Source organism: Eucalyptus grandis, chromosome 5, assembly GCF_016545825.1.
Source record: "Eucalyptus grandis isolate ANBG69807.140 chromosome 5, ASM1654582v1, whole genome shotgun sequence".
In the NCBI taxonomy this organism is placed as follows: domain Eukaryota; kingdom Viridiplantae; phylum Streptophyta; class Magnoliopsida; order Myrtales; family Myrtaceae; genus Eucalyptus; species Eucalyptus grandis.
In genome coordinates, this window is record NC_052616.1 from 6,478,638 (window position 1) to 6,548,122 (window position 69,485).

Consider the following 69,485-nt stretch of genomic DNA (forward strand, 5'->3'; position numbering starts at 1 on the left):
AGGGTTTTGATGACAGTGATCCAATCTCCAAATGGATTTTATTTAATCGAACGGTGCTTAATTTAGGCTTCCAATTTCCGTGGCTGAAACTTGAAAATGAGCTGAAAAATATTTTCTGTTGTTTGGCATGGAAAATCTAATCACAGAGAAAATTATCAAAAAATTTTACTTTTTAATTATTTTTGTTTTCTTTCATTTTCTTTTATGCTTCTTCCTTAGCCGGTCACTGATTAAGGTGACAGCCAGTGATTGGCCACAGGCTTGCTTGAACTTGACTAAGGCCAGCAAGGTTGAGCCTTACTTGATCGATGAGTTTTGGGCTTGCCATAGGCCAGCGAGGCTAGTTGGTGAGGCTCGAGCTTGCCTATGGCCTATCGTCGGTAATTGGCCAAAAAAAAAACAAAAAATTTGATTTTTTAAAAAAAAAAAAAGCAAAATGATTAGAATGAGTGTATGCAAGGAGAACATGCTTAGTTTGGGCACATTTATCTACTTTTGAAGTTGTTTTTTTTTTTTTAAATTTTTTTATTTTTTTTTTTTTCTATTGTCTGAAAATATTTTCCTTGACTAGTTTAATTTTTGTGAACTAAAACCCGAAAATCCAGAAAACTTTTTCTTGAAACTTTTTCAGGAAATCATTTTCCAAAATGATAATATTTTCTAGTATTTAGCTGAAATTTGAAAATAAATTAGAAAATACTTTCTTCCAACTTTTTATCTCAAAAATTTTTTTCGTAAAATAAATTGAGTTAGGTCAGTGTAGAAATCCAAGACATGCAAGCTCCAAAACTTGCTGTTTCTGTCAAGAAACAGGAACACCGAAGTGAACCCACGATTCGAGATCTCCAAACCCACGATGGTCGGCGTGAACAGCTGCACCAGCACATGGGAGCGACCGAAATGCTCAAATCTGAAGGGGCCCTCACCGGGAGGCGGAGGGGAGACCTTCCCACATGCCAAGAGCACGTACCCCGTTTCACATTTGAGTTCGACCGTTCAGGCTTCCCGATCGTCACGGTCTACCTTTCGGAAATTCCCTATTTCAATCAACGCAATCAAATCCGACCCACCAACTCGGTCGCCCGAGTGAGAATTTTTTTAGGTGCTCTCGAATCACAAGACTCGTTCTTACGTTGACTGCCGTCTGATTAGTTATCATAATGAGTTGTCTTCCGAGCCGGTAGCATTTTCTCCAACGTAATTATTTCGATCGGGTCATAAAAAAGTTGGGTTTCACCGGAGATCTCCTAATTAGGTGCGTTGCAGGGAAATCGTTGATCACCTAATTTGGCTTCGAGGGTGCCCACTAATGCCGCTTGTGTTGACTTTTGTTCATTCGATTTGTGCACGACAACTAAGGAGGTAAAAAAGATTCCGTCCCTATCAGGGGGAAAATCTCGTGCAAAGATTGACACCATCATTGCATGTAGAAATGATTTTTCCTTGGAGAAGAGGGACAATCTTTTCAAGGCTGCCTCACCTTTTCTCGTGGTTCTTTTACCTTCCCATTGGTCGAGCATTGTTCATATGCAGCCTGCCTAATCACATGGCGGCAGCTCCTCACATGATCCGGAAGTTAGAATCGCGAGATTCCCCGTCTCGTTAGCTCATCATGTTCGTCGTAACTACACATGTCTTGGCTTAGAAACACGTCGTGTCATCTCGTCCCGTGCCCTAGATCTTTCGAGAGGCAGCAGAGACACCCTCTTGAAAAATACAGTGGATTTTATCCGACGAGTTAGTTCATCCGTTGCTTAGTGTATGCCAGCGCGAAATGCGCGGTACCGAAAAGAGGGCGTACGTGGAAACATAAAAAGATTACATGAGAAATTCCTATGCGCCAACTAAGATCCGCGTAGGGGTATAGTCAACGGAGAGTCAGGCCTGGGAGCGACGGACAGCTTTGCGCAAATCCGGGATTTCAGACAGTAATCGTGGGGGTTAGTGGGAACGGACAGGCGCACACGTTTCTAGGTGATGAGGAGGGAGGGAGTTAATGCTGCAGGACCGGAATCGGTTGCGGTAGTTCGCCCCCCCGCACACCGCATTTTCCCAGGCTGTCTCTCCAGTAACTCATCGCGACGTGCGGTCTCTGATTTCTGGCATCGGGATGCGAAGACAGACGGCTAAGGTCAACGAAACGCGCGCACCGTCCACACTGCGCTTCGTTTGAAACACAGCACGTTCGATGTCGCCTGACCGAGGAGGTGGTATTCATCGAGAGATTTGTTTGATGTCGTGTGTGGTCCTTTGTACTTCGTGAGATCCGCAGGAGATTGGCTCGGTGACTTTGTTGCACTTTGAGGTTGTTCTTGATCTGCTCTGTGCAGTGATTGTCATTAAACCGGAATTATCATCTTTTAGGGTCAGATAAGGAAATGAATAAATAAAAAGAAGACAAAACTTGTGTTGTGAAAAAACATGCGGGGGTATATTGTTTGTTAGAATGTAAGTGTGAATTGTATTGGAAAATTCTATATTGGATAAGTAGCGTCAAATATTGGCCTAAAACTTGACTTAAGTTTTTGAGTGAAAATGACTCAAACTAGATATGTTGGCACATTTGGATTAGGACTCCCTCTCGGCAATCTTCCTAGGTAAATGTGAAAATGTCGAGTTATTATTGTAAGCTCTCAACAAATAGTATCAAAGTCAATGATTTGTGTTTTTGGGCAAGTGGGCGTTGTGGTGTAGCGACGTGGGTCGATAGGAATGAAGTTGGCGTTTGAGATGAATTGATGTGCAGTAGAAGGATACCTAGAGTAAACGGGAGCGGACCCAATGATCTCCCTAGGTGAAAATGTTAACGATCTTGTGATTCATGCAAGAATTTCCCAATTGGAAAAATGGTCATCTTTGAGCTTCCCTAGAGAGATGCTGAAGTAAGAATAAGACCGTTCAAGCGGCTCGACATTGCGGCGGGACAAAACTCGTGGATGCTAGTTTGCTCGACTTCATAATATAAGGCAACGAAATTGCTTCACTCAATTTCAAGTTCAATTCTCGAAGGTGCTCAGACTCAAATTTAATCTTTGATCAGCAAGGGCGAGTCTAGACGGGGTTTCATTACAGGCCGGCGACTTCAAACCTAAAGAGCATTACCCTAATTCACCCCATCCCAAAGAACAAATCGGAAACTACGCCGGCACCACCGCGAGCCCCGCCCCCGCCGGCTCGTATTTTCTCAAATTCGGCCTAACATAGATTCGGGCCCGACACGTAGAAAATCTCCGTCGAAGCCTGTCCGAACGATGGAGGCCTTGATATGGATAGACATCGAAAGGAGATGTCACTCCTCCACCAAACACAAACACAAAGAAAAATGGGCCCAAGGCTCAATATGTCAAATGGCCCAAAGAACCGAACCATTTGGGCCGGCCACAGTCACGATAACCGAGCCCACGTAACCGTCACGACGTCGTCCCGTCTCTTCCTTCTCCATCTGCTTTTCCTCTTTTCTCTCGCTCTATCCACGGCGCGGCACCGAACTTCACCAGCAAGCTCTCGAGCTTTTGCCTTCGACCTGCGCTCGGAAATGGCGTCTCACGCTCTCTCCAAGCTCCCGCCGTCGACCGCCCACGCTCGGTCCGCTCACCGGCCGGGGCTGGCGAGCTCGTTCGGATTGCCCAACGCGTGGCTCGGCATGCGCGACTTCTCGCTCCGTTCGGCGGGTCTCGCCTGTCGACCGCCGAGGCCGCGCCCGATCATCGCCACCGTCGCCTTCAGCCTCCCGACCGCGTGAGTCTAATCCCCCCCCAATCGCCCCGAAGGCATTGCTTCACTCGCTCCCCTTTAGGATTTCTGGTTCAAAGTTTGGTTTTTTTCGATGTTTAATTTTGGTTCCTGGTTTAAAAATTGCATTTTTAGGTGACTGAGTTGTTGTTTCAGGACTGTTGTGCTTGATTTTGCAGAAAGCCGGAGAGGGTCTCTTCCGGTGAGAATGTTCCCAGGTGAGTTCAGCTGAAACATTAGATGAAGTCGTGTTTTTTTATTGTTGTTACTTGGTTAGTGTTATCGAAAATTGTTCTCTGAATGAGCTGCATTGATTGAATGGCAACTGGGAATGGAAAAATTATCTTGATTGAGCCTTGGAACATGCCATTTGCGTGTTTGGTCGATTCCGCCTATGATAAGTGAAGATGAATCTGTAGTGTTCATTGGGTTGTTGCTTGTATTAGATGGTCGAGGAGGGCAATAAAGTCGTTTGCTATGGGTGAACTCGAGGCGAGGAAGCTGAAGTATCCGACTACTGGAACTGAGGCACTTCTTATGGGATTACTTATTGAGGGTAATTGACTTTGTGCATTTCGGAATCTCTTTCATATTGCTTCTGGTTGTTGCTTCATTATCCATTGAAGAAGTCTGTTGGCCTATCTGCTTAGAGATATTCATAGCCATGTTGGATCACTACCGTATATGTAATGATTTCAACTGGTTGTTGAAGTGATATTTCAGGAAAAGTTTTCCAGTTAACTTGAAGTGTGGAGTTTCAACTTCACCAGTGATGTTTATTCCGCAAATCATTGGGGGCATTGTATGCCTATCTTATACCATGCAAGCTCCCTTGATAGGACCCTCATTTTGTTTATGCGAATACCATATGTTTTCACATGCTTAGCATATAGTCTTGATAAGATTTGAGGAGTATCATTAGACTGATATGGATTGTGCTAACTATAATTTCTTGGTTGTGATGTGCAGGGACTAACTCTGCTGCTAAGCTTTTGCGGGCAAATGGAATTACACTTTTCAAGGTGCGGGAAGAGTCCATGAAGTTGATTCCAAAGGGTGACATGTATTTTTTCAGCCCTGAGCATCCACCACTGACTGAAGATTGCCAAAGGGTACTTGATTGGGCTGTTGATCATAAATTGAAGTCTGGTATGCTTTCCGTCAATTTGCTTGTATTCACTTTTCGAGGACTTGCTGTGTGATAGCGTTCTGCTGTAGTTGGAGGTCCATGCATTCTTGTGGATTATCGGAGGAATATGACAATAGGTTGCATTGGTTTGAGATGAATTACATTTTCTGATTCTTATGAGTTTATTTTTAAAATAGTGAAACAACTCTCTTAAATTAAATATCTCAGATAGAGAGAATCACTAATGCGAAAGGGTTGAATGTTAGCTTCTACAATGTCTGAAATGCAAAGTGCCTGTACTTCATTGTGTAAGGGCTTTAAGATGGCATAGATTTTGCACTTGTAACTAGTACCGGCACAGTGAGCGAGTTATAATTCTATTACGTGATAATCTAAACGTATATTATTTGTTTCAAACACCCAGAGAAGTCAAATTCTGGTTTTCATGTGGTTCTTGGTTGGAAGTTGGGAAAGTGCTTTCATTGCTTTACATATAGTTGGAGGTCCACACATTCACCTATATTGTTTGTTCATCTGGCCCGTCCAAATATAGGCCTAGAGCTAATCTTTCTTGCATTCCTTTCTTGATGCAGCTGATGGCGGAGAGATCACGACGAGCCATTTGCTTCTCGGTATCTGGTATGAAGTGGATTCACTGGGCCACAAGATACTAGCTGCCCTTGGTTTCGATGACAGCAAAGCCAAAGAGCTGGAGTCTCAAATTAGCAAACCAGAATACGAGGGCTAATGGGTTTCCTCCCCCTCGATTCTCTTTTTAATTCTTATGCGGGTGTCCGGGTTTTCTTGGTAGGTTGGGACGCTCAAACTTGTCTCCCCAATATGTTCAGTCCCTAATGCCTCGCACAGGCTGGCACGGCCGGATGATTTCTTGACCATTTTTGTTTCTTGATTGTTGTGACGTTGAGATTCTTTGAAAAATTAGATGGATCCATCATGTCTGTACCAAGGTCTTGCATTCTGAACAACTCTCATTTTGGGACTTGAGTTTCTGCTCTTTATGGAGAAAAAATTGAGTGGTTTGCGAGTGACATATTAATAGCCGGCGTGGCTTACATCTTTTCACTGTAAAGCAATTGCAGATCAACGCATATGCACTGATGTGAATATAGATGAACAAAACAAAGAATATCCATCCATCTCACTTTTCCTCCTCCATCTGGTTCATGTCAATTGCGTCCTCCACTGTCGCCACCAGCAGTGTTGCCGGCATTGCATGGTCAAATCTGAAGGGAAGTTTACCGTGCTCGGAGAAAATGAAGACAAAGAAAAACTTCATGATTGTAACTCATGGCTGAACCTTTGTGAACCGTCATGGACAAACGTTTTCCTTTTCTCTGTTTTTGGCTCGACCGAACTTTTACATCTAGAACCACTAAGATGCCCATCGCACGTCATGGAGAAGAGATTTTGTTTCAGAAGTGGGTTTCGATACTCACACCTTGCAAGGAGGTAGAGTAAAAATCTAAGCGTGAAAGTTAAAGTAGGAATATAGTAAGTCTGAGATTGAAAGTTTTTGGCTCGACCGAATATGATTGACCAAAAAAAAAAACTTTTACATCTAGAGCTGTCATGCTCGTGGCCATGGCTCTAGATTTAGTACTCATGGCCGCAAGCTCTTCCTTAAGATTTCTTTGTGTCGCAAAGAGTGTGATAAAGAATGGTTCTTTTAGCAAACTTATAAAGTAATGCTCGAAAGAAGAACTATTATTTTGCAACTCACCTTTCATGGCACATGCTGTAAAATTTATGTGCAGAAAGATGCAACAAGGTTATTACATTTGCCTAGAGAGCAGGATGAAAAAAGCGTATACACGCGCAAATTCAAGAGTAATGAAGCTATGTGAAGATATTGACAAGAAAATGTACGGGGAAAGTGTAAGAATCTTATACTGTAGAGGGATACACAGAAGAAAATCCTAGGCCTTTGGAATCGTTGGATTGGGAGGCGGTGAGGCAAAGCCGATACCGCATTTTCAGATAAACTTGCAGAAAGAATACGGGTATAGAATCTTCAAGGAGAAAGAATCTTTAGCCAAAAGATCATAAAGTGTAAACCTACATGATGATGTTTAAGATAGCTGATGACGATTCCTTAATGTTGGTAGGGGGTTTCTTGATACACTCCGTAGAGATCATGGGAGTGTCCACCTGAAATGGCTAAAGAAGGTCGCTCCAAATCTAGTAAAAGTTACGATTGAGTGGAATATTTTTTCCAATTTTATGCATGTTGGCATCAAGGAGCAAGAGGTTGTGAACTTTGATATGAACTCTTTAATGAATTTATAAGTCACTGATTCTGAAATTGGTTATTAGGCAATTTCTGCTGACAATAGAAGGGCTGGAATGCATACGTCTTTTGAGCCTCAAGCAACCTGCCTTCCCAGTAGGAATTTGGTGGGTTATTTCTGTGTCGATGCATCTAATCCTTGTCCGAGATTTCTCTATTTTGTCACCTTAAAAAGGTGGACACAAATGTGCGCGGATAGTGGTGCGTCTCGGATGAGTCCCTCTTCTACCAATGCTGGAGATGTTCCGACTGCATCTCTTGCAAAACTATAACAACGGTACTTAAACGTTTCTCTAATGCTGTTCTTTCATTGAGTTTCTGATCTTTTTCCTCTATAAGTTACCCTGCAGTAAACAACATAAAAGGTTACCTCCACCACGGCTCCGCCATCGGACATTGGAAGTGCCTAACGATGCTTTATAATTTGGACAGATTAGGCAATGCTCTGTGGTTTAAACTAAGTTTCAAGAACAACGAGCCTAAAACAAGTAGATATGTTGCTAACGCTTTGATTCTGCCTTGCAGATTTGAGCTGCATTATTAGATGATCACCTTGGGAAAGGTGAGTGGTTATTCATGTTATGGAGAACGAGGACGTTAAGATTTCTGTCTCATTCCCCGTCATATATATGAGCACCTGTTAAACGGTGGACACTCATGCTGAATTTTTTTTTTTTGCAGGTTTTCTGCGCTCAAAAACCAACCGAACTGCAATGCTTGTCTACGCTGATGAATTTAAACACTATACAAGCACAAATGAAGGGCTATGCTAACTTTTGCTTTGACACTTTCTACTAAGTTTTGATGGAATGTTGGTTCGGCATTTTAAAAAGGCTTGAAAAAATATTGAACGTTTGGTTTGGTTCTTAAAATTCCGAACTAGTACACTTGGACAAATTTACCCCAAACATTTTTTTTTCTTAAAAAGACAAATTTGAACCCTTGTGACAAAATCCTCTATTAGTTTTTGTTAAATTTTATTATTAAATTATAAAAGTTTTTATAAAAAAATCCATTTGTTAAAGTTTAACGATTTTTTTTGGTTTACATTTTTGAGACTTTATTTGCTAAATATGAGCATTTTTGAGATTTCATTTGTTAAATGTTAACATTTGGAACGTTGAAAGTTGAAAATAAATTTGGACTGCTTTGAATTTTTAACATTTTTTCGGAATGTTCCGTTGAGGTTTAATGAATTTTTTTCTTGCCAATATTGCCATTACTGAAAATCATTTTTTCCCTTGTGCCCTCGGAAAACACTGTTCATCGCCTTCTTCTTTGGATTTGGCCACCGCGAAGCTCGGCCGGCGGGCGGCGCTCAGCCGCGAGCCAGATCTGGCCGCCGGGAACCCTCGCCTGAGGTCGCGAGAGGGTCGCTGGCTCATTACCTCGAACAGTTCTCCGACGAAACAGAGAGAGACGGAGAAGACGCCGCCATGGATCTCGCTGCTCTCCTTCTTCCCGCTCTGATCCCTTCGTGGAGCTCCGTGAGCAAACCTTCTTCTTCCTCTCCTCCGCACTCGCATTTTTCCTCCGCCTCCGCCTCCGCCTCCGATCCCGTCTTCTCATCCTCCATTTTGCAGGTCGTCCTGCTGGGGACGTTCTTCGCTTACTTGGCCGCCGCCGGCTCGATCCTCCCCGGGAAGGTCGTCCCCGGCGCGGCGCTGCCGGACGGCTCTCGGCTCCGCTATCGCTGCAATGGTCTGTCCGCTTCTTCTTCTTCTTCTTCTTTGCTGAGGCGCGGTTCTCGTGCTCTCTTAGATTCGTGATGCTCCATTGGCCTCGTTTGTCTCTGCAGGTTCGGTGTCTCTTCTTCTCCTGGTCGCTTTGCTCGGCCTCGGTGCTTGGATGGACTTCCTCCGACCCACCGTATGTCCTGATTGCTCGCGCATTCTTTGGTGTTGCTTTAGAACTAGGATTTTTAGATTTTCGGAGTGAGCTTTTGAAACAGACGAGATGTTGAAGCGCCTGAGATATGGATCTATCTGTGCCATTTTGCGAGAAATCTCGGACGCCTTGCGCTGCCGATTTATATGGAGGAAGGGCATTATATATAAGTGGCATGAATGATGGTAGAAACAGGGGTGCTTGTGCATTTACGTGTCTCTAATCGAATTTTTGCAGATAATAGCAGAAAGGGGACTTGAGCTGCTGTCGATGACTTTTACATTCAGCACTCTTGTAAGTTGCGGAAATTGCAGTTGCTTTTGTCTGTTGATAGCATGAGTATATTGATGTGGTTGGAAATGCACTTAGTTATCTTGTCGGTGCATCTCCACTGCCCTCCCTGACTCTTTCCTCTAGGCCTAGAGTTTCTTCTTGACATGGGGCCCTGGACCAGTATTCATTCTGATGCTCCTCTCTGATACACTTCTTCTCCGGTAAAGAGCATGTGCATGAAGTAGTATGAATGGAGACAAGGATAAATATGCGTGAACAACTTTGTGAATGTCAAACTTAGAAAGAGAATGCTTATGCTCTTTCTCATTAATCAATTTTTCGATTCGTTTTAATGAAAATAAAGGGCTTATAGAGACAGTCGATACTTCTTTTGTTGAACTTTTCTGCGACAAGACCTCTGGCCGTTTCTTCCATGGAAGTAATAATGATACTGAATGTCAAAAGGTCCCTTTGCGCCTCAATCTTTTTCATGGTTCACCTCTCGTCCATCACAGCAATGCAAGCACTTTTGCATAGTTTCAATTTGTTAGTAATTCACGTGAAATTTAAAATGAAATCAAGGAGAGGTTGTCTGGGCTTGCTAGATAGAATAATTGAAAGACCGACTGAACCATAGTACAAAATGAAATCAAGCACATTTGATTAGTTTCAATTTGTTAGCAATTCAAAGACCGATTAAGCCAAGTCATCAAGTTTCTTTTGGAGAACGGGAGAGAAACTTTATGTGGGGGAAGCTGGTTCTCCATATCTCATCAACACATGTTAAGTTAAATAAAGTAGGCTTCTTGGCTGTTCATTTTCACTATTGCCAATCAGGTAGCTTCAGTTGAGAATGTATGGGAAGAGAGCTGTACAGAAAAAAGACCATAGAAAGTATTTTAGTGTCAAAACATTGAATTTGCTAGCATATGTTTGTGATTGGTACTTGCATTCTTCCTTGAAATGGCATCCTAGACAATGATGAGCACCTTTTTTAAGTGATGCACATGCCATTGTGCAGCAAAAGTTCATAGATTGGTGGGTGCATCAACACAGCACCTTATCAAGCAAAATATATGGGGAAGGAAGACTCTTGGTAATACAACAATACTGTTGGTTTGAGCCAGAAATGAATCAGTATGTGCTGAGCCTCCATTTAAGCAAAGTAATTTAGTATCACATGATGCTCATCATGTAAAATAAGCTGCATAATCAACCATGAGTTTGTGTATTGATAATTTTCACTAGCAATGTTTACATCATCAGCGTAAATGGAAACTAGGAAATAATCTGATGTTCTCTGATATATGCTAGGAAAAGAAAGAACCAAAGAATGCTAGGAAATTACCTTTTTTGATGTTCTCTGACATATGCGCAGGGTACTATTTAGCTAGAGTTAAAATAAGTTTCCATTGATTGTAACTTTTAATGGAGTTCTGTCAACACATGTACACGTGTTTTAGGTTAAAAGCAAATGAAAGGATTTGGATGAAATTTGTATTTGAAACGATAAATAGAATACAAAAATTGTCCTAATGATGTCTCCTCCATTAATTACCAAAGCACAAAAGCTAGCTGTTTTAATTGTTTTGTGGAAGTGCTCCAATGCCAGAAAATATATGAGCTTCCATTATTGTTGAGTTTGTCAATAAATTGATTGTTCAAGCTACACTCCAGAATTTCCTTGTCTTGTTCTTTTAGATGTTAAACCATGGCAATACAGAAATTGTCTGCTTTTCTTCTTGCTTATGCTGCTTCTGAAAGGCAATTTTAGCAGTTTAAATCTCTCTTCCCGTTGACACTAAGAATGTTGCTCTATTTATCAGGACAAGAAAGAGGGAATAGCTGTTTTTGTCTCCTAATCATTTTGCTCTGCACAATGTTTTGTGATTCCTGTTGCCAGGTTACGTTAGTACTCTACGCTGCTGGGTGCAATTCGACTAGTGACAGTTCCTCCCTAAAGCCTCACCTGTCAGGAAACCTCATTCATGACTTGTACGTGTTTTTCAGTTCAGAAATTGTGGCCTGATAATTAATCTGATTCGCCTTCTATGCTACTAATCTCAAGTCTATCCATATGATATTCTTATCTTCTAAAAAACATGATTGCCACTTGTAAGTTGTAAGTATACAAGGGATAGGCAAATTCTAGGAAGTATTCCTCCTTTCTTTGCACCTAATATGTAACAATTGTCGTCATTTTCTAGTGATTATACTCTACAAGTACGAGGATTAAAAACCAGTGATCTAGCTCAGTTCTCTAAATTTTTCATCACAATTTCTTTCAGGACTGTTGATTTCTTTATTGTATATGTACATCAATTGCCAGAGATGAAAATATGATGTTGAGGTGCCATTTTCTGTTGGTATCTTGCATGAACAAAGACAAAATTCATCTTTTGTTCATGTCCATGGTCATTTATTTGCATGACTTGGTAAATTGCACTGGTGTCCATCATCGCTTCACCTGAAAGTTATTCTTAATGAGGAAAATATCTTGTTTTGTATTGGTCTTCTGTGAAATGTGTCCTTGAACAGCATACTGGTCACCATCTGATGTTGCTAATGATATAATTTACAGGTGGTTTGGAATACAGCTGAATCCTCAATTTATTGGGATAGACCTCAAGTATGCAAATTTTTCCGGTCATATTCATTGTTATACTGATATTTAAAGTACTTGTATATGTCCATGTGCATAATTTCTTGTGTGGACTGACTTATAATCACATCATTAGTGCTTTCCAGACCACGTGTCGCCTTTCATAAGTCTGTGAGGTTCAGCATTCCTCTGTGTTCTCTCACTTGACTGTCCAGAGGCTGCTAATTGCACCAGTATATCCTTTTTCATAACATGAAACTGTATGGGTGCTTATGGGGATCTTACTCTGAATTTAATCTCACTTTAACATTATATATATGGTTGTTGATCTTTGCGTCGCTGGTACCAGATGTTTTAACTTTTATTTGTAAAATATGTCTTCTGTAGGTTTTTCTTTGTACGAGCAGGTATGATGGGATGGCTTCTTATCAATTTGTCAGTTCTAGCTAGAAGTGTCCAAGATGGCAACTTGAGCCTATCAATGATCCTTTATCAACTATTCTGTGTGGTAATTTTACAATGATCTCTTTAGCATCTTTTAACCAAGTCAGTTTTACGACTTCCTTTATCTAAGAGTTCTTCTTCTTTTTTTTTACAGTTATATATCCTGGACTACTTTGTGTATGAGGAGTATATGACTTCCACGTAAGTGCATAACTCGTCTGTCTCTGCAATCCTTTAAGTGCACGCTGAAGTTGTCTCTGCGTCATTAAACCTGGTTTTTTCTTTTAAGAAACCACATTGCTGCTTAAAAGTAGGAGCTTTTATCTTCACTTATGACTCTGCTCAACTGTACTCTAGGCTAATACTGCATCTCTTTAGAGCATTTAGGAAAAGCTGCAATGCTCATTTATGAACTGGCCTGCTATATGGGCTGCTTTAGTTTAGCAAACAGTTATGCTTCTAAAATCTCTTCATTTTCGCCATGTGTTCTTTCAACCTTTAGTATGCTGGGCTTGGGCCATGGAACCTGTTAACTTGGAATTTTGACTAAATTTTTAAAGGTGACACCTAATAGACTGACCGGAAATCATAACCATAGTTTTCATTTGTCCTACATTGCTATTGTATGTTGTGCTGAGATCAATGAATGAATCTTATTATAGTACTTTTAAAATAAAAATATTAACTGAGCAATGTGGGTGTTGGAAAGATTTAGGTTCCTTCTTATAGTGACAAATAATACTGCATTGATGTTGGTAATCGTGCCCTGCCCTCCAGTCCCCCTCTCCTACAACCTCCAAACACTAGCCAAAAGAGAGAAAAGAAAGAAAGGATGCTGCTCTGTGGAATTATCAGATGTAATTGGAGCACTCTAGGGCTGATTTTGCTAGTAAAAAAGAGTGTGCTTCTTCAGCTTTGAAACAAAAGTCTTCTATTTATTGACTTTCAAGACTTAATTGCAGGATTGTTTGTCATTAACTGTATGCATCATATTCTATTCACTGCTGCACAGCAGGCGAGACTCCTCACAACACTAGAAGCTATAATAGAAGGAAATGTGGTCAACTAATTGGCAATCTCATGTTTTATTACAATCAGTCAACTAAGTGCTCTTCCTTGAGGATGCCAGGCAAATGTTTGCTGCCTTGTATTTAAAATTTAAACTCGAGAGATCTATTGTACAAGTGAAACATCTAACATAGGAAAGTCTACAGTGCATTCAAAACAATTTCATGATCCACTTTTCCACATTTGAGCCAAGACAAGTAAAATTGAGCTACTGAAAAGAATGACGAAAAAATTTGACCTTCTTTTCGAGTAAGGGAGGGGGAATGTCTCGTGGGGGTCTTATACAAGCCTTCTCTAGAGTCTTTGATACAGTACCTGTCATTTTATATGTTCTACTGAAGAAGATTCCTTTTAAACCCTACTCAGAGGTTCTACTTTAAAACTTTGTCTTCTAGTGTATCCATGCCTCTGATAGATCACGAGCTTGCGTCTCATTTAAATATTAGCTTCCTTGTACCTAAATTGATTGATGCATGTGTAGACTCTGCAACAATCTCATTTAGGACGAGTTGTTTTGGTGAATATCACTTACCTATTCCTGTAGAATCCCATATGTGTGTACTCTATTTTATCATTTGGTCTCTTTTCTAGGTGGGACATTATTGCCGAGAGATTGGGCTTCATGTTGGTATTTGGAGATGTAGTGTGGATTCCCTTCACATTTAGCATTCAGGTATGCCATCTAGAGAAGATGAACATACAGTACGTTTGGTCATCATAACTGTCCCTTTCCTTAGCTATCAATTATCACATTATCACACTATCCATATTTTTCTCTGTACTTGCAGCTTTATGCACAGGGAGGGGGAGGGGCCTTGTTTGTGTTATCTGTGGGGATGGGTGGCTCCTGAGTTTTTTTCTTTCTCAATCTGATGCTTAGATTGATGGTTAATGCGCATTGCTTATCCAGCATGATGGGCAAGCTAATTAATTTTATGATAAGCTCCATTCATGCCTAGCAAACATACATATTCTAAATTTCTGGATGTTGTGATTAGTATTCTTTTGTTCTTTTGGTGTTCAGTGAATTATTGACAATTCATACAATATCTATCTGTTTTATGTGTTCACTTCTCTTAGGAGGACTAGAAAAGTTGCCTTACTGTACAATATTGATTGTCTTTGAAGCATTGCAACCCTAAGTATCCACATCGCACTATGTTAGTAGTTGTACGCTTTGAATATGAGATTGCATCTTTAAGGGTCACATGAAACCATTTATTAGATACATATGCAGTTTTGAAGAATATTTGAGGCATGTTTATATGCCTACATGAGTAATTGTCATCTCTGATACAGGGTTGGTGGCTATTGAGAAATAACGTAGAGTTAACAACAACTGCTGCCATTGCTAATTGTTTCGTATTTCTGATTGGGTAGGCTTTATATTGTCCTCTTGCTGATGAACCTAATATTGCCTGCCACCTTTACTAAGAATTCGTTTCCTTTGCCTAAAAAACTACGTAGATATATGGTGTTCCGAGGAGCTAACAAGCAAAAGCATGTGTTCAAAAGGAGTCCCAAAGCACTTATATGGGGTCAACCTCCAAAAGTTGTAGGGGGGAAGTTGCTTGCTTCTGGTTATTGGTAAAACAACAGTCTTCTCCTACTCTTGCTGTGACTTATGGTTCATGTAAGTGTTATGAAGGTCATAAAAATGGAATCCAAGTCTAAGATGAACAAGTGGAACTGCCAAGTATATGTAATGTAATATGCTTGCAGCCTTGCACACCTACCTCAATAGCTTCAACTTGTGTTGTTGGATTTATCAGCTTGCTCCTTTGCAGTTTAATGTCAATGAAAATGCTGTTAGCCTGGTTTTCACATCTATGTAAATCAAACCTTCTCTATATTCTGTAGTTAAACGATTGTGAGAGTACCATCACAGAACTCACTGATAGTAAATTCTTTCTGTTTCTTCGAAGCTTAGTAGAAATATAATTTGCTTCTTCTTATAATTACTTCCATTGATCTCTGTGAAGATGCACGATTTTTCAGGTAAGGCAGATTCATATTGAAAGGGAAAAAGGTAGTTTAGTCGTCTTCTACAATATGCTTTGGGAATGTGAATGTAATTTCGGTAAAACTTAACTGGAGAAGGCTATAAGTGTGGTAAATTACGAGTCTTATGTTCTCTGATTCTGTTTACCATAAAGTTTGCTTTGCTTCTCCTGCTACTTGTGCAATTTTGACTTCATGTATCCTATGGTTGAAGGGGAATTGCGAGGCACTGTAACTACCTTGGCGACTTGCTGCTGGCACTGTCCTTCAGCTTGCCTTGTGGACTAAGGTGAATTTTGACTTCACCCAACTCTGTTATGATTTGCCATGCATGCCAAGATTAAGTAGATCACAGTTTTGAAGTGGTACTTCTCTTTTACAGTTCACCAGTACCTTATTTCTACCCAATCTATCTCCTGATTCTGCTGATATGGAGAGAGAGAAGAGACGAAGCTCGTTGTGCAGAAAAGTACAGAGAGATTTGGGCGGAATACTGCAGGCTAGTTCCTTGGAGGATATTTCCCTATTTCTATTAGATGTACACAGTAGCTCATCTGGTGATGTTAGATCGTCCTACTTTCATAAGAAAAATCCAGAGTGGGAGATTTTTTTTGACCGGAGTGGGAGATTGAGGGGTCATTTGTATCCTGTACTTGTTTTCTTCAACTAACAAGTTGTAATTTCTTTGGAGGGTGATAGTACTTTCTCCTTAGTTCTTTTCTTATTTGAAAAAGAGAAATTTTGGGAGACCCTAGTACTAGTAGGGTGGTGTTCTCTTTACCATGATGAACTTTCTGGGCAAAGCCCAGATTTGGTCTTTCTGATGCTTTTGCGGTTCGATTTTTTCCCGGTGATGTGATGTCGAGTACATTTGATTTGCGATGAAGTCCTTTCATCTTGCCATCACTATTAAGGTTGGTTTGATAACCATCATTTTTTTATTCTTCGGAACAGAAATTTGCTTAGTATTGGCACTTACTTTTTATCTTCCTTGGAATAAAAAAGTGGGTAGATAATAGATTTGGAATAGAAATAAGAAGTAAAAAAAATTAATTCTTTTTTTCAGGAATAGAATTGGAAAAAAAATATTTCCAAATAGAAATTACTTTTTAAAATAGAAATGTTATTAAATTTAATTATTAAGAAAATATTTTTTTGAAAAATACTTTTCTAGAATACGATTAGTTTTCTTTTATTTGGTATATGTCATTTTCTTCTTCCTACTCTACACTTGCGGGCGTGGCCGCAACCCACTCTCGAAATACGCGTAATTAAAAACGTTCTTGGACCTCATTGGAAAATGTTTCTTGGACCTCATGAAAAATGCTTTCTTTCAAATAAAAAAATCAAATTTTAAATAAATAAATATTTATTTATTTAATTTTCCTTATTTTTCCTTCTCTCCCAGCCATCCTCCCCCACTCCTGTCCACCGCCATCACCACCATCTTCGACGACCTCACCTCCCTTTGCAGCAATTCCATCCACCAAAGCTCAGCCGAGCTCCAAGTACAGGCACAAGCCAGCGAGCCTTGACCATGCCCGAGGCGTAGGTGCACATGTCGCAAACAAGGACAAACCTGGGCTCGCACTAGGAGAAGGTGCAGGCATACTTAACAGAGAAGCAGCAGAGCTCCCCAATGAGGCAAACAATGGCAAAGGGGAACTCGACGCGAATGGCGAGGGACCAGAGCTCACAGCAGGTTGAGCCATTCCAAAGGGCAACGATCCTCCCCTCTGAACGCGACTGATGACAACGTACCAAAGAGCATCAGCGCCGAAGTCGCCGGCATGGAGCCGAATCTATTGGAGAATGAAGGTGTAGAAGACGCCAATGAAGACTTTTTTTATTGACTATGAAAATATTTTCCGTTGACTCATTTTCCTAGATGAATCAAGCGCCGGAAAATAAAGAAAACATTCTTTTGAAAATTGTTTTTCTCCAAATAAACACACCCTTAGGCTCCGTTTCGTTTGACTTTTCCAAAAGCCCCTTGAGGAAAATATTTCGCGTTTGACAAATATTTTTGAAAGCTCATTTGTCAAATATGAGCATTCCCAATGTTGAAAGCCGAATGTTGGGGAGGAGTTGTATGATCTAAAGATGTGCAACCTAATCATATGATCTCACTTTGCTTGCTTTTGCAGAAAATGTCACTCATCTCTTTAGGTGGAATATATGTTTCTTACTGAAATTAATTTACATCTTTTGATGCACACTGATGATACTTAGCTTTGGAACTTAAAAAGCCAAATGTGCTCAAGCTAGAGCAGTGTCAGAATAGATAACAATCTAGGAAAGTGCCTGTTTGTACATCACAAAATCACCTCATCCATAACCAAAGATATGATCCAGGGAAAGCCAATCTGTTGAAAATGCAAGATACCTCCGTGAGTATGGTTCCCGTAACCAGAGTTGACGTGTTTGCCATTGCCAACTGTTAAGCAAGTAAAACTCTGATAATAAACTCATGCTTACATTGTCTGGAACGCTAGGCTCAAGCATTTTCCCTATGCAATACAAGATGTACACATCTAATTTATACACATTCTTTTACGTGGACTAATTGTTATCGAGGTATGGAAAATAACTAAATTTACACTGCTACAAAGCGCATGCCAGATTCAGAAAGACATAATGACCAGAGGGCACAAACCCTAAACGATGGCCCACTCCAACGGAAATCTTCTATAAGAGCAGAGCTGAAAGTAGCCCCTATCACGTGGGATCTTAATCCTTCCACTTGGATTAAGCTAAAGCTGACAATCATCTCCCTCTCTCTACTTCAACAAATCAGTCCGCCAGCTATGTTAATAATCCATCCTTAATCGCCGCAGTTCAGCTTTGAAAGTAGAGCTGGATGATAGTGATCTACGGGCCAGGGTCCTTATATCTTCACGTGAACAGTCGCGCGAGATGCGAACCAGTTCCCATAATGCACCTCCACTAATCATGTCCTTCGCATTTACTTCTGAGATGACGTTAAATAAAATTTACTTCAGATTTGAATTAAAAGGTTACAGATTTCTCAGAAGCTGACAAGAGAGAGGAAGAGAAACTACCATGCTGTGCTAAGTGGCAGAGAGCAAGCTCAATATGGCGCCTGATTGCGGAGGCTTCATTATTAGCATTTTGCACAATCCATGGTAGTGCACCGTCTTCTATCAGGAGAGACCTTCCAGTCTTCGCGCCTGCACCATCAGAGCAATGAAAGTTCATACAAGAAGAGAGGATTGCAGAATGTTTTTTGGGGGGGTTCCATAGTACCCAGAGGCTGTAAATGCTTGTAAACTTTGGGCATTTCATTGTAAGTCACAAGCACAGATTAGTTTGCACGAGACTGAACATTATTACGAGGGTTCACTATCCCAGGTGCATTACCATGGGACATCACACCTAGCTACAGGTGCTCCAAACTACCTGATTGAATTGAATCTGACAGTCCACTTTGCCTTGATTCATGACGGCATCAGCACATTTTCTCAATGGCAAGTCAGACATCAAATGAGACCATGGGTGTGATGTATCCAGTCTAAGCAATGATAAAAGTTTCAGTAAGTGTCTCTTGTAGTTATTAAATAATGTACCTTGAGCAGATGCTCTTGACTCGCATTTTGCAAAATTGGCAATTCCACGAGCAACTTGTGCAAGAACGTCAGGATGCCCACAACGAACCATCCCCAGTAATGCCTTGATGCCACCTTCACTCCTTAGCATAGTTTGCAACTTGTCTGATAATGAAAGCAAAATGAGTGAACCTCTCTTTTACACTAGAAGAAGATTCAGCAACAAGATTACTTTGCTGGATGATTAAAATGTATTCCCTCGTCTTGTCATACTGTTGAGGTATTAGAAAGGGACAGTACTAAACGAAGAATTAGGTCAATACATTCCCACAAAAACATAACCGAACAATAGGGTGTTGCTACAAACGTCCAATAGGCTAATGATTATTGATCAAGGAACACTTAAAATGTTTGATATACAATTGCTGCATGAATGACTTGAGCACGAGTCATCCGCACACAAATAGTCCAGAAAAACCTGTCATAATTACAGCAAGATATCTATTTTGTGGAGATCTCAGCATCAGGAAAGAAGGGCTTCTGCAATTTTCTAGCAGGGGTTTGTGTAAGTGACTCTAGCTTTTCGGAAAAAAAGTGTTTAGTTTCAAATATTTTCCCAAAACAAATATGTATGCCCCGCCATCTTAACATTAACAATCATGTCAATGGAGAACCAGCTCTGCAAATAGTGAAAGAACAACAAATAACGATTCCAACAAGACCAATTAGAGTTGGGTATTTAATTTTTACCATTTCCACAAAGGTTAGCAATAGCTCCAGCAACCATTCTAAGCGTTTGAGGATCCCCAGCATTAGCGGCTGTTGTTGACAACAAGCGAATTCCCCCTTGAGCCATTATCAGCTCCTGGTTGGTTTCTAGGTGAACATACAAAACAAAGAATCTGCTTAAAAAGGAAGACGTCCAAAATAGCAGCATAGAAACATTACAATGATTGTTATATAATGTGAATGAGGTGAAAATGAATTTTACCATTCATTGCCAAATTAGCAATTGCACCAGCTGCAACTCTATGTATGGTCTCATCGTCTGAGCTCCTAAGCAGATTCAGCAAGGACATAAGACCACCAGCTTCCACAATCTTCTGCTGATTAGCTTCTGCAAGTCACAGTGAAAGTTTTTGCTAAAACATAACAATCAACTCGAAAACACAGGGTACTCATGTTGATAGGATATTGACAGATTTAAACCACTAAAATAGATATTATACTTCTCAAATGCAATCGAAAATTTATTCAGATATCTAATCAGTAGATGGACACTAGGAAACAACTTGAGCAACAAGGAGAAACGAGGAACGCAAAACCTTTAAATTAGGAAAAAAAGTTTGGGGCTCACAAAAGTTTCCAAGCCATATTGTAATGAAAGTGCATATTAGAACATAAAACACTCATCACAAGTACAAGAAGGCACCTTCAGCAGCTAGATTTGCCACCACTTTGACGGCATGAATTCGGACATCAGCATCATCTGCTTCTAACAAGGACAAGATCTTGTGCAACCCCACTATAAGAAGATTTAATGTTATTGAGAAGAAGGAAAAATTAGTCCATGATCCAAAACTATCAAGAGTAGAAGTGGCTTATAAAATCACTAATGCTACACTACCTTGTTCAAAGAGTTTGGCTACTGAGGCTTTCTCGCCATTTTCGGAATCACTGAGCTGAGGATTCTTCACTTGGGCCGTGAGACAGTCTAAATCATTGCTATCGTTCCCTGATCCAGTTCTGTCTAGTTGTCTTCTTCTCTACAAGATAAATGACATGTACTTATGCATGGGGAATTATCGCTAAGACTCAGCTTCAAGCAGCCGACCAATTTGCCTAAGTGGCAATTTATATCTTACATTCCCATTTTCCTCCACATTTTAGGGTACCGAATATCGTCTTATTCTGGACCAAAAGTGTAAAGCTTAAACAAGTGCATCAAAGACGGAGATATCAGCCATCTATATAACATAACAAACTTTTCGCAAGCCATTGAAGCAAAAAGGAATTAATCTAGCCATCTCATGCAACGACTAACTAAAATGAGGTGTTCCATAAGTCAACTGCGACAGAGTAACCAGCATACCTCATCAGCATCAAAACTTAGCTGCAATAGCTGACTTTGCAATATTGCAATTTCTCCTTCAAGCTTTTGCTTCTGCCTTGACTCATCTTCGAGCAACTTGCGAAGCTTCAAAATTTCAGAAGTTGCTGAAGCCTAGTAGATGGACATTAAAACACTATCAAGTCACTCTTAAGATACAACAGCACAACTAAAGAATGAAGAAAGAAGAGAGTCGGAAAGCAAAATGTTAAACAATTACAAAGAGACCTCCATTAACTTCGATTGATATAATTGCCTCTTATGGTTTGTAAGCTCCTCTTCCGCAGCCTTTTTGAGAATAGTTTCCTTCTCAAGCAGTTTCTTCAGATCAGCAACTTCGTCAAGAGCTGAGATTGAGGAAACCTATGCACAAGACATCTTAAGTTTGACTTCATATGTACCATTCGTTATTTTGGGGAAAAACTAGGAGCAGCAATAGCATGTATAGGATATGTTGTAACAGATTAGGGAAGCAATATCTTGAAGTTATAGGCAGCATATGAGCAAAAGGAGATATGCATGAAATGGGTCTCTAGCTATTCACATGCAAAAAGCTATATCCAGGCCTTAGGTCTTGCATTTCTTATGCTTTCACTTTGAGTGTGGAGAACATAATTGGCATCAAACAAATGCATTTGCATATCACATCTATGACAATTAGCAACTACAGGTAAATTTTGGTGATATCTAAGCTTGTCTATTTATTCTCCGAGGCATTATAAAGGTACTTGAAAATGTACATAGCAACCAAACTAACTAAATGGATTAAAGCTGTTACGATATCTGCATATCTTTGAAAGGTAGAATTGAGAATATTTGCAACAAATTGAAACCTCGTCACTCCATAAACCAGAAAAACAAAAAACAAGCCTGACATTCATGTTAGAGCTATGTTTCACAAAAAATCACCTCTACCTTAGAAAAATGTAGAATTATTTGTTGATCTAGCTCTCATTTTCTCTCTTGGAAAATTTTCATGAAATCGTGCTCAGTTTTAAAACACCAAAATCAATATCAATTTTTCAGTTGTTTTTTCCTTTTGTTTCTTCCATTATCTAAGGAAATAAGCAGAAAAATGTAAACCATGGGCCCTGATTATCTATCTAAACAGTAGGAAGTCCTACATCTTCAAAAATCCATGCCACTCAGCACTCCATCTGACCGCATGATTAAAATTAATTCCCTCAAAGATTAATATCTCGCATCACCATTTCTGGCCCTTAGAGCCTTCACTTGATATCGAGACCTTTGATTTTGTGTTATGATCTTAATAGCTGAGTAGCAGTATTAATATCGCCCACTTAGGGGAAGACAAACAACAGCTGGTTATTCCAGATGAGCTTCCAAATGGAAGTATAATCGATCATGCATCTGTCAACATATGTCCTTTTTCAATTTATTTTTTTCCAAACTATCTACAGGGCTAATTCACTAGGATTGATCACTTCCTTTGACGGAAGATACCCAAACAGCTGGTTATTCCAGATTAACTTCCTATTGGAAGTATAATTCATTGTGCAATTCTCAAGATTGTTAATTTTCTAATTCATTTTTTCAAAACTGTCAAGCATTTTACAGGGTTAGATCACTGGGATTGATTGATTACTTCCTTTATGTTATTTGTCAGCACGCATGGAACAGCTTACAGAATGCAAATTTGGGTTTGGTTACATGATTATTCTCATTGTAAAGACACAAGGAGCAAACAAAAGCATGGAGACCAAAAAGCCCTATGAGGCTCTCCTACTTGTATTAAGGATTCACTTGGCAGCAAGAATAATTTAACAATAAGAAGCAGTAGCAAATTAACAGGATTGTAGTTCGCCATGACTACATGCTAAGAATGGGGAGGATGATAAGCTAACCTCTCCATTAGAGTAGTAATCATTGTGTGAAACAGTAGCACTATCATTATCATGCTTTTGTTGATCTCCCACCAACTGCTCCTCGATCTTCTTTATTGATTCCATGTACTCTTTCTGATATTTTATTCTTTCCTTCTATAAATTGATCAATAGTTAGTCCAGCTAAGCCATTCAAACAAGTATAACAAATTATAAATTTTGAACTGTATCTTTAAGAGTGCATACCTCCAGGGCGTCTGCATACTTTCTGTCAGTCTCAGCTATTCGCATCTCTGATTCTGCATGCATCCTTTCAATTTCATCATCGAATGCTTTCTGCTGCCTTTCATGTTCTGCAATGAGCTTGTCTAATTGTAGCTCTAGCCTTCTGGACAAACTTTTGTAATCAAACTCTTCCTTTAGCTTCAACATGTTCTCCACCTTCATAGCCTAAAAGGGAACAAAACTTAAGCATCCACATGATCGAAGATCATTAAGAGATTTGCCTCACATTAGTAAGCTTTAACTAAACCATCAACAAATTGTGCTGCTGCATAATTCATCAACAATCCAAGCATATATAAGTCAGAAACAAAAAAACAACAGAGAGGCAGTGCTAAATCTAAAGCAAACTGTGATGTGTGAAAGTGATGACTGCTGAACGTACCCTTTGTCCAAACATTATGGTGCTCATTGTCTCCCCTCGATGACGTGGGGATGGGCCAATAGTAATAACCAAAGAAGTCCTTGCAGTACCTGCAAAAATGCCAAAAATTTCAGGCAACAATTATAGTGGTGTTATTCTGGTCCACCTACAAGCTAAGTCATGAGCTTTCCCTAAATGAAAGGAATAACTTATAATGCGCATACCTCTTGGTTAAGTAGTACCGAGCCAGGTATACGAGAAAGAAGAGAATGGTGTGAAATGTGATATGAGGCGCAGAAACACGGATTAACTATTTTTTAAGGTTTACGATAAAGGCATTCTAATTTTTTAATTTCTTTTTTTTCTTTTTTTAAACCAATATCAAGGATGTCTGCTCATTTACTACGGACAGAGAAAGTAAAGAGAAAAAACAGTAGGATCCTGTACAAATAGATACATTATCGCCGTCACATTAAAGGCCATCATTACTGCAATAAAAATATAAACGGGCGCTACAAGGAACACTGGCCTGGGAGTTCCTTATAATGTGCTCAATGCACAAGTTATACACTTGAGAATGAAAAGGAGATTCAACAAAAATGTAAACGCAATCTACACTGTACCTCCAAAAGAATCTCGGAGCAATCTAGTAAGCTTTGAATCACGAACTGGAACATGAGCACTATTTTCTGCCAGAGCATTAATGCATTTCCCTAGTGCACTCAAGGAGAGATTGATAGATTTAGCTTCCTCAAGCGTATGACCTTCACTACCTGCCATATATAAAATTGATAAATGTACATCAATAGCCAATAAAGGATTTAACTACATAAGCAGCATCCAAACTATAACTAAGAACCTATGGACCTGTTCTAGAAATTCCACTAACAAGGAAATGAATAATTGAGAATTCATAGTTAAGAATCCTTTTCCTCTAGTTACCAGCCCAGAAAATGAGAATCTTAAATATTTATCAATCAACAATTCACCTTTTCATGATCTTTTCTAAGCCATTCTCCCAATGCCATCAACTAATGACAAACCAAAGTTAAAGATTTGCCCGAAACAAAACTAAATCGTCATCAATGTGATTTAGTGTAGAAGGCAACTTGACCATATTAACTAAATGGTTACAAACAGTCCATACAGCTGACTAAACTAGTTCCACAGTGACGCCTTGATCTATCAGATCTTCATGACACTGAGATAACTTCATATTCATGAACACAGTAATACAATTCAGTTAGCCTATTTTTGCTCCAAATTCTGATTAAAATATGTTATGTTGGGACAAGGAGATTTTATGTGGTTCTTCAATCCATTAGATGAAGTAGAAATTTGTGATTTCTCCCCAATAATGTCAAGTGGAATAATCTGTTCTACTAGAAAAATAAACAAATAGATAAATGCAAACATCCTACACTTAGCAAATAATGTAACAAATATGATGCTGGAATTCAAATAAAAGTTAGCCTCACAGTCCCCTACATTGTCATAAGATACAGTGCACCGTACAGAAACAGGAACAGCATACCCATTTATCAAGATCATGGTAAGTATGGGCATTCTTTGTTATGATGTGCCTAGATGGTGGCATGCAATGGGTATCAGAGGGCTGGCTTTCTGGGAGAAAGCTTCGAAATTTGGGGTCTATTCCTATCATTATCAATCCTCCAAAAGTTGACAGAGTCAAACTCCTTATTCAAATGGGCATAAGAACCATGCTTCCCAATTGAAATTTGAGACAGCTGAATAGGAAGCAGAGGCATCTACATAGATACCGTGCCACAAAAGGCAGAAGGGGCAAACAGATAGCTACCATAGCATAAGAAGATGAACAAAAAATTACTGTTGATACAAATGCTTCTTCAACATACTTCTATCAGTGAGCATATGAACATGTGCTTGCTAATATTGACATATGGACGCATGTCATACAAACCAGTAAGTGCTAAATTAAAGATAATAGTCGTTCTTATTCATACCTGACTTGTCAATGCGCTCTGAGCCAGCAAGATCTACCACGACTAGCTTCCCCTTCCGAATAATAGGAGCTTTAAAAGTTTTAGCCGAATGGGAGTTGCTACCGTTTTCCATTGGAAGAACAGGATCCTTTTCCTTCACATATCTTTTTACATTTACCTGAAGCATATGACAATTTTTGTCATGTACTGTAGCACATGGCATACTACTGAGCTCAAATACCAGCAGCAATCTTAAAGAGATTATTCACCATTAGAATGGCATGACTACGCGATGATTCAGTATTCAATTTGGTGTTTGCAGCAAAGCGATGGGCTTCCCCTAATCGTAATAGCTCCAGAAAATTTTGTTGGTCTCTTACTTCAACTAAGGTAGCTCCTGGCAGTGAAACATCTCCTGTTTTGGGATCTTCTACTATAGAAATGTTATCATTAGAAGGATCGAGGAGGTCTTGTATAGTCTCCATATAGAGCTGAGAAAATTTTTGAAGATACGAAAAGGTTATATTAACAGTTAAAACTTTCAGTCATATTCTTATAAATTTCCAAAACTGATAAACAGAAGAGAACTTTATAAAGAGGCCTATATTAGTGATAAGATAAGACACAGAAATAATGGGGGCAGAAAATGAAGTTGTTATTCAAAGGCCCAGAACCTGCAGATAGGAGACAGACACGGAATCAGCCTCCAAAGAGATATCTCCCAATATATCTTCCATAGCACGAACCATGATCCCACGAGCAGCTGTATCCTCCTCTCCAAGTTTCCCAAGAGTATAGGTTTTACCAGTTCCAGTCTGCCCATATGCCATAACTGTTCCATTATAGCCTTCCAGAACACTCTACACAAACAATCACAGATGTTCACGTCATTTAAGGGCATGGATCATAGCAAATATAAAAATTATTTTATTAAGAGCTATACAGAGCAGCAAACACATATCTTTCGTATATTTAAAGGCTAAGAAGTTATGAGTCATAAAGTAAATTAATATATCAATGAAATAGCATTCTCCCTCAAACTCTTCCAATTGGGGTCTAAAACACAGAGCTCAGCTAAAACACAAAATTATCAGAAGAACTTCTTCAACTTTCTTCACTTGATAATAGTTCAATCAGCGATAGCTAACAACAGTACTTCACTTTTTGTCAAGCTTTCTAGTTTAGCTGTGTGAACGTACCTTTCCTCAAACTGTAAAAACAATATAAAATGATAACATAAAACTCGACTATGGTAGTTTAAGGATTCAAAGCGGAGTAAAGTGCCGGAAAAGTAAAAGTGTATCCAAACTCATGATTTTTTCTACAGGAAGCAAAATTATGTCAGCTGAGACAGGACTTAGACCATAAATGGAGTAAACAGGAATGCTACTCTTGGTGAGCAAAACATAATCGCGTATTTCTCTCAATGTTTATATTAAAAATAACAGAAAAGGAAGCATATTAAATGCTTAAAATGTCAAAAGTTTCTCCACTTGCTTATATTTACCAAAAGCAAGCTCATATGAATGTGAAACTAAGACAACGATCTAAATCTTTCATATGTACACACCTCCACAACGGGCTTTGCCACAACCTCATACACGCGTTTTTGTGACGCAAACTCGGTGAAAACTTCATCAAACGCATAGGTGTCTGTATCCCAGTTATTCTTCCGCAGTTTCAACCTTTTCAGCTGATCATAATAACACAGAGAACTTCAATCAGTGCATCATGAAAAAGAATAAGCCACCTGGATATTATCTTTTATTTTTTAGAAGCTATATACATAAATTATAGGATCAGATACCTCAGGCTGTAATTCCACACAATCAGCAAAATCTGCATCAGCAGCCAATTCCTCAGCATTACGAGGTCGCAACCTCACAGCTACCCGAACTCTTCCAGGAACTATAAACAAGCAAAACCTCATGTCTCATGATATGTATGTACTACTTATATGGATCTTGAAAGTCATTCATATAGACAACTGTGAATGCCCATTCATGATCTATCTGTTCATGTTTGCCATACTAGGTTCTGACTCGCCCAAGAATAAAATATAAAATGCAAACTTCAAATTATTCACAGTAAAGTGGGAACATAAGTCTCCTAGAGCTACATTTTCTTCGCCAATAACATATCAAGAATCACAGAAATAGATTGTTGTAATACTAAAGAAGAGGGGCATTCTCAAACAATCAGTTTCAAGGTTTCAAGCATGAAAAATGATCGGTAACAATGGGCGGCTATTCTTCTATATTTTGCTTAGTATGCTGGGGGGGATATTACTTAACCCCAAATTCCTAGCCGTTTAAATTCATTCACTCCAAGCTGATAATTTCACTCGGTAACTTGTTCTCAACAGCCACAGTTCCAGGATGCAATAAATAAGACTTCCACTTGAGATGTGATTCCCACTGCAGACTGCACTTTACTAGGCACTTCACTTCACGTTACATAGCAAAAGCAGAACATACATTGCCATTGCTAGTGCATAAGACCAATCAAAGCCATAGGCAAGCAACCGTAAGCAGCAGAAAATCAGCTAAAATAGACTATCGACCTAATGCAGCAACATTATACAGAGCAAACCAGAAAAGGCAACATCTGCCAACCAAAATTAACTTCCTCAACTCCTGAAAATACCAAAGCTTTTTCCCAGACTACGTCATGCCAGACAGGCAAGATTTCGAATTGCACCAGCTCCTCAATTCATACAAAAGCCGAACCCGAAAAGGAAATGACAAAGCTCAAATCCCACCTGCGCATTTTCTCTTCCAGCACAGCCAATCAAAAACTCCAAGGCAAGCAATCGCAGACAACAGCATATCGACGAAAACGGGACAAACAAAAGCCCAAGCTAACAGCATCGCCACCACACACCATACCAGAAACTGACAATCTCAAAAAGAAAAAAGAAAAAAGGAGAAAACTTTCGGAAAAAACACGCCGGAACCGACCTCCGCCGCCGTCCTTGGCAGCTCCATTCGCGCCTCCCAAAGCCGCGGGGCTGCTCTTCCGGAACTGCAGGCTCCTCGACTTGAAAGACGACGACGCGGAGGACGACGACTTGAAGCTCTGATTGGCGGCCAGGCTCTTGCCGTCCGCCTTCACCGAGCTCCGGTGAGCGCCGTTCCGGTAGGTGTTGCTCCCGAAGGCGGCACCGGCGGCAGCCATTTAGCTTTAGAACCGAAGAAAAAAACCGCAACCGGACGACGACCCGCTCCGACCCTCGATCGCTACGACATCAAAGAACGAGAAAGGCGCTTGCTTGACGGCGAAAATGCAGCTGAATTCCGCCTTCTCTCTATCTTTTCACGGAGAAATCTAGAGAGAGAGAGAGGGAAGAGGAGCGTTGAAATTGAAGTGCTTCACAGGAGTGGGGGGAGTGCGGGAGAGCGAGTGGGGAGGCGTGACTCGGAGATCGTGTGAGGCGTGACTCGGACCCAACTCGGTAGTTACAAAAAAGGGCACGAATTTTCAAATACTTTAGAAGAATCCGACATTTAATTAACGTTTCAAACCGTAATGATATTTTATATACCCCGTATCTAAGCACAGATCGGAGGGTCATGACATGATGCTCCGGACGGCTTTGTTAATCATTCTTATATTGTTCCGACGATGATAATAGTGATGATGATGCGACATGAGATATGTTGTTAACGCCTGAATTTTGTCTTTAGCAATAAATACTTTGTCCTTTAGAGGTGCTTGAAAGGTATTGTGGTTTGGCACGCTTGTATTCTAAAGGAGGAGTTGGGTACTTCATCTTTCGGAGGTGGATGAGAATTCCTTGTCGATGTAAGTAATCCTAACCATTTTTCGCTAGTATTTTACATGTTGTTTCCGTATAATTGCTCACCGACCGATCTTTAATGCATGATCACTTGAAATAATTGCAGATGTACGAGCTTTGTGATGCATGAACCGATTTGAGTCAAAAAGGAATGAGTTGAAAACAGGTCGTATTAAAAGTCACGCATCGACAGATTCACGAGATCAATAAGAGCTATTTGTCGTACTTCAATCTCCAACATATCCATCTAACATCGGACGGAACCGTCGTGTTACTCGTCTCGTCACACAATTCGGTCTCATCTCTGCATCTTCCGTTAAGAATTTGTTCAATCACTTCCAAACAGATGAGTTTCTCCAAAAAAGTGGTCCTCACACGAGCCATGTCGTTTCTATTGTCCCAATATAATTCCATTTCCCTTTCTGCATCGCTTCATTTACTGCGATCATAAGAGGACAATGTCTTCGCAAAGATTCAAAATGCCTCGGAAACGAACGCGGCGCGTACGCGGCCAGAATAAATGCCCGATCGTACGCCCGTCCGCCCGTCCCAGGGTCTATCAACAGATGCATGCACGTATCGCGTGTGATTTCTGTAGAGTGTCTGTGATTTTTGATCTGGGGCAAGATCTACGAAAGCTGTCGAATTCTCACCTAATTTGCATTAATGGCGGCCGCAAAAGAGAGGAAAAGTGACACGAACAGATGAACTCGCCGTTGCATTCCAGTGGTTGGAATGTCCCTACCAGGATTCCTCCCGAGTTATATTTGGTTAGGATTGAATTCCGATTTACTCAACCTCAAAGGAGTAGAAAAGCAAACTCACGTGAAAAAGGAGAGCAAATGAGGAAGATAGGGACCCGGATCTCCAGCGACGAAAACTACCCTCGACTTGCAAGACAACTAAGCCTCCTCTCTCGATTGTGATCTAGGAAACAAGCTCTCGTGTTTGATCGGATACCCATGTCGAGCTCGAGTCGGCAAAGAAAAAGTTTGAAAGTAATCAGACCCATTCGTCTGAGTTTCTCGTTGAAAATTGTGCGATACCCTAGTTCGACGAACAATATAAGTCAGAGAAGAGTGTAAGTTAGATGTGCCTCTCAATGTTATTCAAGTTGTAGTTGGCTCCATGAGTTTTCGTTGGTTTAAACTTCAGCTTAGCAATTAGGTAACGTACAAGGCAGACTAATCCACTTATGTGGATGACCTCCCGACATAAGTCGAAGGTGCATTTATGATTTTTTATAATGGAGCGTCCTGAAAAAGCTTTACTCCAAAGATTTGAAGTTGAAAGATGAACTTTTTGGACATTTAATTAACCGCCCCAAATCCTAAATAAAATGACTATAAGGAAACGAGGAGAATGTCCCTATTCCCGCGGAGAACATTCAAATTCATTCCCAAAAGAAGACGGGCTGGAGCATCTTCACTGATGACACTTATAAAAGTGGCCTGAATTGGGGCCAGAGCTCCACTCAATGGATTTGACAAATTGGGAACCCCATTTCTCAACCTCATGGCACTTTGAAAAGCTGGTCATTTTTCCAAGAGCTCTAAAGGCTGAGAGAGCAAAGGAAAAAAAAGCGATAAAGAGAAGAATCTACAAGGGCTAGGGTTTCCTAACGTGATGAAATATTAGTGGATTTTCACTTTTATATTTTAAATCCACAAGATTCATATAGATTTGTAGACATTACTCTTTGTTTTTTATGAATGAGTAGATGCTACTCATGAGTGGGTGGTGGATCTAGATTTTTCCATGGATTCGAGAGGAAAAAGATTGAGATCAAGTAGGCCGAACAATTGAGAATTTCGGATGATTTTCATTTTTCAATAAAGATCGGAGAGGAAGAAAAACAAATTGCCATAAGTGAAAAAGATGACAAGCATGTAGTGATACTCATTTTTCCCATAAGTTCATGATAGATGGATAAAAGAGACTTTTGGTCATACGATGATGTGACTCAACATCATAATCAACTATTCAATTTGGAATATTGAGAAACAATAGAAAGAAGCTCTATGATTCTCAGTTTGAATTAGCTCACACTTCTTAATACTCAATTCTCAAGCCAAGTCATCACAAAACCTAAATTCCGAAATGAACTAATTTGGGTTCTTATGCAAACCAAAGCAAAACCAACCTACCCTCGTGCCCTTACCTTGATCCACCCTTTGCTCTTAAAGCCACTCTTCAATTTTTTTTCCCTTTTTTATTGGTGATATCGAAAGATATTCTTCATTGATCGATTAACATCTTAACAATGAACATCAAACAATCGACACTAGATCATACACTAAAGTTCAAAGCATCAATTGTGCATAGTTAATGTTTTGTCCAACTTTAAGGAGGTTTTGTAGTACTGGTCCACCAAGGGAGGCCTCACTGCCAACCATTGGCAGGCCTTGGGAGAAGCCCCTTTGCTCCCATTTTCCTCTACACTTTTCTCTGTGTCTTGACGGAGACCCTTCAAATTGAAAGCTCTTGAGTTTCCAAGTCCTGTGACACACTTTTGGTGGTCCTTGAACACTGCTTTAATGGATTGATGGATAGAGATGGACCAAGAGATATATCATGTCAAGATCCTTCAATTTAGGGATATGTTGAGACCGACGGATCGTTTTTTTTGTCAAACTCAGTCTTCACCTTAGACTTGATCTTCTTCTTTGAATTGCCTCTGACGAACTAAATTCCTAGTAAACTAGCATGATGAGACTATCGTTTTCGACATTAGAGTTTGAGGTGGTGAGAATGAACGAGGATGGGGAACAATGGTTTGCGATGAGTTTGATTGAACCGCTTTTGACTTTTGGGCATCTTCCCCACATGCCGAGGACGAGGCCCATGTAATTTGAGAGGCTAGGGATTTGATAGCCAGCTTTCACGTTCGTTCGTACCAATCTGCTGCGAAACCTTTTTTCCCTGGCCATGAAATAGTTACATGTGAAACATCATAAAGTGGAAAACGTGTCTCAGAAAAGAAAGTGGGGAGATATTCGAGTCCATGTCAATTGTAGATAAATGAATCTTTTTTATTTTTTGTATGGCTTTTCACATTTAAGAAGAAAAGTAAAGGAAAGAGAGAGTTGGAAAAGCAATTGAAGCCCTATCGTCAGCCCCTCTCTTCTTCTTTTTGACAAATCTTGAACTCATGAGTGAAGTGTGACTGGAGAAAAAAATTGGGTGCTCTAAAGTCCTCTCTCTTTTTCCAAATCAAACTAGATAATTGCACTAAACCACCAAGAGATAGCTTTCTGTTTTCCTTTCTTGCTCTAATCCTTCCGTGCGCATTAATAAGTGGGATAACGCCAAAATTGGTTTCTGTACTAAGTTGGTTATTCAATTTGATCCTTAAACTTTATTTTTATTATTTTAATCATTGATCTGTTGATTTTGATCAATGTGGTTCTTTTAGCTAACATGACAATCCAACTCACTTTATGAAACTTACATATGTTGCCGTGGGCTATCCAAATGTATAGTCGCCTCAACAAAAATTAGCGAAAAAAAATATAAAAGAAAGGAGAACGTGAGCATCTAAACAGGAAGAGAGACATGCAACTGAAGTGACAACACTTGCACTAGTAAGAGCAACCAACCCTCACCGATGGTCACACAAGGGTAAGCGGGCTCTCACCTGCTATCAACGAGGGCTCGTGGCCCTCATGTAGCCACCTGCGAGGGCCAACCACCCTTGTTGAGATCAAAGTGAGCTTTGCTGGCAAGGGTCAGCAACCTTTCATAAGTTGATATGATTTTTCTTTTAAAAAAAAAAAATATTATGTTGATTTGTTAACATGTCTGTACACGTCAACAAATGAGAGTTCCGTGAGATGGCTTTGATAGACATGTCAGCTAAAAAGACCACATTCGTTCAGATCAAACAATACAAAAACTAATTTGACGAATTTAAAGTTTAAGAACCAACCAAATATCGAGTAAGATCAAGGGCTAATTCCAATGTCGTCCCATGATAATTGTCAGGATTATTAAAAACTAAATAGAAAATCACCTTTCAATTATATCGCGATTAAGAGTTAGATGGTCACTAAAAAACCAATCTTAGATAGACACGCCACATGCAACTGGCACGGGAAGCTTTCAAGCAGAACTCCACAACGGCAGAACATAGAATGGAAGCTATATGATAGACACCGCCGGGTGCCAAGCACTATCTTTTACCCAAAGCTTTGCTATTTCGGGTCTTTTAACTGAAATGCATCGATTTGAAATAGTAGTACCTATTCTCTAACTATAGGACTAGCGGTGGCCCTTGCTCCCTAGGTCCCATTTTTTTTAAATATATATATTAGGTAATTATTTTCACAAAAATGAATCAGAGATCTCAGTTGTAATTTTCGTTGCCCTCCCTAATTTAGCACTCTCGGTCCATTGGTGATGAACACTGTAATGTCCATTGGTAATGAACACTCTTTTGGGCTTGAGTAGCTTGACCTAAACAGGCTAAACTTGCATATGTAGGTTCAATGTCAGTGCACGCATGTAATGGGCCTAGGCAAGATTTATGCCAGAATTGAGCAGGCCACTTGCTCAAATGCCTGGCCAATGCTAACTGACATTGAGAAACCACCAAGGTAGAGAGGTGTCAAGTCCATGATTCGATTCCTAAACAACTCAACCCCTTGTGGATGAGGCGACAACACATGCGACAGTTCCTTGTGGAATTCCTATTTTCCTGCAAACCCCGTCTTTGGTCGGACCGAGATTCACTGCCTCTTTTGTCTTTCGGTAGAAGAAATGTCTAACCAAGGTTTCGAATCGTCCCTACCTTAGGGACATGGGATCCGAGTATTCCGGATAATTCGTTAAGCTTCCAAGGAAGACTGAATCGTGCTTTTGAGTCAATAACTATTCACCGGTTTCAATGAACAGGATGAAGATATTGTTAGCGGGAACGGTCGTGAATCTTTCAGACCATGCAGCGATTTCCGAACATCCAAAATATATTTCGGCTTATGGAGTTCAGGCTCTTTACTCCTGATCTCAGATAGCTTCTGTTTTTCAGCTTAATGAGATGTAGACCCGAGAAGATGACGCACCAAGAAGATGGCCCAGAAGAAGTAAGAGAAAAATAAAAAGAGAGGTAAGTCTTGCAAGTAGCGACATGAAATGTGAAGATAACCCTGAGTAGCATTCGTTTCTAAAACGTACTTATCAATCAGATTTATAAGTGAAAGTACCGTAACTCGTCAAACCTTACTGTCATTTTCTCCCCCATCAATTCAAGTGTTATCGCAGAAGAGGCAGATGCTGTTTTAGCAATTTGATGCCGTCATGACATGCTCTCTGTTTCTTGTTTGATGTCTCAGATTCTGGGTACTTTGATAAGAAACGATGGAGTTGAGATCATTGTATTGGTCGCAAGCGAGGATAAGAAGAGAGATCTGCACCTCGATCACAGGAGGATTATAACTTCGAAAAGAAGGTTGACGTGCATAATTTCATGTTAACTAATTGATTTCTCAGTCAATCACAAAAATCTAAATCGCCAGATTGGTGCAGATGGGGACCGATCGATCTGACAGCTAACATCAAAGGTGAATACTTAAAACAACATACTTGTGCCGGTCACCGTGCAATGGGCCCATCATCGAATATGCACAAGATTACTCATTACAAATTCGTGGATTCATAATGACAGTTCACTCTAGCTAATGACCCTAGATCACGTCAGCTCTCAACGGATCAATCCGACTATGTCAAGGCTCAAGAGCCGTCGCGTGTCCACATATTTCGTCATACGAATGAGAGTAGGTATAGCACAGTTTTCAGCAGATACAATTATGCGCGAGTTGAAACTGTCGAGGCCCCTATTTCGACTTATCAACGTCGCCATGATGCAGCAGAAAATCAATGAAACTTTGGACCTAGATGAGGATGATGATGAAGAAGCTGATAAGAACCAACAACGAGCCCTAGCAATCGATTGCCCTGGCACTTCTAGTGGGAGGATTAGATATGTACGCAAGGAAAATGGTCGATGTGGATCGAGCACAAGGGGGGCTCGCCTCCGGGGGGGATCATCGCATATCAGCACCCATATAATTGGTGCATGCGAGGGCGCTACGTCGTCAACTGGTACATCATGCCGTGTGTGGACAGTGCAATTTAGGGGCACTCGAGGACAATGAAGAGTGCCGCAACGAATGGAGGGAAAGAGGGGGGGGAGTTGGCTTCATTTCCTGGTTGACTAAGGACGGGCCTCAACCTCCTCCCCTGGCATATTTTGTAGAGAAGCAGTGAGCAGAAAGTAGTAAAAGAAGGAATAAGTGAGGCATTGAGTGGTATTGGGTACTCTTTGGAGTGGCTTCCTCTTTGCCCACGCCCGTTCAAGCGTAGAATGATTAGGAATCTGTCGATCGCATGTCTTGTTCTACCGCCACACGCGCCCGGGTATGGATGAGGTTTAGGAATCGGTTGGTGTACTCAGTACAAGCACGTTATTTTAGGTTGTCTTTGCCTATGATTTGGTACGGAACAATCCCTACGAGACCAGATTTTCCATGAACTGCGGAATTAATAAAAATTTGTCGTGCGTCACGTTTAGATTGCGAGGTTACTTCATTGTTTAGGCTTCCAAATTTGAAAGTTCTTTCCCTACACGTGAAAATCTACTCAAGAAATGATGTATGCCTTGCGGAAACTCGCGCAAGATTCCAAATGCTTCGTGTTTTGCCACTTCTCATTATTCAAGAAAAGCTTAAGAGGTGTTCACACGTGTAAGACCTCGAGGACAATGTGATCTAACAATAAAACAGCTTGGGGATCCCTGTTCACATCTCAAATCATGCAAAAACCACCATCATTTGCCATCAAAGGCAGAGGAAAATAGAGTGGCCATTGTGGATCCAGCCTTCGATATGGAATTTGACTCTTGAGGTTTGCCGGTTCAAATTCAGTATGATGAGACAGGAAACAACGAAGAAATAAAGGAGCACAAGCAAGCAAAGGCGGAGGCGAGGAGCGCAAAGATGCCAATTGCCAATGGGCCACCAAGGCTCTATGCAGATAGAAAATACTCTAGACCTAGTGATGGCAAAACCCACTCTGACATGCACATCCCTTTTTATCAACCTGGACCTTGAACTGTTGCAATCGCCATCCTCCACCTATCCTTTATGCATGTATAGTAATAATTTCATGTTGACAACAACCGATCGAGGAGATACATCAGCCATCACCTCTCTCTCTCTCACGCGCGCGCGCGCGCACACACAGTTATCGTATGAATTCCCAAACACCACAAGCTATTGTTGTATGCGTGACTCCTCGGCCGGGATGCACCTGCCGACGTTACTAGAAAGTCACTGCGTTCCACCCTCGGAGCTATCAGTTCCATAATTGTGCAATCGCTGAGGATAGACAACCCTGCAGCATCTGCTGGAAGCTGCAACGATAGTTGACAGTTGCCACGACATAGTCAAGAAGTAAATTTTTTTCACTCGCATACGCAATCATGGCAACAAAGTTCGGCAGGTTTTCATCATAATGCCAGAGACCAAATTTGATACAGTCGACCACAACAAACTGATTGAAGGCTCAAACATAATCCTCCAGCAGATGACAGATGTTTCCAAATTGCTCCCTATTGATGAATGGATGCTACAGGCTGCAGATGATGGCTCGACCTAATATCACTCAAAGCTACTCACAAGAATTGCTGGTAACTCCTGAAACTGGGTTTCCTCGTCATTAAAAAATATAAAAATAAAATAAAAATTAAAGAGAGAGAGACGTGGTATTACAGGTAGCCCCAATAACATGGATAGGATAGAGGACCCTCGGTACACTTGGTGAGAGCACTGACAACAACGTTTTCTGTGTGCCCTTTTCAGCATGCCTCAGGGTCGTGTAGGTTTACCAACCAGTTGGTCGGGACACTGCAACACGGAGATGGACACTGCAATCCAATTTGTGAGACAACAGGCGCAGGCTGAGATGGATATCACTCTCGTGAAATTGCAAATATGCATCAAGAACTTCTTCACAGTGAATATCACCAGGCAGCTTTTCACTATCACAGTCTAATGATAGTCTCCTGTAGAGTTTATTTTAGTATGATATCACAGCCACTCTGTGAACTAGCTCGTTTTCTCCTTCTTTTCTTTTTCTATTTTCTAAATCACGTCCAACAGCACCGATAGGATGAAGATCTGCATAAGGTCACCTGTAATTAGGCAATGAACTCTCAGTGGACTACATTAAACACGCGCAAAGATAGTTTTAGAGATAAACTGACCAACAACTTCAACTACTAAGGCTGATAGTGCTAGAGATGCATTGACTGCTCTAAAAATTAACTTACACAAAGATATGGCAACTCATTTGTCGTCTTGTATATCATGGCTTGTCTAAAAACCCACTTAGAATTCATCGCATCAGTATATAAACCAGCCTTTGTGCCTTTAACATTGCTCTCTCGGTCACTATCCAAAACAACAGCTGTAGTTTTTAACCCGAATATGTCATTTGGAGAAAAATCCAAGGAGAAAAACAACTACAAAGACTCTTTCTTCCCTTAAGAAGAGAAGAATATATGAGGTTGCCTTTCTCTTCTGCCATCATTGCCCCGGAAAGAAAGTGTCGAGCAGCCAAGTTCAGACCTTCTCTCTCTCTCTCCCTCTCTCTCTCTCTCTCTCTCTCTCATACACACACAAACACACAGAGATAGCCTGCCACGTCAGCACATGAGCTCTCCTTTTAAGAGCTTGTATTCCAAGATTGATTCCGTTCACCATACCATCTCAATTCATTCGAAAAAAGAAGAAGAAAAAAACATCTGCTCTGGAACATATCTAGTGAAAAAATGTGTTCTAACAATGAAGAAATGATGCCTTCCCATTCCTTCTTCTCTTTTGACAAAAGGCGACGACCGAGAAGATCAAGAATCCAAGTTCACAGGTTAGCAAGGTATGCTTCAAGTATAATTATGTCATTTCTTCTTATTCCGTTTTCTCATAGTAGTGTTGAATCTTCGTCTTGAACCCACACCATCTGTGATTTTTTTATTAGTCCAGTACTCAAATCTCCCTCTACTGGTTATCACGGAAACTTATTTGTTTAAGCCCTTTCATCAGGTGGAGAGGTGAGCAAAATGTGGAGAAGGACATGGAACTACAGAACTGGAAGCTGTACTTTGAGAACCGAACTATCATTGAAGAGAATGAGAAGCTGAGGAAGAAAGCTAATCTTCTCCATCAGGAGAACTTGGCCTTATTGTTGGAATTCCAGAAAAAGTTCCCTCATCAACATCGCAACCCACCAGTTGATTGCACAGGTGCAATTGAGGGCTGATATTGAAGGATGCACTCTGCTATGATAATTAAGCTTGTTAGAGGCTGATAAAACGAAGAATATGATATACAGCAAGCGTGAGTTAGTGTACTTCTTTAAGGTAGATGTGTTATCCAGTCATTGCCGTATGTATGAACCCCTCCCCTTATGCTGGATGCTGCCCCCTAAACTTATAGTCTAATCTTAGAGATGGACTTTCACCATGGTCAGAAACTATGCAGCTTGATGTGCAGGCAACTGAGTTCATTGCAGTTTTAATCCGGGGTAATCATGAAATCTTTCGGTTATTTTTTTTAGTTCATAGATAAAAATTTTCCATTGAGAAGATATTACGAAAGTTCAAGAATTGCTGCTATCTCCTAAATTCAGACTCAAATCAATTTAATCAGCTGAATAATCAGCCTCAGGAAAATATTCTGATATAGTATCATTCAGCAATTACATCAGTGATCATATATTAATCTTTACTATCTTTGTCTACTTTCTGCTTCTCTACTCATGGCTTTCAGTCAGAAGGTCGGCAATCATGAAAATGCAAGCTTGTAACAAGCAATATGAATGGAGAGAACACTCTAGAAGGAATTTCAATGTGTGCTAATTTGACAAACGATGCTTCAAAACCCCATAAAAGGAGAGTACTAGCATACAAGATCAATTGCCATGTAGGTACGTTCCTGATTCCGATGATGCATGACATTATCTGATAAAATGGAAGCTGCTAGTGATAAATATATTATAAGAAACCCAGATACCAATTGTTCCTACTTTGAGAACAGCTAAAGATAATGTTGATTTCTGAAAGCAAATTTTGTGAAAAAGATTTTGGCTCAGAAATGTTGGTTCTATTTTTGACATGCAAGTGATTTTTGCTGTCGGAGATCTTTCCATTAGTCACCTCAGTTCAAAATTCATAATTTTCCCAATCGTATCTCGAAAGATTTTCCTGCTTTAAACCACATGGGGTCATAAGAACACCCAAAAGCCTTACATTACTAGAGTCCTGTAATAATGGATAAAAATATTCAGGCATCCTCCCCACCAAAAGCCTTATCTTAGTAGAGTTCTATGACACGTAGCAATGAATTCACATATTGATGGAAATGCTCCCTAAATGAAAGGTCTGGCCAGAGATTATGCCCGTACAGCAAGAACAGACCAGGGGCTTGTGGATGTGCCTTAGTGAAACAAATATATGCTAATTACCTATCTCATTTAAATTAAGCATTGCAAATCCATGCATTGGACAAAAGGTAGGATGGGAAATAAAATCACTTCAGGAATTTTCAGCAGTGTGCCAAATTTCTTCAATTTACTTCAGTCACTTTAATTGGAGCACATACCCGCAGAAAGTCAACACAATGCTATTATTGCAAGAGCATAATATTCTCATCTCCCCACCATCCTCAAAGTTAGCGTAACAAATTTTTCCAGCACTGCATTTATGAGGAACAAGACACGTGGGGCACATGGCTGAATTTCTCGCAGTTTTATTTCTCTGAAAACATTTGACTAGGATGAACAAAATCATTACAGCATCAGCCAGATTATGATATGTTAAGCAAGGTAATCATATGAGACAATGAAGAAGAAATTAGCTGGCTTGGATTTATTAACAAGGTAAAAGCAAAACATATTTCCAGCTTTACATAGATGTCATGTTACAAGCTGAACCTGATCAACCTATTGGGAAATGGATTTTTCTTTGAAAAGAAACTGGTAAGTCCCCAGATGAGGCAAACAGGTGATAAATCCACACTCCAGAGATGCATTTGAAAGAGGCCTAATGGAAAGCTACCAATCGATTGATTTATACAAACTTATCAGAGACTGAATTAATTTCACTCTTATGTACATATACATCATACAAATCAACCCAAGGAAATCTCAAAGGCTCCAGCTTTTCCAGCATCTCATGATTAATTCTGTATCAATGTAATCCGCCAAGGACTATGAAATTTGACCTTCATGAGTGAGATGGCTCCTAGCATCGAGAAAATTCGTGGTAATTCCTGCCAAAGAAGGGTCATCATATCTATCCTTTATAGAAGATCTAAGATGCTAAATAAGAATTCAGAGTTAGAATCTAATTATTTATCAGGAAAAGTTTAGAAATCTACTTAGCAGGAATGGACCCCACAAACGGTCTCATCCAGTAGAGTTACGGAATATAGGCAGAAGACCGCAGAAGACCACATTAGGCACATATAGAATGTGAGGGTACCATGAAAGCTTCACAATTTTCCACGGCGTTCCTCTGATGCTCTGTATATGCGGAATGCTGCAAAACACATTGTTGCATTTCCTATCACAGTCAGCGCTGCTTGAAGAGCCACCAATACCTGTAGAAAATAGAGACACCTTATACTCAGTAATGACATAAATGTTTAGACAACTCTCATTCAAACTGAGATAATACCTCCAGGGATTCAGAGTTGTAAAAGAAATGCCATGTGCATGCACAAAATGCTCCACCAAGCAACGGTACCTAAAATCAACACAGCAAAAGATAGTTCAATTACATGGTAAATACAGATGAAATAAGAAACCAGATTATTGCAGAATAAGATATTTTGCAGAAGAGGAGATGATATTGTATAGCCAGTATCCAAGCAAGTTGACTGACTGTTAAGTAGATTATTCAAGAATCTCAAATTCGATCAAGGAACAAAATGATGTAGATATACTAAAGATGTTCATTAACAAATACCATTAAGAAGTACAATGACCCCGTGGTATAGACACATAGATTAGAAGCTCAACATGGAAAAAGAAAAATAAGAGAACGGGTGGAAAAGTAAATCAGATTTTGATAGCTACAAAGAACAAGCTTAACAAAAATGAAAAAAAGAAGCAAGTTCCTTGATATAGATAGGATTTTTTATACCTTTCTTGTCTCGTGTTCATAGCCCTGAGACAAAATCTGTATAGCGTGTGGTTGCTACAATAAGGACCACATCTCATGACACTTTTAGCAACCAGTTGAACTTGGCTCATGAAAATTCGTCTAAGTTTGTATTAACAGAGGGTCTTTCAGTAGACAAACCGCAAAAGACAGTCCTGCACAGGGTATCAAAGTCACTCACCATACCCCAGGAAAGACCTTTCCAGGACTCGTATCCAGACACTTCTCCATATTGCCACACCAATGCCATAGCTGTGATCCTAGAGACAGATCGAACGAAATATCAGCGATTCTATTAACTGGAACACGAAAGCGACTAATTTCAAACAACACATAATTGAAATAATAAAAGCAAGGCAACAAGTTTGTCCACATAAACAGACTGTAATCAGTTCAGTTAAGTTGCATTTTCTTCATATCTCCTGTAAATACTAAGGATCAACAGCAATGATGACAAAGCATTCAATTCCAAGATTAGGCAAACGATACAACTTAGAATAATTATAAGAACATCGTGTTTCGAAATCACGGGCTTTCAAAATTCTCTCCTTTCCTTCGCCTAAGAGGGGCAGAAGCATGTCGCAATTGCACAGTGCACGATCGAAGACAATTTCGACATTCTCTACAATCATGCCGAGCCGCTGCCTCCGAAAGCCCAAAGCTTGGGCCGAGCCGCCTCTATTCACGGCACTCGCTTCCAAGTTCTAATGCTGGCCAAGAGCTCGTCATGCCAATTTCAAAAGCCAGAAGCCAGAAAATCTTACTAAAACAAAGCCTACTCGAGCAGCTCCGAACTCGGCACAAACGCACGACCAAAATCGGCACAGTACAAGCCGATGCAACGTACCATTCGACGACGCTGGAGACGTGGACGACCCAGGTAGGCAAGGACAGCGCGTTGGCGGGCTCGGCGAGCTGGAGGGAAGGACCGACGAGCGCGGCCGTCTCGGCGGCGGCCGACGCGGGCCCCGCCAGCGACAGGGCCAAGCAGCAGCAGCAGCAGCAGCCGGCGGGGGCGGCTACTCCGAGCAGGCTCGCCGCCGCGGCGCGGCCGGCGAGCCTCGCGCGGTGGCCCCGGGAGGGCTCGGGGAGGGGGCGGTCCTGGCGAGGAGGCGAAGAGGCGAGGAATGCGGCGGAGCGGGGAGGGACGAGAGGGCGGCGGGGCGGAGAGAAGGTAGGCGGGCGAGAGCGAGAGGAGCAGCGATTGGTTTCGCCATCATCGCTTCGGGAAGACGGAGAAGAGAGTGCGGGGAAGTACTCTAGTTCTGGGGACTTTGGGAACTGTACGGCTGTTTTTTTTTTTTAAATACGGTTAAAATGTTTTTATTTTCTCAAACAAAAATCCAAAGTGATTATTTTAAATAAGAGCATAAAAATGATTGTTATTATTTCAAATTAGGACATTATCTTGCCAATCACCAATTAGCTAAATTTTCGATCGATCGGCGGCGTTTTTGTCCAAATCTTTTTTTTTTCTTTTCTTTTCTTTTTCGATGTAAGCTGATAGTCACTGGCAAAGGCTAGTGAGGGTTGGCGACCCTTGTTAGCCTTTGGGAAGGGTCGGCAAGGTCTTTGAAATCCTCGCTAGCTGGAGCAAGGCCATCTTCGCCGCATCTAGCGAGGGTTATTCTCGCTTAGGGTGAGCAGACCATCGTTGGCAACAGGTGAGGGCGACCTTGTTGATGGCTACGAGAGTTGGCCTCCCTAAGGTGAAGCCACCCTCGCCAGATTGGGTGAGGGTAACCCTCCCGTCCTCTGTAAGCATCGTTGGTGGTTGGTCGACCATTGATCAAGAAGGAAGAAGAACACAGAAAATAGAAAAGAAAAGGGCAAATAATGAAAATACTTTTGATCATCGGAAAGTCATGCCTTTATTTGAGAAAGTGATGTCATTTCAAGCCCTTATTTGAAATAAAATTCATTTTGGGTTCTTCTTTAAAAAAATGAGGACACTTTAGATCATTTTGTGGAATTTTCCCTTTCTTTTATAAGTATACTAGATATTTAAAAATTTGTGATGAAAATGTAATTGATTAGTAAATCTTTCAAAAAATGAATTGGTGCAATCAAACATTTTCATTAACTTCATTCAATTCGACTAACAAAAATTGATGAGGTGGATTTTTTTAAAAATTTATTTTCACTATCTTCTATGGTGCTACTGTGAGTAAAATGATGTCATTTTGGTTCAAATGTGAGTTTTTAATACAAATTTTATTTATAGTATATTAAAAAGTAGGAAAATTTTTAAAAATAAATCAAAAAAGGAAAAGAAGGGTGAAGAAAATTGCACAGCACATCGCTACCCCACTTTCGTTGAGAAGGGCCGCCAATGGTGAGGCAAGCCCCACTTGCAATGGGTGAGGGTTGTCGACCTTTGGTTGGGGCCAAACAAACCCCACCAACCATTCCCACTCATGGGCGACAGCGATGGCAAGGACAGTCTTGATATTTTTCTTTTTTTGTATTTTTGTAAGTTTGCTTATTTTTATATAATTTTAAAAAATATTTGTTTTAAAAATCAAATTTAAACAAAGCAATCTAGTTTTTGTCTTATATTTTATGTTTTAATCACGTTACCATCACATAAGAGAAATAAAATAATAAAAAAAGAGACATTAGCATTTTTCATTAATATTGGTAACAAAGTTGGAAGAAAATATATAAATCTTATTCTAACAAATATTCCATGTCCATAATGTGCGTGCTGGTCTTGGCAACATATCATTTTGGATACTAATAAGTCATCACGGTTTTGTTCTAGTATCCTCACGGTTTAGGGGCAAAGGCACGTCCACACGTATACCCACCATTAGAGTTGCGTAGCCTCTCTTAAGGTTTTGTTTCATCTGCCTATAGGCTGAGAATGCGTATATACATTAGAGTACACCCCTTAAGGCCTTATAAGCTGTAACGCGTATGTATAGTTAGAGCTCCCCCTATAAAGCGATGTGGAACGAGAGATAGCCTTGGCTGAAGCGATGTGGGATAGGAGATAACCTTGCCCGCGTATTGCTAATGCAATCTTAGTCCATCCCTTCATACTGACCCGGGTCTGGATCTAGGTTGTCACATTGATAAATTCCCTCAACAAAAGAACGCCCATAAACCTAGCCCATGCCACAACTGCCATTCTAGCACTTTCATGGTATATATTAATTTTTCCATTCGTGTTCAACATCAATATTAGTAATGAATAAGTTGCTGTCACAAAAACTTGAGCCAACTACATGATAAACATGATGAGTTTGGTGCGCACCCACCTCGTTAAGGCTACGCCACTTATAAGAATTATAATTACAGTATACTCTTGCGAATACCACAATTATAATTCTTATAAGCGGCATATTTCTAGGGAGGAGGATGTGCACCAAATTCACCATATGGTTGGCTCAAGTTTTTGTGGCAACAACTCATTCCTTGCTAATATTGATGTTGAACACGAATGGAAAAATTGATATATAAAAGTGCTGGAATGGCAGTTGTGACGTGGGCTGGATTCATGGATGTTCTTTCGTTGAGGGAATTTATCTACTTCATATGGAAAATGTGTTGCCAAGACCAGCACGTGCATTATGGACATAGACTATTCCACGTAAGCAAGGATCGCCGCCCTCTGTATGTCTTTCTCCTATGCGCAAGCTCTAAAAGTCGATGAGATTGCCATCCAAGCCTGCAAACTGGAGGATCAAAGTCGAATATGGTGAGCATTTTCCAAGGAAGATCTGCTTCGCTGGCCGGTCGCCCTTCTCCGAGCCTAGAACATGACAAGGGAGAAGGCCATCAAAGACGTCATCGCAGTCTGTACACCATAGGAAAAAAGGAAAGGTCGCTCCTCATATATCTGCACGCATCATCAGAAATGCGGGCTGTGGGAATTCTTTGATCAAAGAGGGACGCGACAAAAGCATGACTTTTAATTCGCTACAGAATTATTCCTCGGATACAGTCACATTCAGAATGATAATATAGAAGAAAACCTGTCATGAAAAGGAATTGACAAAGAAAAAATTCTAGATTTCTCCACAAGCTAACTTGACCCCCCCTGTTTTCAGGGGGTGGTTTACGCTGTCGGCACTCAAATGCGAAAAGGGCTAGTGTAGTCGAGCCTAAAAATAAGGAGACCTCAAGCATATAGTTTGAATGAACACACAAATTACTAAAGTATTAGCTTTTAGTGTGGCCCGCAAAAGGAAAGAACTTTTAACTGATCATACTCTACATTCTTCATGAACCAATATAGAAGTTAGCTCCCATTTGCTATGAGACGAGCGACATTAATTTACCAAAAAGGATAAAAATAAAGTTCCGTTGACAAAGGATATTTTCACTTACGGAGATAGCTGGAGGCACAGCCACAAGTGGATCTTGGAAGAATCTGTTTGCTAGAGCAAGCGCGAGAAGGCTGCTCTGCATTCCTGCAAACGATACTTGCTATTAAGCGGGAGAAAAAAGAAAACCCTCTTCTTATGATGGATGGATAGAGGAGGCACCTGTCTCAAAGGATAGTGTTCTTTGCAATGCTTTCACAACAGGAGCCTTCTGGAAGAAGAAGTATCCAATGACGAATGCAGACAGATGAAATGCAATTATGAGTAACAAGATAGAGAGCGGTGGCAAAAGTGGTCGTATGGCATTACAGATCCAAGGGAAGAACCTGAAAGCAAACTATGAGATATTAAACTACTGAAACTCCCTAGCAAATTATGTAGCAAAGGCGAGAGTTTAACCTATTCAGAAGCAACCCTGCAGTGATGGGTGCGACAGCAATCTGCAAAATGCTGGAAACCATTCCTTTCACATCGACAGGCAACCTTTTGCCAATGAGAAGAAGTGACAACAAAGGGGTCACAAAAACAGCCGTAGCGGTAGATAATGATGTCATGACAATACTCAGAGGAGCCATTGATGGGTCAGTCAGAAATGTAGCATAATTAGAAAGCTGAGCCCCGCTCACACAAGACACCAGCATAATCCCAGCACCTAAAGTTTAGGTTCAGAGAAAGTCAATCACCAATTTACTGGCTTTAGAGAAGGAAGGGAGACTAGTACTCACCAATGGACGTTGGAGCGAAAACATTGTTACGGACATGATGCCAAAGAAAAAACCAAGAAGAGGCTTCACAATGTACTGGCCGAGATAGCCAGCAAAAATAGCAGCTGGTCTCCTAAACGCTTCGAGAAAGTCCTTCTCGCTGGAATTAACCCTCACAGCAAACATCAGAAACCTGAGTGCAGGTGCATAGTATCTGAAAGCAGATTCGATAGAACCCATTAAGAATCGAGATACAAATTTATAGCCCAGAAACGTATCTGGAGAAGATCTAGCAACCTAATGGTGAACCAAGTGAAGGACGGCGGATATATAAGGGTCAGCAACGTACCCGCGAGAGCGACATGAGGCACAAAACAATTTGATTTCTTTAAGACCTCCACGATAGAAAACTGCTCCCTAGGCACAGATGGCTGAGAAAAAAGACGACGGTTTTCTCATCTGCCTCAGAAGAACTACATAACAGAAGATCTAGTATGGAACGGGCCAGTGCACATTGCTGCAATATGAGACACATTTAGAGAACTGAATGCACCTGGATCGATTCAGCCGGCGACTCCCGGCCTGGCTCTGGCTCTGGCTCGAGAGGCTCCGAGAAATCCCCTGACCTGCACTTGCTGGAGCCGTGGATTGGATCCGCAAGCGCGTTGAGATCAAACTCATGGCTTCGCCCCTTGAGAGGATTTCAGGAACCGCCGATGGCGAGCGCGAGCGAGAAGAAGAAACCTTAAAACTTCCGGAGAGGTCGTGGGTTCGGCCTTTGGGGTCCACTTCGTTCGGCGGTTGGTGCCGTCGCGGCCTACTTATGGGAGTGACGTCCTCTTTTTTAACCGTTTTTTTTTTTTTTTTAATTATTTGACCAACCTGCAGTTTCTTCTTCGGAATTTTTTTTTGAAAGTATGTTCGATTTTGCTTTTCCCATCATTATCAAATAGACTCCTTTCCTTTCGAAACTTATAATTACCATTTTTCATTTGTTTTGATGTATCTCAAGTTGCATCTTCCGCACGTACTTCATTTCCCAAATTGTCTCATTTTATCTTTCAAACTATTCTCACCCAAAAAAATAAAAAACTTCCAACATCCACCTGCACTCTCTCAAGGCCCAAGAGGCTTGCTCGATCCGACACATCCACTACCAATAAGGGTGTGTGAAAGAATCAGGAAGCATTGGAAACCAGACGGGAGCGGCCTAGAACCAGCAATTCTTATGGGGATCGATCTTGTTCTCGATTCTAATTTACGAGGATTGGCGAGTATTGATCTGGTTCTTGTTCTCGGCATGGAACCACCTCCTTGGACCAATATATATACATATTTAAAATAAAAAAAATTCCAACTCAATCATTTGATGTAGTTTTTCGACCAATATATAATATTTGACATTATTGACTAATTTTGTCTCATAGGTGCGTAATAGAATTAACTCCCTTACTTTTTGTTCATTCTAAAGATTTATTTAATTGCTTCCTTAGTCAAAACAAAATAAACAAACAAAGAGGATGGATGAGACCAACCAAATGGTGATGTCCATAAATGTTGCAGCACTTTGTTATCATGACACGCCAAAGTTGGCGAAAGGCTCAACGACTGGTTGGTGCTCTTAAATGAGGCTGGCTAGCACCAAACTAGATTACTAGTAGCCAAATTTGACCTCGTCAAGTGACCTCACACAACTCTTAACAAAGTTTCACTAGAGAAGATGAATAGTCCCTCCGAGTAGGGGTAAATGGTTCCAAGTTCCTTACAAAATCCGCTTAGAACCTGAAATCTACCCTTGGATATAAGGTTATCATTTTTTGGAACCTGAAACTTATCAATCGAAACCTAAAACCTGGAACTTACATTGTCACAAGTTTTAGAGTGGGTTTCAAGGTCTAACAGGTTTTATTTTTATTTTTAGTTAAACAAAACGAAAATGAACACAATAATAATAAACAAGCTTGTCATTCATTAAAGATAATACAAAATGAACAAAACTATCAATAGAAAAAAAAAAGAAAAAAGAATTCTTGGTAAGGAATTCAACTAGATAGAAGTAGGGAAGTAACTGATTGCTAAGGGTATCTCACATAACTCATATCAAAGGCTTTCAGAAACATTCGCAATGAGCACAATCTGATCAATCGAAAAGGACTTTTGAAAGGATCGTAATATAGATTTGGTCATGGGCCTATACAAATGGATTGTTGCTTTGAGGCCAATAAATAAACATTTGTCACTATCTTCATCGGGTTTATAGGGGTTGAGGAAAACCGACGACGACGAGGAGACGAGAGATGGAGGATGGAATGGGATGATGGCTGGCTAGAGATTGCAGTCGGCGCATGATGTTCAGACTCGAGTAAAAGGCCTCTCTGTCCTTCTCTCTCCCTCAAATTGATGGTCACACCCAAATAATAGAACCTCTCTGTCCATCTCCCCCAATGATAACACCCCAAAAATTGATGTTCAGACCCGAATAGTACGACCTCTCTATCTCTCTCTGTCGCTCTCTCTCCCCCAGAATTGAACTGCTCTCTATCTCTCTCTGTCGCTCTCTCTCCCCCAGAATTGAACTGCTCTCCTCCCCCTCCCTCTCTCAATCTCTCTCTACCTCCCTCCCTCCCTCCCTCCCTCCCTCCCTCCCTCGATGACACAATTTAAAGAAGAAGTTATTATTCTGGTTTGCACTCTTCTGGAGACGAACGCATTCCAATCTTCAATCAACCCTCAGGGTTACGTCGAGGGTAAAGCCATCATATCTGTCAAACACCCTTTAGCATACGAATATTTCTTAATTTGCAATAGCTCATGTTATATTCTCTCATTTAGCGTGATTATGATCACGGCAAGTAATATGATTTTTTAGGCAAGAAATTATTACAAAATTCTCCTTTATCCCTACGGTAATAGCTGAAAAGTTACGGGGTAGAATATGAAATTCAAATTATTTAGAAATAAATCATGAAACCGATGGTTTGTGAATTTTCGATTAATACGCAATTAAGCTAATAAAAATTCACAAACCATCGGTTTCATGATTTATTTCCAAATAAATTGAATTTCATATTTTATCCTGTAACTTTTCAGCTATTACCGTATGGATAAAGGAGAATTTGTAATAATTTCTTGCCTAAAATTCATATTACCCGCCGTGATCAGAACCACGCTAAACGAGAGAATATAACATGAGCCATTGCAGATTAAGAAATATTCGTATGCTAAAGGGCGTTTGGCAGATATGATGGCTTCACCCTCAACGTAATCCCTGGAGGGTTGATTGAAGATTGGAATGCGTTTGTCACCAGAAGAGTGCAGAATAAGAACTTCTTCTTTAAATTATGTCATCGAGGAGGAAGGGAGGTAGAGAGAGATTGAGAGAGGGAGGGAGGGCAGGGGGCAGAGTACTTCAGTTCTGTGGGGAGAGAGAGCGACAGAGAGAGACAGAGAGTTTGTGTACTATTCGGATCTAAACATCAATTTTCGGGGTGTTACTGTGAGGGGATGGACAAAGAGGTCATATTATTCGGGTTTGAACATCAATTTTTGGGGTGTTACTATCGAGGGATGGACCGAGAGGTCCTATTATTCAAGTGTAACCATCAATTTGGGGGAGAGAGAAGGACAGAGAGGCCTATTATTCGACGCGTGTTCGGCTGTGGGTTGTGTTAGGGTGCGGGTCGGTGTACGCTATCACGTGCCTTGCGAGTGACTGGCCTGCTCCGAGAGAGAGAGAAGGAGACCTAGAGCGATGAAGCCGACGAGTCTCCTCTGCCCTGCTTCTTCCATCTTCCTCCTTCATGCGCTGACTGCGATCTCCAGCCAGCCATCATCCCATTCCATGCTCCATCTCTTGTCTCGTCATCGTTGTCGGTTTTCCTCGACCCCTAACCTTAATTTTGTGGCAGCTCCTCAAATATCTGCACGCATCATCAGACATGCAGGCTGCAGGAATTCTTCGATCAAAGAGGGCCGCCACAAAGGCATGACTTTTAATTGGCTACAGAAATATTCCTCGGTTACAGTGGCATTCCGTATGATGATATAGAAGAAAACCTCTCATGAAAAGGAATTGACAAAGAAAAAAAATTCTAAATTGCTCCACAAGCTAACTTGACCTGTTTTCGGGGGTGTTTTATGCTGTTGGCACTCAAATTGTAAAGGCCTAGTGTGGTCGAGCCTAAAAGTAAGAAGATCTCAAGCATATAGTTTAAAGGAACACGCAAATTACTAAAGGATTAGCTGTAGTGTGGCCCGCGAAAGGAAAGAACTTTAACTGATCATACTCTACTTTCTCCAAAAACCAATATAGAAGTTAGCTCCCATTTGCTATGAGACGAGTGACATTAATTTATTAAAAAGGATAAAGGTAAAGTTCTGTTGACAATTAATATTTTCACTTACAGAGATAGCTGGAGGCACAGCCACGAGTGGATGTTGAAAGAATCTATTTCCTAGAGCGAGCGCAAGAAGGCTGCTCTGCATTCCTGCAAACGATGCTTGCTATTAAGCCGGAGAAAAAAGAAAACCCTCTTCTTATGCGGATGGATAAAGGAGGCACCTGTCTCAAAGGATAGTGCTCTCCGCAATGCTTTTACAGCAGGAGCCTTCCGGAAGAAGAAACCGGGAAGGAAGTATCCAATGACGAATGCCGTCAGATGAAATGCAATTACGAGTGACAAGATCGTCAAACCAAATGAAGAAATGATGGAATCGATGTTCATCACAAGAGGTGCTCCAACGCATAGAGCCGTCACAAAGACATAGAGTGGCGGCAAAAGTGGTCGTATGGCATTAGAAATCCAAGGGAAGAACCTAAAAGCAAACTATGAGATATTAAACTACTGAAACTCCCTAGCAAATGTACGTAGCAAAGGCGAGTGTTTAACCTATTCAGAAGCAGCCCTGCAGCGATGGGTGTGACGACAATCTGCAAAATGCTGGAAACCATTCCTTTCACATGGACGGGCAATCTTTTGCCAATGAGAAGAAGTGACAATAAAGGGGTCACAAAAACAGCCGTAGCGGTAGATAATGATGTCATGACAATACTCAGAGGAGCCACTGATGGGTCAGTCAAAGATGTAGCATAATTAGAAAGCTGAGCCGCGCTGACACAAGACAGCAGCATAATCCCAGCACCTCAGGTTCAGGTTCAGAGAAAGTCAATTACCAGTTCACTGGCTTTAGAGAGGAAGGAGACTAGTACTCACCAATGGACGTTGGGAGCGAAACCATTGCTACGGACATCATGCCAAAGAAATAACCAAGAAGAGGCTTCTCAATGAACTGGTTGATAGAGCGAGCAAAAATAGCAGCCGGTCTCCCTAAACGCTTCGAGAAAGTCCCTCTCGCTGGAATTAACCCTCACAGCAAACATCCGAAACCCGAGTGCAGGTGCATAGTACCTGAAAGCAGATTCGATAGAACCCATTAAGAATCGAGATACAAATTTATAGCCCAGAAACGTATCTGGAGAAGATCTAGCAACCTGATGGTGAACCAAGTGAAGGACGGCGGATATATAAGAGCCAGCAACGTACCCGCGAGAACGACATGAGGCACAAAACAATTTGATTTTTTTAAGACCTCCACGATAGAAAACTGCTCCCTAGGCACAGATGGCTGGGGAAAAAAAAAAGACACCGAGCATCTGCTGTAACAGTGGTTTCACATCCGCCTCGAAAGAACTACATAACAGAAGATCCAGGATGGAACGGCCAGTGCACATTGCTGCAATATGAGACACATTTAGAGAACTGAATGAACCTGGATCGATTAAACCGGCGACTCCCGACCTGGCTCTGGCTCTGGCTCGAGAGGCTCCAAGAAATCCCCTGACCTGCACTTGCTGGAGCCGTGGATTGGATCCGCAAGCGCGTCGAGATCAAGCTCATGGCTTCGCGCCTCGAGAGGTTTTCAGGAACCGCCGATGGTGAGCGCGAGCGAGAAGAAGAAACCTTAAAACTTCCGGAGAGGTCGTGGGTTTGGCTTTTGGGGTCCACTTCGTTCGACGGTTGGTGCCGTCGCCGGCCTACTTATAGGAGTGACGTTATCTCTTTTTTAACCGTTTGTTTTTTTAAATTATTTGACCAACCTGTAGATTCTTCTTCGGAAATTTTTTTGAAAGTATCTTCGATTTTGCTTTTCACATCATTATCAAAAAGACTCCTTTCCTCTCGAAACTTATAATTACCATTTTTATTTGTTTTCATGCCTCTTCCACACGTATTTCATTTCCCAAATTGTCTCATTTTATCTTACAAACTATTCTCACCCAAAAAAATAAAAAATAAAAAATCCAACATCCACTCGCACTCTCTCTAGGCCCAAGAGGCTTGCTTGATCCAACACATCCACTACCAATAGGGGTGTGCAAAGAAATCGGGAACCATTGAAAACTGGACAGGATCAGTCTGGAACTGGTGGTTCTCATGAGGATCAATTTGGTTCTCGATTCTAATTTACTAGAATTGGCGAGTATCGATCAAATTCCAATTCCCAGTGTAGAAATACCGATATATATATAAAGAAATTCCAGCTCAATCACTTAATTATTTTGTACTTTTTCGACCAATATATAGTATTTGGCAATATTGACTAATTTTGTCTCTTGGTTGCATAATAGAATTTACCTCCTTACTTTTTGTTCATTCTAATAATTTGTTTACTTGCTTTCTCAGTAAAAAAAAAAGGGTTAATACCCTAAAAAACCCCAAACTGGTACAAATTTACCCCAAACTATTTTTTTTTACCATGAAAAACCCCAAACTGGTAAACCTGTGACAAATTTACCCCGATTGACTATAAAAAACTCTAAACTCGTACATTTATGATAAATTTACCCAAAACTAATTTATTCGACTGTAAAAAACCCTAAACTGGTAAATTTGTGACAAATATACATACGCTAAATTGGATTAATACTACAGAAAAATCACAAAAATTGTAAATTGTGACAAACGGAGCGTAAAATCTAATTGGTATCTTTTGGTTAAGCTGTCACGTGTCATTTAACTTAATAATTTGAGAATAAAATTTAACGAAAGCTAACATAGGGTAAATTTGTCATAAGTGTACCAGTTTGGGGTAAATTTGTCAAAAAGGTATACCAGTTTTGAGGTTTTTGGTGGTCAAAAAAATAGTTTGGGGTAAATTTGTCACAAGTGTACCCAGTTTAGAGTTTTCAAGGTATTTTTTTTTTTTTTGATGACCCGTTTTTCAAGGTATTAATCCTAAAAAAAATATAATCTTATCTTCGACTTTCACTTCCTCGATACACAACTCACCCCCGTGTTTTTCTCTTTCTCTTTCTATATTTCTTACACGCAAGTCTAGAATGTGAATTTTTTTTTCTTTTCAAATTTTATGGATTATTAGAATGGAGTTGAAACAATAAAAATATTAATAAATAGTGGATTAATGTTTTTAGTATAAATTCATTCTAGGCTTATTTATTTATTGATTTGTGAATTTGAATCAATAATCGTAAAAGTGATAAAATATACATTTATATACAACATTACTCAACGTGTCGAATTCTATTTTTTAAAAACGACATGTCGTCATATCATTCGAGTCACGTGTCACATATTGGTATCGATACTACTTAGGTGAGGACAATGTATCAAATAAAAATAGCAATAAAAATAATCATGAAATTTTACATTCGTTTTCTAAAGTTGTCTTGACGATATTTCAAAACTAAAACCACCGCCTACCGGATTTCACATTTCCTGGGCCACCTGAATAAGAGCAATGTAAAGCATCATTCGCCTCTGAAGTAATCACTTATTCGAAAGAAAAAGAACATATAAAAATAAATTACCATAGAGAAACTGGGGAAAGTGTAAAAGCATAAACATGGAAAATTAGTTGAGAGCGAAGGATAATAAACCTCATCTACCAAGTCCCTAAACCTATTGCACTTTTGCCAATTTAGTCCTAAATCTTTCAACTTTGTCAATTAAGTCATAAACATTTCATCAACTTCTAATGCACATGCTAGTCTTAGCAACACATTTTCATATGAAGTAGATAAATTGCCCCAATAAAATAATACCCATAAAGCCGACCCATGCCACAACTGCGATTCTAGGTCTTTCATGTGTTATATGAATTTTCCATCAACATTCAACGTCAATATTAGCAATGAGTAAGTTGCCACTACAAAAATTAAAACAAACCACATGATAAACATAACAACTTTGGTGCAGGTCTACCTCCTCGAGGTTATGCCGCTTATGAGAACTATAACTATAGTATACTCCCACTATACTCGATTACAATTCTCATAAGCATATACTTAAAGAGGCAGACATGGACCAAACCTGTCATATTTATGATATGGTTGGTTTTTATTTTTGTGACAACAATTTATTCATTCTTAACATTGATGTTGAACGCTAAAGGAAAAATTTCAATAACCCATGAAAAAGCTGAAATCGCAGTTATGGCATAAATTACTTTATGGATTGTTGGGACAATTTATTTGCTTCATATGAAAGATGTGTTGCTGTTTCATTACGTGCATTTTAGACATAAAATATTTTTACAATAGAATTTATATATTCTCTTCCAACTTTGATACCGATACGAAATTGCGAACTGGATTGTCTAGTTATGCCTTGAATGCTTATTAGAGATGTTGGAATTCCGTCAATTAAGTTCTTCAAAGAATCTAGGGGTAAGAATACCCAAGTGTCATTACTTTCATATTGCACTCAGTTATTTATCCGTATGTCTTTTGCCTATGCGCAAGCTCGAAAAGTCGATGAGATTGCCATCCAAGCCCGCAAAGTGGAGGAACAAAGACGAAATCATGGTGAAATTTTCCGAGGAAGATCTGCTTCACTGGCCGGTCGCCCTTCCCCGAGCCCAAACCATGACGAGGGAGAAGCCCATCAAGGACATCATCACAGTCTGCACAACATAGGAGAAAAGGAAGGGTCGCTCCTCAAATGTCTGCACGCATCATCAGTAATGCAGGCTGCAGGAATTCTTTGATCAAAGGGACGCGAAAAGCATGACTTTTGTTTGGCTACAGAATTATTCCGCGGACACAGTTGCATTCAGTATGACAAGGAATTGACAAAGGAAAATTTTGTAGATTGCTCCACAAGCTAACTTAACCTCCCCTGTTTTGGGGTGTTTATGCTGTCAGCACTTAAATGCAAAAAGGGCTAGTGTGGTTGAGCCTAAAAATAAGGAGACCTCAAGCATATAGTTTGAATGAACGCACAAATTACTAAAGGATTAGCTTTAGTGTGGCCCGCAAAGGGAAAGAACTTTTAACTGATCATACTCTACTTTCTTCAGGAACCCAATATAGAAGTTAGCTCTCATTTGCTATGAGATGAGTGGCATTAATTTACCAAACAGGATAAAGGTAAAGTTCCGTTGACAATTGATATTTTCACTTACAGAGATAGCTGGAGGCACAGCCACTAGTGGATCTTGAAAGAATCTGTTTGCTAGAGCAGGCGCAAGAAGGCTGCTCTGCATTCCTGCAAACGATACTTGCTATTAAGCGGGAGAAAAAAGAAAAAAGAAAACCCTCTTCTTATGGCGGATGGATAAAGGAGGCACCTGTCTCAAAGGATAGTGTTCTTTGCAATGCTTTTACATCAGGAGCCTTCTGGAAGAAAAAACCAGGAAGGAAGTATCCAATGACGAATGCGGACAGATGAAATGCAATTATGAGTAACAAGATCATCAAACCAAATGAAGACATGATGGAATCGACATTTATTGCAAGAGGTGCTCCAACGCCTAGAGCTGTCACAAAGACGGAGAGCGGCGGCAAAAGTGGTCGTATGGCATTGCAAATCAAGGGAAGAACCTAAAAGCAAACTATGAGATATTAAACTACTGAAACTCCCTAGCAAATGTACGTAGCAAAGGCGAGTGTTTAACCTATTCAGAAGCAGCCCTGCAGTGATGGGTGTGACGACAATCTGCAAAATGCTGGAAACCATTCCTTTCACGTCGACGGGCAATCTTTTGCCAATGAGAAGAAGTGACAATAAAGGGGTCACAAAAACAGCCGTAGCGGTAGATAATGATGTCATGACAATACTCAGAGGAGCCATTGATGGGTCAGTCAGAAATGTAGCATAATTAGAAAGCTGAGCCCCGCTCACACAAGACACCAGCATAATCCCAGCACCTAAAGTTTAGGTTCAGAGAAAGTCAATCACCAATTCACTGGCTTTAGAGAGGGGGGGAGACTAGTACTCACCAATGGACGTTGGGAGCGAAAACATTGTTACGGACATCATGCCAAAGAAATAACCAAGAAGAGGCTTCACAATGTACTGGCCAATATAGCCAGCAAAAATAGCAGCTGGTCTCTTAAACGCCTCGAGAAAGTCCCTCTCGCTGGAATTAACCCCCACAGCAAACATCAAAAACCCGAGTGCAGGTGCATAGTACCTGAAATCAGATTCGATAGAACCCATTAAACATCGAGACATAAATTCATAGCCAAGAAACGTATCAAGAGAAGATTCAGCAACCTGTTGGTGAACCAAGTGAAGGACGGTGGATATATAAGAGCCAGCAACGTACTCGCGAGTACGACATGAGGCAGAAAAGAATTTGAATTCTTTAAGACCTCCACGATAGAAAACTGGTCCCTAGGCACAGATGGCTGAAAAAAAAACAGACGACGGTTTCCACATCTGCCTCAAAGAACCACATAGAGAAGATCCCATATGGAACGGGCCAGTGCACATTGCTGTAATATGAGACACATTTAGAGAACTGAATGCACCTGTATCGATTCAGCCGGCGACTCCCAGCCCGTCTCTGGCTCGAGAGGCTCCGAAATCCCCTGACTTACATTTTCTCGAGCCGTGTCTTCTGCTATGAACTAACAATCACCCCAGAAGAGGATCACGCAACAACCCATAAAACCAACCACCAAGTATTAAAAAAAAAAAGAAAAAAAGAAAACCAGAGCCAACAACTCAAAAACAAGCGAAACAGCTGGTGCTGTCGGAAGCAAAAGAGGCACCTGAACAGACCGGAACCAGCGACGCCGCAAACACTAGGCGACCCCAAAAGAAAAGAATCGAATCAGACCATTGCGTCGTGGACCCAGAAACCAGAGACGAGCATACGACCCGCAAGACCACACAGAAGAACGCCGGAAAAGAGCGCGCTTACCCGAGGCCGAAAGAAGCGAGTTCCGCGGCAGAGTCGGGACCCCATACCGCTTCCGCGCGCGACGCATCCGGGCTGCAGCCGCTGTAGGCGAAGAGCGTGGATTGGGTCCGCAAGCGCGTCGACATCGAGCTCATGGCTTCGTCCCTCGAGAGGTGTTTCGGGAATGCCACGGCGAGCCCGAGCGAGGAAGAAGAAACCGTAAAAGTTTCCGGGAGAGGTCGTGGGTTTGACTTTTGGTCTCCAGTTCCCTCGGCAGTTGGTGCCGTCGCCGGCCTACTTGTAGGAGTAACGCCGTCTCTTTCTTAACCCCCTTTTTCTTAATAATAAAAGCCACCAAAAACCCAAAACATTATCTATTATGATATATTTTATCTTAAAATTTTGGGTTAATACCCTGAAAAACCTCAAGGTACACATGTGATAAATTTACCAAAACTATTTTCTTGATCATGAAAAACCCAAAACTAGTACATTTGTGATAAATTTATTGGTTAACCATAAAAAATTATAAACTTGTACATTTATGTAAATTTACCTTAAACAATTTATTTGACTGCAAAAAAATTTCAAGGTAAATTTGTGACAAATATACCCTTTACTAAATTGGATTAATACCACAAAAAATTAAAAAAATTGTAAGCGTGACAAACGGAGCGTAAAATCCCAAATTGGTATTCTAGTTATCACATGTCATTTAACTCAATAATTTGACGATAAAATTTAATAAAAACCAACAAAGGGTAAATTTGTCACAAACATACCAGTTTTTGGTAAATTTGTCAAGAGTATATCTGAGTTTTGGGTTTTTGTGGTCAAAAAAAAATAATTTGGGATAAATTTGTCACAAGTATACCGGTTTAGAGTTTTTAGGATATTAACCTAAAAAATTTTATAATACAAAAATTCAAACTTATACCTATATGATATATTTAATTAAAATTTATTTTTTTGTGACAATAAAAACCCTAAATTTTTCCATAACACCAAAAAACCCCAAAGTTATTTCTATGTGGCGACTTTACCCCAAAAAATAGTATCACAGAAAAAAAGTTTGGAGTTTTAGTGTTATAAAAGATAAATTTAGAGTAAATATGTCACATATATAAAATTATGAAATTTTTGTATCATAATTTCTTTTAAGGATAAATGCATTTTAATAGGCAAATTTTGAGTTTTTATGTCATAAAAAATCATTTATGGTCAATATGTCACTCTTAGGTAAAATTTGGGATTTTTTTGTGAATTTTTCTCTCTTTAAAAAAAAAAAATATTTGACCAACTTTGTGGATCTTCTTTGATTTTTTTTTTTTTTTTTGAAAGTGTCTTTGATTTTGCTTTTCCATTATCAAATCAATTCCTTTCCTTTGAGAAGCTTATAATTACCATTTTCATTTGTTTTAATGCATTTCAGTTGCATCTTTGGCACTTATATAATTTCCCAAATTGTCTCGTTTTATCTTTCAAATTATTCTTGCCCCCCAAAAAAAAAAATTCCAACATCCATTTGCACTTTCTCCCTCAACTTGAGAACGAGACATCCATTATCAAGTCTTCGTGAAAAATATTAGAAAAGTCATAAAATTATCATAATTATATTAATTCAGTCATAAAGCTGGATTGTGATCGATCTAATTCCCAAGTGGATCCTATGGAACCAATAGGCGGATCCTGGTTCTAATTTTATGGAACTCATTCTTAGTGGACATTCTTGATTTCAAGGTGGGTACCGCTAATCCAAACTATACTCACCTCTAGTCACTACCCTATCTTCATTGAGAAGGGCTGGCAATGGTGAGGTAAGCCCTTGCGATTAGCAAGGGTTGCCAACCCTCATGATAGCCTTATTTTTTTTCTCTCTCTTTTTTTTTTTAAAGTTTGCTATTAAAAAATCAAATTTAGACCAAAAACGATATCGTTTTGTCTTATATTTCATGTTTTAGTAACATTATCATCACCTAAGAGAAAGACAATGATAATAATAATAATAATAATAATAAAGATATACAAGTATTTTCCATAAACAAGTTGACTTGAGTTAACGGAAAAAATCGATGGCATTAATTTAATAAGTTTTAGGATATAATTGCACTTTCATTACAAATTTATCTGACAATTCATCCTACATGGCACTTTAGATTATATTTTAAATACGACGTGGCTTTCCATATGAAATTGGAGTCCAATGTCGTAAATTCTTCTAGGCTTCTTTTTTTGGGATGATTGACTCTCTCTCTCATAGTCCGGTGACTTCGATGACGCAGGCACGGTCGTTCCCCGTCATCCATTGTCACTTTGTTATCTATACATGCGCTTGCTTTGAGAGCCCGAGATTGGCAGGGGATACTCGTTCTTTCGAGTTAGGGCTCTTCACCAACGGATGTACGAACCCTCTCCCTCACTTATCTTTGAGAACCCCAATTTTGATTTTCAGAATTTTGACCCAATTTCAGCGTTGGATTCTTCACCAACTTTTTTTAATTCTAAGTTTAAAGTTCTTCAATTAGATCTATAAGTAATACTTAAGTATTCTTAGCCCTAGATTCTTTGAAAAATTTTATTGACGAAATTCAATTTTCGACAAAATATCGGTATCAAAGTTGGAAGAGACTATATATATCATATTCTAAAAAATATTTCATGTCCACAATGTGCCGATCTTAGCAACACATTTTTCATATGAAGCAAATAAATCGCCCCAATAAAAAGAATACCGTAAAGCCAACCCATGCCACAACTATGATTCCGGGCCTTTCATGGTTATATGAATTTTTCCATCGGTGTTCAACATAAATATTAGCAATAAATAAGTAACTACCACAAAAATTAAAAGCAAACCACATGATAAACATAATGGATTTGGTACACATTTGCCTCTATGCTGCTTATGAGAATTATAACTACAATATAATCCTACGATACTACAATTATGATTCTCATAAGCATATTATGAAATACATGAATGAATGAGATACATGAATGAATATTCATTATATTCATCTTATCTAATGTACTTATTGGGGTACATTTGTATTATACTTTCTAAGTACATCTCCCTATACAATGAACGTTCATTTCTCCTATCCAGTACATGTATCATTCGATACATTGATATTAATGATAAGTACATTCTTGTTCTCCTATAAATAGAAGTTTAGTTTTGATGTACAATACAACTATCGAACAACAATCACAATACAGTAAAATATCTGGTTTTTCTACTATCTCTAGTGTTCACTTGCTTTCTCTTCTCAATCTCTTCTCTATTATATATTCGCAACGCAATATTATACAACACGTTATCAGCACGAGGATGTATCGACTTAGTAAGTAAGTTTTGTAAGGTGGGTATTATTTTTATTAATCAACTTATACTTCATTTTCTTCTATCAATTCTTCATTTTTATTTTTCTTGGCCCGAAGCCAAAAATTTCAAATCTAAAAATATCATTATGCTCTTGAAGTAGCGGTGGATATTTAGAAATCCTTTTAATTAATTTAAAGATTTATTTTTGCAATGATTATGGCAAATATTGAAAAGCCCAAATTCCACATCCTCGAAGTGAGTGGAAATAATTATCTATCCTGATGCCTTGACATGGAAATGCACCTCTAAGGACAATGTCTCACTAATATAATTACAGATGATGAAACCTCAAATGAAAGGGATAAAGCAAATGCGCTGATTTTTATTCGCCGTCATTTGCATGAGAGCCTGCAGACTCAATATTTATTCGTTCGAGATTATCATATCTTGTGGGGGAGGTTGAATGATAGGTATGATCATACCAAAACTGTTATCCTCCCTTAAGCACAATATGATTGGCAAAATCTCAGACTACAAGATTTTAAATCAATGTCTGACTATAATTCTGCTTTATTTGATATCGTTTCTCGGCTTGAATTATGCGGTATCAAATTCGCTAATGCGAAATTATTAGAGAAAACTTTCTCCACCTTCCATGCTTCAAATATTGTATTGCAACAGCAATACAGGTAGCATCAGCTTACCACATACTCTGAATTAAATTATGTGCATTTTACTGCCGAATAAACTAATGAATTGCTGCTCAAAAATCATTTTCTTAGACCCGCTGGCTCAAAAGCATTGCCTGAAGCACATGCTAATTTTGAGAAAAATACTGGCCATTTTAAGGGCTATAAGCGCAGGCAAGAACATAATCCTAGAAGGGATGGCAAGAAATTTAGGCCATGTTTGGTAACCATCCAAACATGGCCAAGTCTGATTCTTTGTTCTGGAATCGGTTTCGGCATAGAATCGCATTTGGTAAAATTTTTGTTAGGGACAGTTGGGAATAGAATCAAGAACAAAAAAATTGATTCTTGTTAGGAGCAATTTGAGAATCAAAATCAAGAAATTTTCTTCTTCCCTTCGGCCATCTCGCGATCGCCGTCCATCACCACCCGCCATTGTCGTCGGCTGCTGTCCACCGCCGCCTGCCCCGTTCCCGGCGAACTCGCGGGCAAGCCCGGCCACCGGTGAGGCTCGGCCTCCCAGATCACAGCGAGGCCAAGCCTCGCGGGGCCGGCGGGCCTCGCGGGCGGGCGGGCCTCGCGAGGGCCGGGTGAGGCTCGGCGGGGCTGGGCAGGCCAAGCCTCGCGGCCTAGCCCCACTAGTGGCCGGGCGAGGCTCGCCGGTGGCTGTGCGGCCTCGCCCAACCCCCGACGGGCCGGCGGCCACCCAGGCGGGGCTGGCGAGCCTCACTAGGCTGCTTAGGTGAGGCTCGGTCGGCGAGGACCGGCCTCGCCAGGGCGCGGCGGCGCTCCGGTGGTCGAGGCGGAAGAAGAAGAAGAAGAAGAAGAAGATGAGAAAAAGAAAAGAAAAAAGAAAAAAGGAAAAAAAAAGAAAAAGAAAGAAAAAAAGGAAAAAGAAAAGAAAAAATGAAAAAGAAAGAAAAAAATGAAAAAATGAAAAAAAGAAAAAAAAAAAAAAAAAAGGAAAAAAAGTAAAAAAATTATTTAAAAATTAAAAAGAAATAGATTTGGAACAAAATTAATAAACACGGTACCAAACGCGATTCTATTCAGAATAAAATTTTGGACGGTTACAAACGGCCTAAAATGCTTAGAATCGGTTCAGGAACGAGAATAAAAAGAATCGGTTTTGATCGAATCTACTCAGGGAACAGAATAGTTACCAAACGCGCCCAATCGCCCTAGGAAATCAAACTTTGGTATGAATCATGGCAAAGAAAAGAAGTCAAATAAGGTAATTAATGAAAGTATTTGTCATCTGTGGCATTAGGGCAGTCACGTGCACATCGTCGCCAAAACATTTTGTTGATCTATACCCGAGACATCTTTAAAGAATACGGGCAAGCGTGGTGAATCTCATGCCATTGAAATCAATTCTACTGCCATAACCACTGTTGAGGCCAACAATCTCTCTGTTGGTGGGACTCCTCTTGCTCCTGAAGTAGCAAATGCATCATTGGATGTCTCTGATTTCTTTGAGAACCTCTGATTACTTTGATGAATCAGATTGGTGGATGATAATTTGAACTTTGAATTTTATGTTATTTCGCTTTAAATGTATTATTTTTTATTATTATTCTTTATGAAATGCTTATGAACCTTATATAATATTTATTTTTGAAATTTTATTCGACTATATAACTAATATGCAACTTTTATGATACTTGACACTTGAAGTTGTCAATATAAATGCAAATGGAAAATACCGAGAAAAATGCAAATATTTGTTTGCTTGATAGTGCAACAACGCATACTATATTTTGTAGTAAACATTTTTTCTCGAGTATGACATTGCGTAAGGCACAAATCCATACAATATCAGGTCCTGTTCTGATTATTGATGGTTTTTGGGAATGCTACAATTATTTTGCCAAATGGGACAATCCTACATATTGAGAACGCGTTTATAAGCATTCGATCAAAAAGGAATCTGCTCATTTTCAAAGATGTACGCCGTAATGTGTACCATATTGAGACTATTTATGAGCAAGATAAGAAATATATTGGCATTTCCTCTCTTATAAGATGGGCACGAAGACCATCCATGAGAAGCTAGAAGCTTCTTCTATGGGTTTCTATTATGTCATGATTAAGACTGTTGAAACCTACGCCATCACATCCTGAAGATTGGTAAGCCCTGATCAGTTTGGATTGTGGCATGATCGCCTTGGTCATCCTAGTGCTTCAATGATGCGTAGGATAATTCAAAATACAAAAGAGCACCCTTTAAAAGATATAAAGGTATTGTTGTTCAAAGATTATAATTGTGAGGCTTGCTCATAAGAAAAGCTCATTATCAAATCTTCTATAACAAATGTTAATCTTGAATATCCTTTATTCTTGCAAAGAATTCAGGGTGATATTTGTGGATCAATACAACCACCAAGTGGACCATTTTGATATTTTGTGGTATTAGTGGACGCATCTTGTAGATGGTCTCATATTTGCCTATTATCTACGCACAATGTCACATTTGCATATTTATTTGCATTATTATCATATTCCAGCTGCAAATGCTCCAGCTAGAATAGCTATTCTCGAAGGACGGGCTAAAATTGATCAAAATCCCCCGCACTTGAAGCGTGGTAGACCAATAGGATCAAAAGATATTGCTTCTTGAAAGTGAAGGGAAAAGAATTAGGAATCCGCTCTAGAAGAGCCTGGCGTTGTGTTTGCTCCCAAAGAGTTTATTGCCCCTGAAGAGGCACAAACCCATGAAAGGAGCACTAGCCCGGAATGCGAGAATTCTATTACATATTGTAATGAAATTTGAGATCGAAATAAAATCATCATTGATTATGCTTTTGCATTATCAGTTGTTCATAAAATTATAGATGATGATTGTGAGCCGCAATCTATTATTGAATGTCGTCAAAGGTAAGATTGGCCTAAGTGGGAGGAAACAATTAAAGCTGAATTAGCTTCCCTAACTAAATAAGAGATTTTTTGACCTATAACTTGTATCCCTGATAATATAAAACCCGTTGGATATAAATGGGTATTTATTCGAAAACGAAATGAGAAAAACGAAATTATCAAGTATAAAGCCCGACTCGTTGCCCAAGAATTCTCCCAGAGACCTGGGATTGATTATAATGAGACATATTCACCTGTGATGGATATGATTACATTTCGTTTTCTCATTAGCCTAGCAATCTTTGAAAGATTGGAAATGCGTCTTATGAACGTTGTGACGGCATATTTATATGGCTCATTAGACTACGATATTTATATGAAAATTCCGAAGAATTCAAAATGTCAGAAGAATGCACTCCCTGCAATTTATTCTCAATAAAATTGCAAAGATCTTAATACGGGTTAAAGCAATCTTGTTGCATGTGGTATCAACGCCTAAGTGAGTACCTAGTAAGGAAAAATATAAGATTGATTAGCCCGAAGTGGCTATATGGCTCTATTGAGGGGGAGATATTATGAACTATGTATTGCAGCATTGATATACGGTAAGTTCACAAGATGTAATAATTATTAGCCATAGGAGTAGCTATATATGCATTGTACTCTTTTTTCTTTATGTCCGGTTTTTTCTCATAGGGTTTTTCCGACTTAAAGTTTTTAACGAGGCAATTAATGCATTCTTAGTTGCTCATAAAATTATAGATGATGATTGTGAGCCACAATCTATTATTGAATATCGTCAAAGGCAAGATTGGCCTAAATGGGAGGAAGCAATTAAAGTTGAATTAGCTTCCCTAACTAAACGAGAGGTTTTTGGACCTATAACTTATATCCCCGATAATGTAAAACCCGTTGGATATAAATGGGTATTTATCCGAAAACGAAATGAGAAAAACGAGATTGTCAGATATAAAGATTGACTCGTTGCACCACCCATCGTGGCAGCGTGGATGGTAGGGCTCTTTGGACTCCATCGCGGAGGTCCAGGTTTGAATCCCTGCGAGCGGAGCTGGCTTTCTTGCTTGGTGATCTTACTCGGGGTGCGTGGGTGGTGGTCTGCGTTTGCCTCCCGGGGTTTACCCCCGGCCGGCCGTGCGCGGTTCCACAGGTCAAAAAAAAAAAAAAAAAAAAAAGATTGACTCGTTGCCCAAGGATTCTCCTAGAGACTTGGGATTGATTATAATGAGACATATTCACTGTGATGGATATGATTACATTTCGTTTTCTCATTAGCCTAGCAATCTTTGAAAGATTGGAAATGCGTCTTATGGACGTTGTGACAGCATATTTATATGACTCATTAGACTCTGATATTTATATGAAAATTCTGAGGAATTCAAAATGCACGAAGAATGCACTCCTGCAATTTATTCTCAATAAAATTGCAAAAGATCCTTGTACGGGTTAAAAGCAATCCGGTTGCATGTGGTATCAACGCCTAAGTGAGTACCTAATTAAGGAAAAATACAAGATTGATTAGCCCCAGAAGTGGCTATATGGCTCTATTGAGGGTAAGATATTATGAACTATGCATTGCAGCATTGATATACGGCAAGTTCACAAGATGCAATAATGATTAGCCCTAGGAGTAGCTATATATGCATTGCACTCTTTTTTCTTTATGTTCGATTTTTTCCCATAGGATTTTTCCGGCTTAAAGTTTTTAACGAGACAATTAATGCATTCTCAATTGCTCATAAAATTATAGATGATGATTATGAACCGCAATCTATTATTGAATGTCGTCAAAAGTAAGATTGGCCTAAGTGGGAGGAGGCAATTAAAGTTGAATTAGCTTCCCTAACTAATCGAGAGGTTTTTGGACCTATAACTCGTATTCTCGATAATGTAAAACCCATTGGATATAAATGGGTATTTATCCGAAAACGAAATGAGAAAAACGAGATTATCCGGTATAAAGCCCGACTCGTTGTCCAAGGATTTTACCAGAGAAGATTGATTATAATGAGACATATTCACATGTGATGGATATGATTACATTTCGTTTTCTCATTAGCCTAGCAATCTTTGAAAGATTGGAAATGCGTCTTATGGACGTTGTGACGGCATATTTATATGGCTCATTAGACTCTAATATTTATATAAAAATTCTGAGGAATTCAAAATGCTGAAAGAATGCACTCCTGCAATTTATTCTCAATAAAATTGCAAAGATCCTTGCACGGGTTAAAGTAATCCCGGTTGCATGGTATTAACGCCTAAGTAAATACCTAATTAAGGAAAAATACAAGATTGATTAGCCCCAGAAGTTGTTATATGGCTCTATTGAGGGAGAGATATTATGAACTATGTATTGCAGCATTGATATACGGCAAGTTCACAAGATGCAATAATGATTAGTCCTAGGAGTAGCTATATATGCATTGCACTCTTTTTTCTTTATGTCTAGTTTTTTCTCATAAGATTTTTTCGGCTTAAAGTTTTTAACGAGGCAATTAATGCATCCATAAAGGGAGAAATCATAACTTTTGTGCTCTACACTCTTTTTCCCTTTTGTACGGTTTTATTCCTTTGGGTTTTTTTCCAGCTTAAGGTTTTTAATGAGGCAGTATTATTCGATGCACATTCGTAATGAATATAATGAATATTCAAGGGGGAGTGTTATGAAATACATGAATGAATGAGATACATGAATGAATATTCATTATATTCATTTTATCTAATGTACTTATTGTGATACATTTGTATCATACTTTCTAAGTACATCTTTCTATACAATGAATGTTCATCTCCCCTATCTAGTACATGTATCATTCGATACATTGATATTAATGATAAGTACATTCTTGTTCTCCAATAAATAGGAGTTTAGTTTTGATGTACAATACAATTATTAAAACAACAATCACAATACAGTGAAATATTTGATTTTTTCTACTATATCTAGTGTTCACTTGCTTTCTCTTCTCAATCTCTTCTCTATTATATATTCGTAACGCAATATTTTACAACACTTGATACTACATTTACAATTCTCATAAGCATATCCTTAAAGAGGCAGACATGAACCAAACTTGTCATGTTCATCATGTGGTTGATTTTAGCATTTGCAGCAATTTATTCATTGTTAATATTGATGTTAAACACGGAAGGAAAAATTCATATAATCCATGAAAAAGCTTAAATCACGCTTATGGCATGGGTCGGCTTTATGGATTGTTGGGACAATTTATCCACTTCACATAGATGTGTTGCTAAGATCAGCACATGCATTTTGGACATGAAATATTTTTAGGTAGAATTTATATATTCTCTTCCAACTCTACTGATATTTTGTCGAAAATCTATACGAAATTACCAAACTGGATTGTCTGTTATGCCATGAATGCTTATTAGAGATGTTGGAATTTCTTCAATTAAGTTCTTTAGAGAATTTAGGGGTAAGAATACTATCATTACTTTCATGTTAAATATTTATCTGTCTTTTTCCTATGCAAGCTCCAAGCTCAGAAGTCGATGAGATTGCCATCCAAGCCTGCAAACTGAAGGATCAAAGTCGAAATCATGGTGAGCATTTCCGAGGAAGATCTGCTTCATTGGCCGGTCGCCCTTCCCCGAGCCCAAACCATGACGAGGGAGAAGCCCATCAAAGACATCATCGCAGTCTGCACGCCATAGGAAAAAAGGAAAGGTCGCTCCTCAAATGTCTGCACGCATCATTAGAAATGCAGGCTGCAGGAATTCTTTGATCAAAAGGGACGCGAGAAAAGCATGACTTTTAATTGGCTACAGAATTATTTCGTGGACACAGTTGCATTCAGTACGATAATACAGAAGAAAACCTCTCATGAAAAGGAATCGACAAAGAAAAAAATTCTAGATTGCTCCACAAGCTAACTTGACCTCCCCTGTTTTCAGGGGTGTTTATGCTGTCCGCACTTAAATGCAAAAAGGGCTAGTGTGGTCAAGCCTAAAGATAAGGAGACCTCAAGCATATAGTTTGAATGAACGCACGAATTACTAAAGGATTAGCTTTAGTGTGGCCCGCAAAGGAAAGAACTTTTAACTGATCATACTCTAAAATCTTCAGGAACCAATATAGAAGTTAGCTCCCGTTTGCTATGAGACGAGTGACATTAATTTACTAAAAAGGATAAAGGTAAAGTTCTGTTGACAATTGATATTTTCACTTACAGAGATAGCTGGAGGCACAGCCACAAGTGGATCTTGAAAGAATCTGTTTGCTAGAGCGAGCGCAAGAAGGCTGCTCTGCATTCCTGCAAACGATACTTGCTATTAAGCGGAGAAAAAAAGAAAACCCTTTCCTTATGACAGATGGATAAGGAGGCACCTGTCTCAAAAGATAGTGTTCTTTGCAATGCTTTTACATCAGGAGCCTTCTGGAAGAAAAAACTGGGAAGGAAGTATCCAATGACAAATGCGGACAGATGAAACGCAATTATGAGTAACGAGATCATCAAACCCAATGAAGACATGATGGAATCAACATTTATCGCAAGAGGTGCTCCAACGCATAGAGCCGACACAAAGACGGAGAGCAGCGGCAAAAGTGGTTGTATGGCATTACAAATCAAGGGACGAACCTAAAGCAAACTATGAGATATTAAACTACTGAAACTCCCAAGCAAATGTATGTAGCAAAGGCGAGAGTTTAACCTATTCAGGAGCAAACCTGCAGTGATGGGTGCGACAACAATCTGCAAAATGCTGGAAACCATTCCTTTCACATCGACAGGCAACCTTTTGCCAATGAGAAGAAGTGACAACAAAGGGGTCACAAAAACAGCCGTAGCGGTAGAT

At 39.8% G+C, this 69,485-nt stretch overlaps 6 protein-coding genes, 2 long non-coding RNA genes and 1 pseudogene across 8 annotated transcripts; 3 read left to right on the plus strand and 6 right to left on the minus strand.

Moving 5' to 3' along the window:
- Positions 1-3,461: 3,461 nt before the first annotated feature.
- Positions 3,462-5,918, plus strand: LOC104443742 (ATP-dependent Clp protease ATP-binding subunit CLPT2, chloroplastic). Its single transcript, XM_010057256.3, has 5 exons — positions 3,462-3,738; positions 3,912-3,950; positions 4,179-4,288; positions 4,702-4,881; positions 5,455-5,918. Exons 1-5 carry the CDS (start codon positions 3,536-3,538, stop codon positions 5,607-5,609), a joined length of 687 nt encoding a protein of 228 aa, XP_010055558.2. The 5' UTR covers positions 3,462-3,535; the 3' UTR covers positions 5,610-5,918.
- A 2,445-nt stretch (positions 5,919-8,363) lies between these two features.
- Positions 8,364-16,330, plus strand: LOC104443743 (delta(14)-sterol reductase). Its single transcript, XM_010057257.3, has 13 exons — positions 8,364-8,656; positions 8,753-8,870; positions 8,968-9,038; positions 9,294-9,350; positions 11,233-11,324; positions 11,911-11,958; positions 12,319-12,439; positions 12,530-12,576; positions 14,035-14,116; positions 14,743-14,819; positions 14,911-15,030; positions 15,659-15,733; positions 15,827-16,330. The coding sequence occupies exons 1-13, from the start codon at positions 8,606-8,608 to the stop codon at positions 15,978-15,980; spliced, it is 1,113 nt and encodes a 370-aa protein (XP_010055559.2). The 5' UTR covers positions 8,364-8,605; the 3' UTR covers positions 15,981-16,330.
- A 1,537-nt stretch (positions 16,331-17,867) lies between these two features.
- LOC104443744 (kinesin-like protein KIN-UA) lies at positions 17,868-29,012 on the minus strand. Its single transcript, XM_010057259.3, has 19 exons — positions 28,535-29,012; positions 27,382-27,482; positions 27,145-27,267; positions 26,249-26,434; positions 25,844-26,065; positions 25,596-25,752; positions 24,234-24,383; positions 23,632-23,720; positions 23,211-23,414; positions 22,986-23,120; positions 21,349-21,483; positions 21,103-21,234; positions 20,638-20,776; positions 20,443-20,535; positions 20,002-20,127; positions 19,761-19,886; positions 19,032-19,175; positions 18,507-18,635; positions 17,868-18,415 (listed from the first exon to the last, which is right to left on the minus strand). Exons 1-19 carry the CDS (start codon positions 28,749-28,751, stop codon positions 18,255-18,257), a joined length of 2,769 nt encoding a protein of 922 aa, XP_010055561.2. The 5' UTR covers positions 28,752-29,012; the 3' UTR covers positions 17,868-18,254.
- An 8,821-nt stretch (positions 29,013-37,833) lies between these two features.
- Positions 37,834-39,043, plus strand: LOC104443745. The gene is made up of 2 exons (XR_725218.3): positions 37,834-38,304; positions 38,472-39,043. It is a non-coding gene; the product is annotated as an uncharacterized LOC104443745 (long non-coding RNA).
- A 1,225-nt stretch (positions 39,044-40,268) lies between these two features.
- On the minus strand, positions 40,269-46,382 carry LOC104443746. The gene is made up of 8 exons (XM_039313242.1): positions 46,321-46,382; positions 46,084-46,247; positions 45,926-46,008; positions 42,438-42,871; positions 41,772-41,850; positions 41,105-41,173; positions 40,910-41,027; positions 40,269-40,697 (listed from the first exon to the last, which is right to left on the minus strand). The coding sequence occupies exons 1-7, from the start codon at positions 46,380-46,382 to the stop codon at positions 40,920-40,922; spliced, it is 999 nt and encodes a 332-aa protein (XP_039169176.1). The 3' UTR covers positions 40,269-40,697; positions 40,910-40,919.
- Positions 46,383-46,410: 28 nt separating this feature from the next.
- Positions 46,411-47,384, minus strand: LOC108960037. Its single transcript, XR_005551541.1, has 4 exons — positions 47,179-47,384; positions 46,975-47,056; positions 46,647-46,839; positions 46,411-46,573 (listed from the first exon to the last, which is right to left on the minus strand). It is a non-coding gene; the product is annotated as an uncharacterized LOC108960037 (long non-coding RNA).
- Positions 47,385-50,083: 2,699 nt separating this feature from the next.
- Positions 50,084-51,756, minus strand: LOC104445978 (probable sodium/metabolite cotransporter BASS5, chloroplastic). Its single transcript, XM_018873082.2, has 3 exons — positions 51,515-51,756; positions 51,187-51,440; positions 50,084-51,112 (listed from the first exon to the last, which is right to left on the minus strand). The coding sequence occupies exons 1-3, from the start codon at positions 51,754-51,756 to the stop codon at positions 50,955-50,957; spliced, it is 654 nt and encodes a 217-aa protein (XP_018728627.2). The 3' UTR covers positions 50,084-50,954.
- Positions 51,757-55,243: 3,487 nt separating this feature from the next.
- Positions 55,244-57,928, minus strand: LOC120293565 (probable sodium/metabolite cotransporter BASS6, chloroplastic). Its single transcript, XM_039313243.1, has 8 exons — positions 57,842-57,928; positions 57,400-57,498; positions 57,143-57,276; positions 56,866-57,059; positions 56,519-56,793; positions 56,214-56,466; positions 56,049-56,131; positions 55,244-55,547 (listed from the first exon to the last, which is right to left on the minus strand). The coding sequence occupies exons 1-8, from the start codon at positions 57,926-57,928 to the stop codon at positions 55,476-55,478; spliced, it is 1,197 nt and encodes a 398-aa protein (XP_039169177.1). The 3' UTR covers positions 55,244-55,475.
- Positions 57,929-68,188: 10,260 nt separating this feature from the next.
- Positions 68,189-69,485, minus strand: part of LOC104445866 — a 2,612-nt pseudogene continuing 1,315 nt past the window's right edge.

What these genes read in the sequence shown, in the direction of transcription:
- LOC104443742 (XM_010057256.3), top strand. Translation starts at nt 3,536, where the DNA reads ATGGCGTCTCACGCTCTCTCCAAGCTCCCGCCGTCGACCGCCCACGCT. An exon ending in TATGGGATTACTTATTGAGG is followed by an intron (nt 4,289 to 4,701) that starts GTAATTGACTTT and finishes TGTGATGTGCAG; the next exon opens with GGACTAACTCTGCTGCTAAG. An exon ending in TGATCATAAATTGAAGTCTG is followed by an intron (nt 4,882 to 5,454) that starts GTATGCTTTCCG and finishes TTCTTGATGCAG; the next exon opens with CTGATGGCGGAGAGATCACG.
- LOC104443743 (XM_010057257.3), top strand. Translation starts at nt 8,606, where the DNA reads ATGGATCTCGCTGCTCTCCTTCTTCCCGCTCTGATCCCTTCGTGGAGC. An exon ending in TTTATCAACTATTCTGTGTG is followed by an intron (nt 12,440 to 12,529) that starts GTAATTTTACAA and finishes TTTTTTTTACAG; the next exon opens with TTATATATCCTGGACTACTT. An exon ending in TGTTTCGTATTTCTGATTGG is followed by an intron (nt 14,820 to 14,910) that starts GTAGGCTTTATA and finishes AAAACTACGTAG; the next exon opens with ATATATGGTGTTCCGAGGAG.
- LOC104443744 (XM_010057259.3), bottom strand. Translation starts at nt 28,751, where the DNA reads ATGGCTGCCGCCGGTGCCGCCTTCGGGAGCAACACCTACCGGAACGGC. An exon ending in GTGTGGAATTACAGCCTGAG is followed by an intron (nt 27,268 to 27,381) that starts GTATCTGATCCT and finishes TATTATGATCAG; the next exon opens with CTGAAAAGGTTGAAACTGCG. An exon ending in GGCAAATCTAGCTGCTGAAG is followed by an intron (nt 20,128 to 20,442) that starts GTGCCTTCTTGT and finishes TGTGACTTGCAG; the next exon opens with AAGCTAATCAGCAGAAGATT.
- LOC104443746 (XM_039313242.1), bottom strand. Translation starts at nt 46,382, where the DNA reads ATGGTTTCCAGCATTTTGCAGATTGCTGTCGCACCCATCACTGCAGGG. An exon ending in AACACTATCCTTTGAGACAG is followed by an intron (nt 46,009 to 46,083) that starts GTGCCTCCTCTA and finishes TATCGTTTGCAG; the next exon opens with GAATGCAGAGCAGCCTTCTC. An exon ending in ACAACTCTGAATCCCTGGAG is followed by an intron (nt 41,028 to 41,104) that starts GTATTATCTCAG and finishes TATTTTCTACAG; the next exon opens with GTATTGGTGGCTCTTCAAGC.
- LOC104445978 (XM_018873082.2), bottom strand. Translation starts at nt 51,756, where the DNA reads ATGCTGCTGTCTTGTGTCAGCGCGGCTCAGCTTTCTAATTATGCTACA. An exon ending in GCAGGGCTGCTTCTGAATAG is followed by an intron (nt 51,441 to 51,514) that starts GTTAAACACTCG and finishes GTTTGCTTTTAG; the next exon opens with GTTCTTCCCTTGGATTTCTA. An exon ending in AGCACTATCCTTTGAGACAG is followed by an intron (nt 51,113 to 51,186) that starts GTGCCTCCTTTA and finishes CATCGTTTGCAG; the next exon opens with GAATGCAGAGCAGCCTTCTT.
- LOC120293565 (XM_039313243.1), bottom strand. Translation starts at nt 57,928, where the DNA reads ATGAGCTCGATGTCGACGCGCTTGCGGACCCAATCCACGCTCTTCGCC. An exon ending in TTCACTTGGTTCACCAACAG is followed by an intron (nt 57,060 to 57,142) that starts GTTGCTGAATCT and finishes ATCTGATTTCAG; the next exon opens with GTACTATGCACCTGCACTCG. An exon ending in TTCGCTCCCAACGTCCATTG is followed by an intron (nt 56,794 to 56,865) that starts GTGAGTACTAGT and finishes CCTAAACTTTAG; the next exon opens with GTGCTGGGATTATGCTGGTG.